Here is a 68,940-nt window from a genome sequence, read left to right as displayed (position 1 = left end):
TTACTTTTTGGGACAACAGTGAATACCTTCAGTTTCATACTTCCAGCTTCTGGAAACATGATGGTCTCATTACATGTTGGTAGTCTCAAGAGAACAAGAGAGATTCCTTCACAGAAGTGAATTGGCAGTTCTCACATTAAGGAAAGACCATGTAGATGCTTATTTGGGGTCTTCGGTTGTCTCTCAAAGTTGGTAATTTCTAGTGTCTTCATGTAACAAAATCTCTGAACAAGGTTTGCCATGTAGATTTTTATTTTTATTTATTTTTTATTTATTTCTCTCCCCTTCCTCCCTCCCCCTTCCTGCCCCCCAGTTGTCTGCTCTCTGTGTCCATTCGCTGTGTGTTCTTCTGTGACCGTTTCTGTCCTTATCAGTGGCGCTGGGAATCTGTGTTTCTTTTTGTTGTGTCAGCTTTCCATGTGTGCGGTGCCATTCCTGGGCAGGCTGCACCTTATTTTGCACTGGGCAGCTCTCCTAACAGGGTGCCCTCCTTGCACGTGGGGCTCCCCTACGCGGGGTCACCCCTATGTGGCAGGGCACTCCTTGCACGCATCAGCACTGTGCATGGGCCAGCTCCATACGGGTCAAGGAGGCCCGGGGTCTGAACCACGGACCTCCCATGTGGTAGGCAGACGCCCTATCCATTGGGCCAAGTCCGCTTCCCTGCCATGTAAATTTTAACACCTTCCTAAAAACTAAGAGCTGTATTAAATTTAGCCCAAATAACTTTTCAGATTTAGTATCCATAGATTTAAGATAAAGGCCATTAAATACACATTCCAGATGTAATCTGATCCAAGTCCAATTATTGCTTCCTTAAGATACCTTTGTCAAAGAAGGTAATGGGCTCTCTGTCCTCCAGGTGTGCTGGGCAGAACACACTGGAGTATTCTCTTTCTTTCTGGACAACATGCTTTAGAAAGAATGTGGGTAGGGCAAGGCTTGGGCCCATGGCTTGAGAGGAGTGGGTAAGGAGAGTGACTAAGGGAAGTCTTGCCTTGGAGAAGTGGTAGCAGCCAAACACTTAAAGGGTGCCCCATAAAGAGAGTATTAGTGGTAGAAACTGGAGGAAGGCAGAGCTTGGTTATGACTTAAGTATTCTGATAAAAAATCAGTTGCTTTTTGATGTAGTGAGTGTCTGCTCATTACAGGAATTTAAGCAAAGGCCAATTTGGGAACTGTAGGAAGAATCGAGTAGTGTGTTGGACAGATACTTTTTAAGTCCCTTTCACTTTCAGATTCTGCAATTGTGTATAAAAACAGGATTTTAGTCTCTACCCCCTTTTCAACAACACTGATCATTAGGATTTTTTCTTTACATCATTTCCTTTCAAGCACCAGGAGATGCTGGGTAAGTATTTTAGTAAGTAAACACTATGAAATACCCAGAAAAGGGAAGAACCCATAAAAATGCTTTGAAGGGAGAGGTTGGCTCTTATGCTGGAGCAACAGGCCTGTTCTAGCTCACAGCTGTTTCCACTCTGCGCCGCAGGAGAACGCACAGGCATTAGCATCTTCACCCATGATGATGCCTTAGGGCAGGGGTTCTTAATAAGGGGTCTGTAGCAGTTTGATATAATTGATGAATTCCAAAAAGAAATACTGGATTATGCTTGTAATCTGATCTGTACCTGGGCATGACTGAGTTATGATTAGGGCTTTGATTGAGCCACATCATTAGGGCATTGAGTCCCCACCCCTTGGTGGGTGGAGACTCACAGGTGAAAGGCATGGCAGAGGACAGAGTTGGAGCTTTTGATGTAAGGGTTTCTGATATTGGAGTTTTTATGTTGGAGTTTGATGCTGAAGACTGAAGCTGGAGCCCCGGGAGGTAAGCCTGCAGAGGAAAAAGAAGCCAGCACCAGGAAGAAAGTAACCTTGAACCCAGAGAAAAGCAAGCCCCAGGAACATAAGAACCCAGGAAGTGGGAAGCAGATTTGGCCCAGTGGTTAGGGTGTCCATCTACCACATGGGAGGTCCACGGTTCAAACCCCGGGCCTCCTTGCCCGTGTGGAGCTGGCCCATGCGCAGTGCTGATGCGCGCAAGGAGTACCCTGCCACGCAGGGGTGTCCCCCGCATAGGGGAGCCCCACGCGCAAGGAGTGCGCCCTGTAAGGAGAGCCACCCAGCATGAAAGAAAGTGCAGCCTGCCCAGGAATGGTGCCGCACACATGGAGAGCTGACACAGCAAGATGATGCAACAAAAAGAAACACAGATTCCCATGCCGCTGACAACAACAGAAGCGGACAAAGAAGACACAGCAAAGAGACACAGAGAACAGACAACTGCAGGGGGAGGAATAAATAAATAAATCTTAAAAAAAAAAAAAGAACCCAGGAAGTGTGAACCCTCGCAGACGTCGGCAGCCATCTTGCTCCAAATAGACTTCGGTAAGGGAAATAACTTAGGCTTTTGGCCTGGTATCTAAGCTCCTGTCCCCAAAAAATATCCTTTATAATGCCCAGCAGATTTCTGGTATTTTGCATCAGCACCCCTTTGGCTGACTAATACAGGGTCCCTGAGCTTGAATTTAAATTTAAAAAAAAAACATTCTTGTGGGGGCGTGTTGGTGTGTTTGTGATGTATTTACTAAATAATACACAATGGATTCTGGGTTGGCGTAGCCATGGCGGTTCATGTCCTTTCCGCTCGTGTCCGCCGCCTGTCCGTGGCCTTTACGCCGCTGCCCCGGGCTCCTAGGCTGTTCGTGGCTCGGCCGCTCAGCACTGCCTTGTGCCCCGCAGGGATCCGGGCGGGGCTTGTAGCTCCACAGCCGGTCTCGGTGCTCGCGCAGGTTCCAGGTAAAGTTACACAGTTATGCCGCCAGTATCGTGATGCACCCCCTTTGACATTAGAGGGAATTAAGGACCGTGTTCTTTACGTCTTGAAACTCTATGATAAAATTGATCCAGAAAAGCTCTCAGTAAATTCCCATTTCATGAAAGACCTAGGTTTAGACAGTTTGGACCAACTGGAGATTATCATGGCCATGGAGGATGAATTTGGGTTTGAAATTCCTGATATAGATACAGAAAAGTTAATGTGCCCACAAGAAATTGTAGATTACATTGCAGATAAGAAGGATGTATATGAATAAAATATCAAACTACCTTTCTTCAAAGAGAAGAATCAGTTGATACTGACAAGTGTCTGGAATGAGAATGCATTTTGTCATCAGTTGCTGACTTGGACAGAGTAATTCTGTTGGATTTCTATTTAAAGTGTCTAAGTGTTTGCCCTTTGAAAATAAATCTGTAAAACCAAAAAAAAAAAAAAAAATACACAATGGAGTGTGGATTTAGCAAGGGCTCTGTGGCTTTCACCGGACTGGCAAAGGAGTCCATGCAAGAACAAAGGTTAAGAACCCCTGCCTTGGGGTGAGCCTATGTAGAGGTCCTGAGGAAGATGTGAAGAGACTTAAAGCATGACATGACTTGCAGTACCTTGTACAGAGTTGCAAAAAATGGGGCCTTTAAATAAAGTAGCAATGCCAGGTGAGCATTCCAAGTAATGAAAAGTGAGCTCAGGGACATGCACCTTCTAAGCCTGGGTTTCATTATCTGTAAAGTAGGGATAGCAATAGCTCTTGCCACATAGGGTGATTGTGAGCTTTTCTGAGATGCTATGCCACTGCCAGCCCACAGCCAGTGCTCGATGGCTGGAATCTGAGCTGCTGAGGGAATCGTGGTTGGGGGTGCATTTCCACAGTGAGCACATGCTTTGCTTCCCATACCCCAAAGATTATTAAAATTCTAGATTAAACTCGAGTTAAACTGAACAGTTGTGAGCCAGTCTGGATTTTCAGGTCCCATTTTGTTTCCTCTTTTTCTCCTAGTCCAACACACACCACCCAGCCTGCTTTAATCTTTGGCTGGCTCTGCTTTGTCCATTCTGCACACATTCATTCAACATCCTTCAGGTTCCCTGCACCAGATTACATGCTGAGAATATATAATACAGACAAGGCAGTCCTCACAGAGCTGACGGTCTCAGGGTCAAGACAGGCTGTCACAGTGCGGGGAGCTGAGTGCTCTGTGAGCACCTAGCCCTGGCTGGCTTTCTGGAGCAAGTGACAGATGAATTGAGACTAAAGGGTGAGGAGAAATTAGTCAAAGTGCAGGTGAGGTCATAAATGGGAGAAGGTCCAAGGGTGAGAATCTTCAAGGAACAGATGATTCTGGGTTGGTGCCTAGAGGGGAAGATGGGCAAAATCTGAGCTAGGCAGGCAAGTTGGGACAGAGTCAGGTATGCCATAGCTCTAGTGGGGGGTTGGAGAGGGCATGACCAGGAGGGTGCTCCAAAAGATGGGATGGAGGAGGAGGTGGATTTGGAGTTGGCAGCCCTCTATGTTTGCTCCAAGGAGTGGTTGGATGGTGAGGAAGTGTGCCAGTGGGCTCAGGCAAGTCTATCAAGTGTGACTGACGGTGTAGGGGCTAGTGGCCAGGGGGTGGAGGTTTGGTGGTGATGTTTCTAGTTTTTTTGTTCATTTGTTTTAAGGACAGGAGAAGTAGATGTTGGAGGGAGAGGATCGGCAAATAGCAGCATGATGTTCTAAGGAGGTGGGGGCTCTGAAATTCCAAGTAAAGGGTGTCTTTGGGGGCAGGAGCCTGAGCGTAATGATAGGAATGCAAGTGGGTGCTGGCAGGACCTTGAGAGGAGGTTTTCTGATTTGGGGTGCAGCAGGAGGTGAGAGGTTATGTGCGAGGAGTGAGTTTTGAAGAGAGCAAAGGATGTGAGATTAAGTGGAGAAGAGGATATCGAACCACTCAGGAGAATGCAGGTGTGACTATGCCATTGCTGGGGGTGCCCATGTGAGGTTGGGGGCTCCCGTGTGAGACTGGGGACTCGGGTTTTGTAATGGCATCAACCTGAGCAATCTTGGGAGTCTCTTCCCCCAAAGAACAACCTTGCCTCCCACCACCCATTCCTTCCTTAAATCCTCAACCCAGGAATGATCCTCAGGTCAGAGGACAAACTTCTGTGGTCTGCCCTCGGTGGAGTTGCTGGACCATTTTCCACGTGGTGGGTCCTGAAGTGGATGGTGGTGGCACCTTAATTTCTAAGGCAGCCAGGATCAGGCTCAACGTGGAAGAAGTTCCTTGGGTCAGGCTGGAGGAAAGGCAGACAGCCTCTGGCAGACAGCGAGTTTATTTTTGAACTAAGTGGGCACTACAGCTGCCAGAGAGAAGCAGACGGCTCTTGGGAGGATAGAGATTGGCGGCTGGTCAGGCACTTGTCAGGAAGCCTCTAGGCTGCCAAGTGGGCAGAGGTTCAGGTGGCCGAAGGCCAGGACTGTGCGTGAGGGGTCGGGTGGGGTGTGAGGGGAGCAGCACTTAACACTTCAGAGCCCAGCTGAGCACTGCCTGAGAAGGCAGTAGGAGCGGGGACCGAGCGCCTGACCCCAGGCAACCCGGAGCCAGTGAGTGTGATAAACCCTGCGAAGGGTCCCTTGGCCGACAGGTGGGTCAGGCTGGGCCTTGACTTGTGTCACACGAACCATCGAAATAGCCTGTGGGAGTCTCTCAGGGGCCCCTTTTAACTCTGCATATTCCTAGAGACCCTAAAATTCCCTCACACAAGGGATGTTCTTTCAGCATTCTTGGCAGCCAGTGGCCTAAGAGCTGACTTGGAAGGCAGAGTATGACCCAGTGGAAGGCTGCCACCTAACCCTCTGCTTGGAAGACATTATCCATGGCTTCAGGGCCCCGGCAACTCTTAGAGCAGCTCAGGGGATGGCTGGGTGAGGACTGCTGCGCCACGGCAAGGGCCTCCAGTGCGCTCTTCAGGTGTCGCCTGGAATGGTCTCTGGGTTGTAATATCTTCGGCCTCTTAAGAGGCGTAATAAGCAAAGGGTGAGTCACATCAGCGACCGGCATTTCTTTCCGGCCGCCTTTGGTTTCACCGGTAGCCCCGAGTGCAGTTCAGCGGCATCTGGGTGAGCTAGAGCTAGAGAGATGCAGGCTGGGAGTTTTGTGGATTTGACTGGGGGTCCTCAGGTCCCCGTGTGATGGTGCTGTGCAGGTCTCACTCCCCTGAAGATATCTGTGGCTTCTCACAGGATGAGCTACTTTTCCAGGAATTTCTATCCTCAAAGGCCAAAAGTTGAAGCTCAGCTGCTACTGACAGCCCTTGCCCGCAAAGTCCTCTTGGCAGCAAGAGACTTCCTCAGTGCCAAGCCTCAGGGCCAGGGCTGCTGCTGTCTCCCGCTGGTTTTCTGAAAAGGTCGATAGAAATCGGGTTTTACCTACCGCACACTCCCCCGGGCCTCAGCCCCTTTCAGGGTTGGGCAAATCTAAGACTCTAAAATCCTTAAAACCTGCCTTCCAGAAAGGACTGACCATACACAGAAGCTGCTGATGGAAATCTCTCCTGCTGTAGATGAATGTTTCCTCTCTGCCCTCCTTGCCTGATTTCAAAGCTTCCTGGGTTTAAATATTGCTACTTAATAGCATCAGTTATTGTCCAGACCTGCGCTATCCAATATGGCAACCCCTGGTTGCATGTGGCCTTGAGCACTTGCCATGTGGCTGTCCAAACTGAGATGTGCCGGAAATGCAAAATATACCTCTGATTTCAACCCCTTTGTAGGGAAAAAAGTAATAATCACTTTGTATTGATTTCATCTTGAAATGAGATTTTGGATATATTGGATTAAATAAACTATATTATTAAGGTGAACTTTACCTGCTTCTTTTTACTTTTTCAATGGGTGCTCCTAGAAAACTGAAAGACTGATGTAGCTTGCAATTGTTGCCCACATCCTTTTCTGTTGTACAGCACTGGTCAGACCTGGGGTGAGCCATATAAATGTATAATCCTTCCTTCCACTCAGCAAGTAGACTTTGAGTGCCTGCTAGGTGCAGGGTGAACTTAGTGACCCCAGCTCTCCATCCTGGCCACCTTCCACCTGTGAGGGCACCATACATTAGCCTGAACAAACAAAATTGGGAATCCGAATCTGCACCCATGCCCCACCCAGAAATCCACCTGGCCCAGTAAACCCTGATTTGAGGAGCGTGACTCAGAGAGTCTGGGGTAATGTTTTGTGTTTTTGGGGGGAGATGATCTTTAAAAATAATTTTCTGCTTTTGAAAAAACATACACCTGGGAATTCCTTGTAGGAAGTGGACTTTGCAGCAATTTTTAAATTCCTGGTTCCATTCAGCACTTTAGGAACTGCTCTGCCAGAACCTCCTGTAACATGTTCTGAAGCCAAAGTGAGTGTTTTTCAGGTGATCTGTTTTGGCCAGATTGGATGTTCCACTCAAGCCTAAAAAGGATTTCCTGCTGGGAGGCATGTTGGCATCACCAAGCAGGCAAAACACTGGGCAGAGGGCCGGGGCTGCCTCCCTGGCATTCCTATAGACATCCAGTATCCACTCTGCCCCCAAAGAATCCTGCACTTCTGGGCACCAGATGAGTGAAATCTGGAGCACCAGGGTCCAGCTTGAGGCTAGAGGCAGGGTGGGAGGCCGACAGTGCACTGAGCTGCAAGGGCCACGAATGCTGCGCCTCGCTTGTACCCTTTCCCTATGTCTCTGCCATTTTTCTGCCGGAAGCCACACTTTCCACTACTGGAAGGGTCAGCCGTACAACTCGAGAGCAAATTTGAACCTCATGACTGCACGGGCACTAGGAACTGAGAAAAGGTTAACTAGCAGGATGGAAGAGTTGAGAGGCAGCAGCCGTGAGGCAAGTTAGAAATAGGGCTGTTGAGCCCAGAGCAAGGAAAGCAAGGCAAGCTGGACTTCAGTTCATGACTATGGCTTTGAGAATGAGCTTGCTGGGCTTCCTCGCCCTGGAAACGGAATGGGAAGAGGCCGGCTGGCTGCTGTGGGGAGACGGTGGTTAGACGTTGCCAGGTGTCCTGCGGGGTTGAGATGCCACAACAGCTTCAGGGCAGGGATCTAAGTTGGGCATGACCCTGCGTCCTGCTTTTTCTGCACCAGAGTCCCTGAGGTGGCCCCTGGCCCCTCCTCTGGAGATGCTGGTCCTGCAGCTTCCTGCTGCTCCTCCTTCTCGCCAGCCCCTGCCTGGACTGCTGTTCCCTGCTCCCATTAACTCCTCCCTACCCTCGTTCCTTCAGCGCTCCACCCCTACCCTCATCTGTTCTTTGCCTCACAGACCCAGTGGGCTCCATAATCCGTCCATCCCTCATTCTCCCCAGGCTGTGAATATCTCCAGCCCAAAGCTTCGGGAGAGGAAGATGGGAGTAATAATAGATTCCTGGCTCAGACTCATCAAGCAGCCTAGGGGAGTTCTCAGCCCTGACCCTGCTTGGTCCCTTCCGGCCCTGTCAGTCATGGTCACGGCAGGAGGGAGCAGAGGTGGGAAATCCTTTGCCAGCCTCTAAGCCTGTGGTCCTGGGGCCAGAGAGGTGAGCATGTTTTCCAGCTTTCTGGAATCCCTTGGGAGGTGAGGAGAGGCTTCTCTAGCTCTAACTAGGAAGGGGTTGTTGGGTCTCCCACCTCTTAGTAAAATGCCTCACCTGTTTTGCCTCTTTAAAAAAAAATTGCAACATTCTGCTTTGCCCTCTGAAGCCAGAAGTGGGGGCACAACGGGCTGTGTTGGGCAAGCCAAGGAAGCGGGAGGCCCTCCGCCCAGTCAGTGACAAGTTCCTCACCGGGACTGGAAAGCTATACCCCTTCCTCCCCGCCTCCCCCCGCCCTGTACTGGGTGTTCACTCCCCTCCTTCATGCTCCCTCCAGGGCTAGAAGCGACAGGAAGGGGACCCCGTCACAGTACTGTCATCCAGAGACACAAGGTTGGTGTGAGCTCCGCGGAAGCCCCAGGATGTGATCTTTAATTGATGCTCATGTCCCTGCCTCCCCTCCCGCAGCCCCAGACGACATATTTACAGGATGCTGGATGGAGAGGGCCCAGGCCCATGCAGCCGCCCCTCCTCCCTGGGCGCTGCCAGGGTGGGGCAGGAAGAGGCAGACAGCTGGGAGCCCGGGCAGGCTGGTCGCAGAGAGCCTCACGGTCCCCATGCCCACCCCTGGCTGTGCAGAGCTATTCACACCTGTACAGAGAGGTGGCTCCAAATGCTTGTGCCCGGATGCACCACCACCTGTGTCGTGTGCACCAGCAGGGCACTGCAGCAGTAGTGTACACCCAACCCCTACCCTCCCGTTCCCACCCAGCTCGTGGGACTCATGGAGCAGGACTGGCCAAGGGGCACCCCCAAGCCCCTCGCTTGGGCAGTGCCAGCTGGAGTCAGTACTGAGGACCCCACTGTAGTCAGATGCCATCCAGCCTCCCAAAAGGGTGTCAGTGGGACCCAATCCCCAGTTTGCCCGAGGGGTGGTGCGAATAGGGGAACTGAAACAGGCAGTTAGTTGCAAGGCCCTGGGGAGGAGTGGGGGCGTCAGAACCTCCTGAGGTTGAGTGGGGGATCCCCGGGGAAAGGGCTCCATCCATTTGTGGCTTTCATCCGTGAGGGAGCTCGCCCCACCTCGCCCCTGCCGCTGGCGTCCGGCTGCCGGGAGCCGGGGCTCCACTGTCCCCGGTGTGTGCCGGGAGGATGGCCCCGCCTCTCAGGGTGGGTCAGCCGCAGCAGGGAGTCAGCGGCACGAGAGGGGAAGCATCTGTAAACGTGCCACCCGGCCCTGCGGCGGGGCCGGCAGCCAGCAGGGTTCCACAGGGCTGTGAGGGCATTTCCAGAAGCTGAGGCTCATCATCCACGAGACCTGCCCTCTCACCTCCTGCAGGTCACTTCCCGAGCACCCCTGCAGGCCGTGGGCCGCCTCAGGCCCCCTCTACCTGGGGGCGTCCTCCCTGGGGAGATGGCCCAGCCTGGGACCTCTGGGCCACGCCCGGGGGCACCTAAACCCTGAGTCAGCCCCAGAATCACCCTTCTTGCAAGGGGGAAGGTACCGTTTTGTTTCAGGGACTGTTTTCTAAACCTTCAAATGCATGGACCCTGGCAGGGACGGCAAGACAGTTGTTTTGAAATTGGGAGTCTGGGATACGTGGTCGCGGTGCCCATAACCCAGGCCAAGGGCACCGAACAGGCAGCTTTGGTTTGAATTCAGCACTCATACTTCTCTCCAAACTGGGGCAGAGGGGGCCAGCGGCCGGGCCCCTGCCAGGCCTGAGGACGTCTGTGTTCAGGGAGAGGATTTCCCGGGTGGTCGCCCCACGGCTCAGTTCTCCCAGGCCCTTCAGCACACGTGGAAACATCCCCACAGCTGCCCTGACCCCCTGGGCTACATTCGTCATTTAAGATTCAGTTAAAAAAAAAAAAAAAAGCCGGTGTCAGCCCCCTGCCCCTCGGTCCCAGCTGCCTGGTTTTGAGGAGGGCCTCCCGAGGCCATGCCCGTGGTGGCCGCCTGCCCTCCCGGGGCGTCCCTCCAGGCCCCCACCTGAGCTGGGGCAGTCTGTGACAGAAGCTACATTCACACAGGGAGAGTGCGGTGCAGGGCCAAAGCCGCCTGAGGTGGGGTGGGGGGCCGGGAGGGAAGTGCCCTCCAGGCCTGGGCCACCCTGGCGGTGTGAAGGGCAGGGCCACAGCCTTCCAAACTCCCGGGGGGGCCAGGAGTCGAAGGGCTCGGACTCGGAAGACATTGGCATGGCGCCTCATTCTGTAGCTGGGCGGGGCCGCCTCGTGGTTCAGGGCCCAGACGGCGGGGGCCAGGCTGGGAGGGAGGGGCTGGCACTTAGGCCCCTCCAGACCTGGAAGGAGACGGGGCATCAGGGGGGATATGAGGCACGGCCCGGGGGAGAGTCAGTCAGCGCTGGGCCCTGGAGGAGGCACGTCACAGGCTGGCCGGGGAGGGGGTCTGCAGGAGGTCACACAGCAGACATGGAAGACAAAACAGATGGACGCAGACGTAGGCCCCCTTCCCTGGTGACGGGGGGCTGCAGGGGCCAGGGGCGGGCTGGCCAGAGGAGGGTCGGGAGAAAATAGGCCAAGGACGGAGAGGACGGGTGGGCAAGAGCAAGGGGCCAGGGCACGCCGGGGCGGGCGGGGGCCGCTTCCCCGAGCGGGCGTCTCCCACCCCTGCAGTCGCAGGGCTGCCGGCAGGGCTGGGGGAATCCGCTCCCAGCTCCCCAACAACAGAATGCGAGGTGACCAATGAGATGGAGGAGACAAAGACAGCGGGAGGATGACGTGGCCGGCGTCACACCGCCCCCTGCTGGGTCGGGTCGTACCTTCCTCGGCGGATGTTTCTTCAGGAGCCAAGGAGAAGAGAGGCAGAGAGAGAGACAGGGAAAGGGGCTGTTTATGACCCTCCCTTCGTCTCAGGGAGGGCCCTGCAGCGGAGCAGGGTGCCTGCAGCCTGGGCGCTACTGGGAGGGCCAAGAAGAGAGACTGAGGAGACCTACCAAAAATGGGTCCCGAGTTCGAATCCTGACCGCCACTAACTCACCGTGCGGCCCTGGGAGAGTCAGGTTCCCCCTTCACACACACTGAAGGGGGTGGGCCAGCTCTAGGACCCCAACCTGAGAGAGGCCCTCTCTGCTCTGATAGTCGGGGGCCCTGGTAACCATGGAGGGAGCAGGGGGGGCGCGAGGCTCTTACTTAAATCCCCAGCCCGTGCCGCCCAAGACGATGGCCGCAACCAGGACTGCCCCGGCAATGGAGCCGATGATGATGTTGGTGCCGCTGGGACCTGGGGAGGAGGGCAGAGCTCAGTGGCAGGAACAGGGACAGAAAGTGGGAAAGACAGTGCCTGGCCCGGCCTCACCCTTATATCTCTCTGTCTCCCCTGTGGGCGGGGGCGTAGGCAGGGGGTTGTGGATGCTGCAGTCTTTGCCTGTCCAGTCTGGCTGGCAGATGCACTTCCCTTCATTGCTGCAGACCTGGAAGTGGGTGGGGTGACTAGAGGTGAGCAGCTCCCTGTCTCCTCCCGCCAGCCTCCCCCGCCACGCCCAGCCTGCAGGCACCCACCCCGTGGTGGGAGCAGACCCGGCGCTCCCCGCTGCCGGGGCAGGCGCTGAAGTTGAAGGCAGAGGCTGGCAAGCAGCGATGGTCCAGACACAGCATGTTGGGCCCACAGGCCGTGCCGTCCTCCACGTAGCTCAGGTCCGAGCCATCGGCCAGCTGCACGTGGCCTCCCCTGGGGAGAGGGCACAGCCAGTCTCAGCGTCTGCCCTCTCCCCTCTCCCCCTCCCTACATTGTAACTGCAACCTCCCTCCTCCGGCCATGGTCCCAGCCAGCACCTGCAGTCCAGCTCCTTGCCCTGGTGATAGAAGGTGACGCTGCTGATGTCTCCCCCCAGGTCCCCAAGTCGAGGGGCCCCAGAGATGTTGACACAGAGGAGGAAGCCACAGAGCACGTCCCTGTTGGGGCAGGGTGGAGACCTCGGACCTCAGGTCCAACTGCTGAATTCTAACCTGCCCTCACCCCCACCACCTGATTTTTTCCCATGCTCTCCCACCTGGTATCAGAGGTTCCTCCTTGGAGACCCTGCTGCCTGGTCTCTTGAATTCCCTCCCATGCCCGAGTTAGAGCCTTGGCTACTCACTGCTTATTGCACTGGACCCAGCCTGACCCCTTGCGCCCACAGTTCCCACGCTCAGTCCCCTCCACGTTCAGCTTCTCGTAGCAGAAGCGATCAGCAGCCGCTGAAGGAAGATGAGGCGTCACCCCACACACCCCACAGCCCGAGGCCTGCACCTCCAACCCTCTGGCCTTGCCCCTGAGACTCTGGGGGAGCCACACACTGGGGCGGGGGACGCATATTCAGTCAGAACCCCCGGCCTCTGGGTTCTGCATCCTCCAGAGCCCCCTCGTCCACCTCGGTCAGACTCACCATGGCCCCAGAGGGCTTGGCACTGCCGGTCCCGGGTTTTGCAGCGACCTCCATAGCAGCGACCCTGAGGGACAAAGAGGGGACAATGGATGGAAACACTAAGTAGTCAGAATGGGGACAAGACAATAACCAGAGGCTGGCGCCGAGGGGGAGCGTCCCACACCCCACCATACCTGCTCATGGTCACAGTAGTAGCCGTCCAGCTTGTGTAGGTTAGGGGGACACTGCAGAGAGAGGGGCTGGACTGAGCAGAGCAAGCCCAGAGTGAGAGCCGACTCAGGCCTGTCTCAGGGAGGAGGGAAGGGTTCCCCAATGCCCCCAGGTTTGGCCTTGAACTCAGACCACCCGGATCTGCATGTCGGGTCGCCTCTCAGAGCCTCCCTCAGTTTCCCGCACCTACCACAGCGGGCAGGAGGCCTAAATGCCTGGCACCGAGTCGGGACTTAGGAAATGGTAACTGGTATCATTATCCACTCCGACCGCCCGCATTCTCCAGGCACCGCGCCAGGCGCCGGGCGCACCGGCCCGACTAAGTATAAAGACTAGTTGAACGGTGAGGAGACAGGCTGATCGCGGGGTGAGGCCGGCCACGGGTCCCGGCACAGCCTAGCGATAGGGATACGGGTCTCCTGTCTCCTCAGGGCGGTCGGCCCGGGCGGACCTGGCTCGAGTCCCCGGTGCAGGTCTCCGCGATGTCGCACTCGTTCACGGCCTCTCGACAGGATACACCCCGCGGCTCGTACTACGGGAGGGAGGCGTCCCCGGGCTCAGGCAGGAGGCCCCGCCCCCGCCCGCCAGCCCCTCGCCCCGCCCCCTCCTCCTTCGGCCCCGCCCCCGCAGCCCCGCCTCCAGAGGGCCCGAGGAGGCCGCGCGCCCCGCCCCCCCAGCTCCATTGGCTCCCTTAGGCCCCGCCCCCCCAGAGCTGCTGCTCCTCCGAGGCGCCTCGGCCCTAAGCCCCGCCCCTCCTTTCCCCCGGCCCCGCCTCCGACCCCACCCAGCGGCGCGTTCCCCGCACCTTGCAGCGACGACAGCAGAGTCCGTCGCTGCACATGGCGTCGTGAGTCAGGGTGCATTTCTTGCAGCAGTTTCCACCCGCGCGGCTGCACTCCTGAGAGACGCGGGGAGAAGGGGCGGGAGGCGGGCGAGTCCTCCTCCTCCCCGCCCGGGCCCATCCCCGGGTCCCTGCCCCGCGCCTGACGCCGGCTCGGGTCGCGCACCTGCACCGAGCCGCAGTCGCACTCCTCCCCCGCCTCCACGAAGCCGTTCCCGCACTCAGGGGGGTCCAGGAGCTGGAGAGGGGAAGCGTGTCGGGTGTCTGGCCGCCACCCTCCCCAAGCCCCGCTCCAGGTCCCCCGCCCGGGGCTGGTACTTTAAGCGGCTTGTTGAAGAGGCAGCTCCCGCCGCCCTCCTGCAGAAACTGGTTGTACTCGTCGATGCTGCAGCGCGAGAACTTGCGGGGCAGGTAGAACCTGGGAAGCGGCGAGGGGACGGTGTCGCTGCGGCCCGGCCCGCCAGTCTCCCTTCCCCGGTCCGACCCCTCGTCTCTTAAGATTGGGGAGGGGGTGCACCGGGGTCCTGTCACCTTGGCGAGGAGGCTGTGGATCTGTCCCGGGACTGCACGAGAATCCACCTGCCAGCCCGTCAAGCGGGAGCTGGTGGGGGGCGTCGCTCCTGTCCCCCCCTCCCAGCCTCACGCACCCGGGGAGTCGGAGTTTGGAGGGCCACGGAGGGGGGTGGTGCCTCCAAACGAGCCTGTGGCGGCGCCCAGTGGCGACAGCGTGCACTACAGTCTGGCCAGCAGGGGAGTCAAGGGCTCTGGGCAGAGTCTGCCGAAAACTAGGCTTCTTGGAACCCGGAGGGGTCCCGAGAGTTGGGTCTCTTGAGACAGCCCGGTCCAGAGTCCCATCCAGTGCTCGTTGAGGCGCTCCCCTCACCCAAGACCCTGCTCCCATCTGTCCCCAAGAACTCACCCAGTGTCCTCCATGATGCAACCCAGCCAGATGTCCGGACACTTGCAGTCCCCTGAGGGGTGAGCCAGGGGGACGTGAAGGAGGGGAGAGCACCTGTCCCCTCCCCGGACCCCCTCTTCCCTTTAGAGACGCTGGGTGCCGGGCGGGGCCAGCGACGGGGCTGTGGGCTCCCTGAGGGAGGGTACCTGCCGAGCTCCGGTGTTTGTTCCACATCATGCCCAGGTTCTGCCCCAGTGTCTGGGCCAGGGTCACGGCCATGGCCCCCACGTTGCCGTACTGGGGGTGAGGAAGCCGGAGCACAAAGTTGTCGACATGGCTCCCTTAGGCACAGGGCTCGTGCCCTCCAACCCCCCACCCGGCTGTGCCCCCACACTGCTCACCTCGTTCACGCCCCCACCCCGGGCCAGCGAGCAGACGCCCCCCACGTAGGCAGCCCCGCTGCTGGTGCTCTGGAATGTCCTGCCCCTGGAAGGGAGGGGTTGTCAGGAGAAGCTCTGCCCTCCCCAGGACGGCTCCCCTGGGCTGTGAGCAGGAGACGGGGGGAGCCTCCCCCACAGGTGGCCCTTCCTGGGAGGTAAGTGTTCCCCTCCGAGTCGGCTTGTGTGGCCTTGGCCAAGCCCCTAAGCCCCTTCCCCTCTTTGGGTTCATATGCCCATAAATGCAATAAGAGGTTCCCGTTAGATAATCCCTCATGTCCTTAGGTCAAATCCGATGGTTTTTTCCTCCCCGCAGGTCACTGAGGCCCTAGGAGATGCTGGGATGGTTTGAAAGGGGGAAAGAGGGAAGGAAGGGGAAGGGAAGGTGGGCAGCAGGTGTAAGGTGGGCCCAGTCCTCAGACCCTCAGGAGAGCACCTGGCGGGGGTGGGTGCCTAGAAGCCCCGGGGAAGTGGCTGCAGGAGGGGGGCGCCAGCAGAGGGACTCACGAGAACAGGTGGGTGGCATCGCTGGGCTCGGGCAGGCCCTCCCGCCGGTAGACCATGAGCCGGGCCAGGGTCTCCAGGAGGTCATCCTGCACCTGGATCTTGTCTCCATCTGCCCACGTTTCCATGGCGACCAGTACGATGCGGGTGTTGAGCTGCTCCTTGTACATCTAGGCTCAGAGGGGAAAAGGATGGGGAGGGGGCTGGAAGGTGGGTGTGGGGGACAGGCCTCAAGAGGGCCGTGGTCTGTCCCAAGGGAAGTGGGGGGCAGAGGCTGACAGTGCCCCCGCGCTCAGCCCCGGGGATGCATGTGCGGTGGGCGGGAGTGGGCATTGCTCACCACGTCTGCCAGGTTCACCACAGACTTGGCAAAGTTGCTGGTGAGGACCACCGACTGTCGCATCTGCTCAAACTGGGAGGGAGACGGGTGGGAGGAGGAGGGCCAGGCTCCTTCCCGGCCCCTCCCTCCCGCTGCGACCCTCTCCCCCAGCCTGGGAACTCACCAGCTGGTGGTCGTTGATCACAATCAGCTCCACGTACTTGGTCTCGCTGTGCACCGTTGGGTGGCCCCGGCGGACCTGGGGGGTGGGCGGGCACTCGGAATCAGTCCCCTCCATGCCCGGCCTCCTAGCCAACCATGGACTGACTCGGGTGGCTGGCCTCTGGGCAGGGACCGCGGCAGCCCCCACTAGCAGAGGGTCCCCTTAACCCCAGCCTTGCTGTGGAGGCAGGCTGCCTCGGGGGGCCCACAGTGACGGCGCAGTGGACACCCGCCTCGGAGAATGGGGTGCTCTCCCCAGGCGTGGTTCCTTGGCCCCCAGCCAAATTGGTCTGAGCCCTCCCTTTCCCGCCACGGGTGGGAGTGCCTCTGACTCTGGGTCACACCCGAGCTCTCCGCAGTCTGCAGTCCGTGTGGGCCCCCGTACCTGCCTTTTCCTTCTCAGCCTCGGCCGGGTCGGGGGAGCAGAATGAGCAGGAACAGCAAACAGGCAGCCTGTGGGCAGGGGTCAGGTGAGGGGGGCACGGCGGCTCCCTCCCCAGCCCCGTTTCCCTCCCTTACCTGGCTCCCTGCATCCGAGGGGGGCTGGGAGAAGAGGGGTCCGGTAAATGAGGTGGGGAAGGGGTCCCTGCAATGAGGGGGAATCAGTTCTTGGGGGGCTGGCCAGGCAGCTCTGGGCCCAGTCGTGGACACAGCTCCAGCCCTCCCCCTCGCCCCACCCCGGGCTGACCCAGAACTGGCCAGAGCTCCCATGTCGGATCTGATCTCCCAGCTGCTCAGATTCCGGGGTCGGGACCTGGGGGTGCCCTAAGAGATGGGGGCAAAGGACACTGGAGCCTGGGGGACAGAGGGGACACTGGAGCTGGGGGCACATGGGAAGGGAACCAGAGCTGGGGTCACTGAGGAGGGCAGTGAGGCTGAAGTTACCGAGGGAGGAGGAGGGAGAAGGTGATGGCCACTGGACGAGCACGGCAGGGCCATCAGAAGGGACCGCACGGGGCTGAGCAGGGCTTACCAGAGGGGCTTCCCGTGGCCCGGCCACCTCTCGGGGCTCCACGATGTAAGTGAAGTTCCCGTCCGAAAAGACCCCACTGCAGAGAGAGAGACGCAGCTCTCCACCGTCGCCGCGGCCAGGGCTGGAGGCCTCGCCGCGCCGCCCACCCGCTCCCCGTACTCACTGCAGCCCTTGGCAGCTGGAGAGGGCGGCAAAAGAGAGCGGGTTGCCCCGGAGCTTCCCCTGGTAGTAGCAGTGGTCTCCAGCCCCCTGGGGAGCCGCAGAAGAGTGATCAGCACGCACCCCCACCCCAGGGGTGAGGGCGGGAGGATGAGTGAGGGGCTGCAGAAAGCTTCGTGGGGGCCACTGAAGCTGCCATGTGTTCAAGTCGCTGTCACCTCTGGGTACACTTGGGGAGCCGGAGCCTGGCTCCACTCTGGTTGTGTTCCCACTGTGTGACCCTAGGCAAGTGCCTACCCCTCTCTGGGCCCCTTCACCTCGCCTACGAAATGAGGTAGATCTGTGGTTCTTAACCGTTTGCTGGAGGGAAGGGGGAGCACAGACTCTTTGTGTAGCTCCTACTATGTGCCAGATGCTGTTCTAAGCACTCATTTAATCAGCTGAAAGCCACAGCCTGATCCCCAAAACACACACCCAACTTCACACAGTGTGGTCACAGTTGGCCAGTGCCCCCTCCAGACACATGGTCTGTGGCTGAGGAAGCGTGCGAGGCGGGTGTCCTCCTAGCCGGGCTCCCGTATCGGAGGGAACAGAGCAGACCCCTCCCCGCTCCGCTGCCGACAGAATTACTTGTGCTCCAGTTCCAGAACGGGCTGGGGGAGGGGAGGGTATTTATAGACACTCGTCTCTGCTCAGCCCTGGGCATCCAGGCTGGAAGCCTGGCATCCCAGCAGCAGGGAATTTCTGGGGTCTTGGTGCTGGGCACAAGGGGGAATGTCCCTAACTGCCCCCTCCCAGACAGGCATGGGGCAGGGAGGGTCCTGGTGGGCCAGAGAAGGCAGGGAGGCTGGGAGTCAGACCTCTGGAGCTGGGCGAGGGGCGCTTGGGGGGTGCCCCCATCACTCAACCTGCCCACCCGACTGCCGATCCCTGAGGTGGGCAGGGCATGGGGGTCCCTGAGCGACCGTGCCCATCCTGACCCCACCTCCACCAGCCCCTGTGGAGGACCCGGCCCTCTGTTCCCCTCCCCTGTCCCCTTCCGAAGGCACTCACGGTGCTATGCTGCGTGGTGCCCTCCCGGCTGAAATGGCGCTCCACGTAGTGCGAGGACAGGAGGTGACTGGGACAGCCGGGGCGGGCAGGAGGGAGGGGGGTCACTGGTGAGTCGGGATCCAGGCCCCACCCCTACCCCAGCCCAGCCCCCAGCCCACCCTCTAGGCAAGCCCCCCACCGACTGGCCCAGGCCAGGCCAGGCTTTGCCCACCGGGCCCGCTGTCCCTTCCCCCCAGGCTCAAGGCCACACTCACTGGTTCAGCTCCAAGTCCAGGGTGAAGTTTTCACTGAAGGCTGGGATGACGAAACTCACCTGGGCCAGATGGACAGGCTGGGGGCAGTGGTGGGGGGAAGGGCAGGGGGGTATTCAACTTGGGGAAACTGGAGGTGGGAATCGGGGAGCGCCCCAGGAAAGGGGGGTAGTCCTGGGGACGGGACGCTCTGCACAAGCTCGTCGTCCTCCAAGACCCCGTCCTTGCCCCGCGGGGGCAGGAGGGCTGGGCCCGAGCTGGCCCCTCTGCCCACAGCCGGGACGCGGGGAGCCTGCCTGGGTGGGCCCCTCCTGGGGCCAGACCCTGGCAGCAGGGGGTGGGGAGAGGTGGCTCGGCCTGCCCGCAGCCCCCAGGCCGGGTCCTGCTCTGATTCCTCAGGAGGAATCACGGGAAGGCTACCAGGAGTATCATGGGTAGGGAGAAGGGACCCAGGGCAGGGACGAAGGGGAGACGGGGTGACCCCCAGGCCCTGCTGGAGCAGGCCCCTCCTTTTCCATCCCCCTCCCTGCCCAGCCTCAACATCAGACACCTCCAACTCTGCAGACGGGGTGGATGGGGAGGAATTGATGGCTGGGGCCCCGGAAGCTGCAAGAGGAAAGAACTTGGCTCCTCTACCCCCAAATCCATTGCCCTCTGCCTCGCCCAAAGCAGCTCATCTTTAATATTTCAACCCCATGGTTAATTTTTAAACACGGAAGTTTTCCTGATAAATTTTTCAGAGGGGCCTAGGCAGTGGGGCTGGGAGGTTCCGGGTTGTCATGGCAACGTACCAGGCCCGAGCAGGACGGCTGCCCTCCCAGGCCTGGGTGCCCAGGCACCTACCACGGGGGGTGGAGACCTTGGAGCCTGCAGCCAGCGTGCCTGGGGCGAAAGTGACCCCAAGAGGAGAAGGGGCAGGGCAGTGGGCTGAGGGGTGGTGGGCCTTGGGTTCTCAGCCACATGCCCTAGCAAAGGCTGGAGGCTGCGGTGGCCGCAGCCCATGCTGGAGGTACGGCCTCGGGGCTCACAAAAGATCTCCAAGTCCGGGGAAGGCTGGGATCTTCCCATCCCCAGGCCACCAAGTCCAGACACTCAGCAGGCCACACCTTTAGACTGGGCCACCCCCCTCGGCCTTGCAGGTGCGGGCTTTCGCTCACAGCCTTTCCTTTGAGCGGGTGTGAGTAGACTGCAGGCAGGAGAGGGGAGCCCAGATGCCACGAAATCCAGTAGATGCTGCCCCGCTGGCTTCTTCGCCGACCGCCTAATTATGACTAATCTTTACTGAGCACTTCTTATCCGCCAGGAGCTGTTCTAAGCACTTAACAAGGATTATCATATTTGATCCTTGCAGTCACCATTGGGGGTAGATGTTACTGTCAGATGGGGAAACCGAGGCAAAAGACAGGCTAACTTGCCCAAGGTCACACAGCTAAGAAGTGGGGTAGCTGGGGTTCCAACCTAGGGAATCACTTCCAGGGCCTTCTCACCCCAAAGGTGAGGTAAGATGGAGATGGGCCCAGTGTCCAGGAGAGGGCCTGGGAGAGGGGACGATTGGGGGTGATGGGTCAGAGCCTGGAGAGGCGGACATCTGAGCCCCCAGGACACTGATGCACCCCATCCCAGGCTGACCGAGGCCCCAGGCTCCGTCCTGAGCCCCGGCTCTCTCGCCTCCCTCCTTCCTCAGGACTGTCCCCGGCCCCTCCCCCAGCCCTCACTTGGCCACCCAGAGGAGCAGGTCCTCCAGGCCCCTTGCCCGGATTCCACCTTCTCAGGCTGGGCAGGCTCAGGGTTGATCTGGCAACTTCTCTGAGCCCCCGGCTTCCCCACTGAAAGAGGCCGACGCCAGGCACGAGGCCATGAGGTGGGCAGCAGCGGTGGGCACTCGCCCTGGGCCTGCGGGGTTCTGGCAGGGTCGTGCTGGCCCCCCCAGAAGTCACTGAGCTAGCCCACCTGGCCTGCCCCTCACTGTGCGGGAAGTCCCGACTGATGGGAGCAGCGCTGGACACCCCAGGGGCCTCGCTGCCCCCCAACCCCCAGCAGACTGCTGAGGCCTCACCCCCTTCCCTAACTGGTGAGGCGGGACTGTGAGGGGGGCTGCCCCCCTCCCCAGCAGGACACAGGGCCCAGGCAGGTGAGAACCTGCAGGCACTACCAGGGCAGCTGCCGGGGCTGGGGGCCGGGCCCGAGAGCAGGCAGGCCTGGGCAGGGGGCGCTGGGAAGAAACCACTAAAAGCCCCCCCTCGGGCCCCTGGGGGGGTGGCTCCTGCTGGCACCGAGGCCCAAGACCTCCCGGCCAAGAGTCAGGCAATGTCGCCTCAAAGCCAAACCGCTCTCCTGAGCCGACACCTGACCTCCTCCCCTCGTCCCTCCCTCGGGGCTGCTTCAGTCCTGAGGCCGCGACCCGGTGCCCGCCGTGCCTCCTGCTTCCCCAGCTGCTAGGGACCTCACGTGCTCCGGCTCATTTGATCTCAACGCACCCAGGCTGTCTGGTCCTCATTTTACAAACGAGGCTCAGGGACAACACTTGGAGGTGACTGGCACAGGGTCAAGGTGGGGCCAAGTCTCACTCTGTGGCTGCCAGCAGGGGTGCGCCCCCCTCCCAAGGCCTGCCTGTCACGTGTCCGCCCTCTACCCCCTGCAGGGGAGGAATTGTACTTCCCCTGTACCCCGTGTTTCCGACTCGATGCAGGGTGCGGGGAGGACGCAAAGGTCCTTTCCCCTGAAGCCTGAGAATCCCCCGAGCTATGTTACAAATGCAGATGCCCAGGCTCGGCTCTCCTTCCAGAAGCACAACCCCGGGGTTGGTGAGGATTCCCAAACGCCAGAGAACCCTAACGCACAGCCACTGGCATTTGAGAACCAGCACCCACAACCTCCAGTCACCCCGAACCCCTCTACCCAGACCTCCCCCTCCTCCCCACGCCACCCCCACAAAGCTGCACCTGACAAACCACACAGCATCCTGTACCGCTGCGCCTGCCAGCCCACAGTTCTCCACGCAGATTTGTTATCACAGATTCGGTGTTCCTGCAGGTCACCCCCGGGCCTGAGCCCACCTGCTCCCCACTCCCACTGGGCCCCCCAGTCACTCACGCTGAATGGAATGGTGCCAAAAGTCCTTGGGAAGCGGACTTGGCCCAGTGGTTAGAGCATCCGTCTACCACATGGGAGGTCCACGGTTCAAACCCCGGGCCTCCTTGACTCATGTGGAGTTGGCCCATGTGCAGTGCTGACGTGCGCAAGGAGTGCCGTGCCATGTAGGGGTGTCCCCCACATAGGGGAGCCCCATGCACAAGGAGTGTGCCCCGTAAGGAGAGCCACCCAGTGCAAAAGAAAGTGCAGCCTGCCCAGGAATGGTGCCGCACACACAGAAGCTGACACTGCAAGACGCAACAAAAAGAAACACAGAGTCCCATGCCTCTGATAAGGATAGAAGCGGTCACAGAAGAACACATAGCGAATGGACACAGAGCAGAAAACTGGGGGCAGGTGAAGGGGAGAGAAATAAATAAAAAATAAATCTTAAAAAAAAAAAAACAAGTCCTGTGGAAGCTGTTCAACCTGTCTGAGCTTCAGTTTCCCCCCTGGTAACATAGAGCTGTTGTATGGATTAAATGGAAGCTCTTTTCAACGTGGAACTCTCATAAAGGATAGCTGTAATAAATGAAGGATGTGTGAATGCACCAGATGCATAGGACTTGGAGCACCCAGGTAAAAGATCCTCTCAGGTCACTACCTCTTGTGCCAGAAGGTGGCTTTATGCTGCAGATCTGGGTGACGTGGAGTGATTTGTCAGTGAGGTGTCTCACCTGAAGACATCTCTCTCTTTGGAATCCCCTCTTGCACAGAGGTGCCACCACCTGGGCTGGCAGATGGGGGAGAAGCCAGAGGCAGGGGCCCCACCTGGGAGTGTGTCCTGGCTGGCAGGAATCCCCCCACCCTACCAGCCAACCCCACCTGCCTCGACCCCAAGGACACGCTGATGTCCCATTTATCAAAAGGGCACTGGGATTCCCAGACAATGAGAACAGGTGGACAAACTTTTGATGATGGGATTTACCTAAATTTTTGAAGACAGCATCACCTCTCTGCAGCGACATCAGTCCCTGGGGGGGTAGACTGGGCAGCTGGGTCCCTTGAAGTGGCCAGGAGGGGGACATGGGAGAGGCCCTCAACCCTGGGAAGAGCCTGACAGGTACACCCAGCCCTGCTGCCGGCAGCTGCTTCCCAGCACGGCGCTCTGACGCTCAGGAGGGAGGGGAGGCCGCACAGATGTTGCACATCTGCTCCTGCGATCCCAGGCTGGGCACCTACCAGACTCCATCGCGTCTAGTCCTCACGGCAGCCCCAGAGGCCTGGGCTATTTTATCCCCAGCTTGTGGATGGAGAACGTGGGGTTCTGGAAGCCCCAGCCACCTGCCCGGGCCACACGGTCATGCTGTCCCGCCCCAAGCCACATCTGGGAGCCTTTCAGCTGGAATTCAGCCTCCTGGGTGAACTCTTCTCCTGCCCCACCTCTGAGCAGGGCTCAGTGCCCAGCCCTCTCGGCTGGGCCCACAAATCCTGGCCGGGGCTCCCAGTCACCAGCCCCCTCACAGTAACCCCTCCTGTCCCTGACCCCGGCATAGAACAGAGACTGGCTGCACGGACCCACGTGTTGGCCCTAGTGGACACAGGCCTGTGGCTCCCTGCCCATGGCCCCCATCTCACAAGGCTGGGGGCTGAGCCTGCCCCACTGCCCCCCACCCCTCTGCAGCAAGAAAGCACAGACACTGCAGCACACCCTCATGAGGGCTCCGAGGGTGGTGTTTCCAGTAAAGGCTGGCCTGGGCGGCTCGCTGAGTGACGGAGCATCTGTTTCCGCGGCCTGGGAGCCACTTCCCCACAGCTTGGCCCCTCTTGGTTCCCAAGGAGTCAGAGTTTCCCCAGGGGCAGGCACAACCCACACTACAGCTTGTGTGACTTAGGAAAAGGTGTCCCCTCCGAATACAGGCAGCCTCACGAGCTTTTTCCAGCTTCTAGTTCCTTCCTGGCCACCCTCCCTCTCCCCCTGTCCTGACTGCCCCCTCCCCCCACCCGGCCAGGGTCCTCAGTGCACAGAGCCCTTTCCCATCGCTCCCTCCTGGCAGTGGGCGGGGCTGAGACTAATTTGTCATTAGCCCAACTTCAGGAATCAGAAGCCAGGGCTCACAGGACGAAGCAGCAGGGACCAGCCCAAGGTCAGGGCAGGTGGGCCCGAGGGCCCAGCAGCCAGCAAGGCTCCCCAACTCGCCACCTGACCCGCAGCAGATGGTGATCTTGCTGGTGACCCAACACACAGCTCCCCTGAAGTCCCAACCTGGTGCAGTAATTTAGGACAGAACCTGAGCAGCGCTGTGCGGGTCTCAGGGCTGCTCTGCCTCCACCATCAGACCCTCCGCTTCCACTGCCAGAAGCGCTGCCAGCCCTGGGGAGGAGTCGAGGGCAGGGGATGGGATGTCTCCTGGTCAGGCAAATACTGGGGATGCCCTTTTGTCTCCCCTGACCTCTTCCATCTTCCTTCGCTCTAGGAGGGGTGGGGGGGCACTCCCTGTGCCAGAATCTAGGGAGCCCCTGGAGGCAGAGCCGTATAGTGACAAGTGCCCTGGTCTAGAGGAAGAGACTCCCAGCTCCACTGCTTAAGGGCTGATTGCCTTTGACAAATTACTTAACCTCTCTGAGCCTCAGTTTGCTTACAGGCAAAATGTGGGAGATGGAAACTACCACCCTTATAGAGTTGTGAGAATTAAAGGATGTGAGGTGCATATGAACTCAGCAAAGTGCCTGCCCAGAGAAGTCCACAGTCTTGGCAACCCTTCTCCCTCCCCACTGGGGCAGATATTCTCCCTCAGGGAAACTGAGGCACAGATAAGGCCCCCAGGAGGCCGTGGTAAGATCCTTGGGAGAGTCCCCCACCAACAGAAGATGACCACGGCCCCACACCCCCACAGAACCCTCCACGCCACCCCACGCTCTCAGACACTCCCTCAGGTGTACGCAGTGCTCTGCCCGCTCCCCTGGGGACAGCACCCGAGGACACCTGCCCTGCTCTGCACACCTTCCGCCCAGTCCAGCTGCACACACTCCCATCTCCCCCATGTCCCAGGCACCACCAGATCCCGGGCCCCCCTACCCCCAGAAAAAGCACACACATAGACCCCCTTTCTCCTCAGCAATCCCACTTTTTATCCCTCCCCAGCCCCCATGTTTTCCTTCATCTCTGGCATCACCCTATCCCCTAAAGCACAAGGCAGGAGTCCCCGCGGCCAGACTGGGCCGACATTTCCCAGCTATGCCACCCCGGGGTGCACAGTGCACAGGTGGGGAGTGACACTCGGGAGGAAAGCCAGACTAAGGGCCAGCCCGCAGCCGGGACATCCCATCCTACCGCCCAGCCAGCTCCGAGGGAGCCTCCACCCCCCACCAGCTGCTGCCCGCCAGCTCAGGACCATTAGCCGCCCCCACTGTCCAGAGCCCGGGCCCATCTATTATGCATGCGCCCTTCCTGCTCCATTCCATTTCACAAGCACCCCGCCCCAGCCGCCCACATCCCCCTCCGCTCCCCCCACTTAAGAGCTTTTAACCAAGTACATTAGGCAGGGCCAGATGCCAGTCTGACAGATGTCCGTAATGTTAGCCTCCGTTTCCCTCCTTCCTCCCTCTGCCCATCCCCATTTACCTCCCACCACTCCCAGCTGCCAAAACTTCCCAGACTGCTGTGGCAGCCCTCCTCTGAGGGGCTCCGCTACACCTCCTGTTCCTGCCAGGCCTCCGCCGCCCAGCCCTCCGCCGCCCCTGTCGGCCTGGCTAACTTTCAGCTTGGAGCTCCTGGAGAGCCGAGGCCGGGTGAATGAATATTCCATCTGGGTGATTATTATTCACATGATATTAATTAATTATTAATTGCAATTAATCTCCTTCATGCCTAACCTTCCTCTGGGAGGCAGGAGGGAGGCAGCGGAAGGGGACAGGGGGCAGGTAGAGATGGCATTTGTGGCTGCGCTCAGGCCCTCAAACTATTTTTCTGGAGCTCCACCCTCAGGGCGGGCAGGAAGGGGAAGTGAAAGCCTGAGCACAGTGGGAAACTGAGGCAGGAGCAAGCAACTAAGCTATTCCAAGAAAGCCCTGGGGGCAGCTGCAGTGGGAACCCAGGAGCCCTGCTCCCCAGCTGGGCAGAGCCGCTTCTGTCTGCCTACCACTGCCCCACCCCAGCCCCACCTTTGAGCAGAAGCACTCGCTTCAGCTGGAAGGCACTGGGGGCACTTCCCCTGGGCCCTGAACTCTGAGAACAGGGGATCCCCACAGCGGCGGGAGGGGGGCCTGGAGCCCGGCAGGCCCAATGCTCCCCTCCTGGGCTCCAGCACCCACCTGATAGCCTACTGAACAGAGGGGAAGCTGCAGGAGCTGGCTTCAGAGGAGGCACCCAGACTCCAGCTACCCGGTGACCCCACCACCCAGCCCTGCTCACCGGGCCCCCGGGGGGCTCCTGGCGGACCCTGGTGTCCAGCTGCTGCTTGCGGACCTCTCCCCCGGAACTCTCCCCCACCAGGCGGCTGGGTTCGGTGACCTCGGGGGCTTCCAGGCCCCCCACCTGGGGTGAGCTCCTCCAGCGCAGAGCTCCGGCAGGGCCCCGGGCCCCAAGACCTGGGGACACAAGGCCACAGCTGCAGGCAGATGCCCCCCTCGGGGCAGAAGACTTGTCCACCCCGTTCCCCACCCTGGTGTGGCCCTTAGAGCTCTAGGGGGACCTGGGGGGACGGTGTCTGGCTGCCCTGCTGAGGGAAGAGCCCAGTGGGGAGGGGGCCAGGAGCTTTCCTCCTGTCCAACTGTCACGACTGCCCCCCCCCCCCCAAAAAAAAAAACCCCGCAGAGACCTGCAGAGTCTGCGGGCTGGCGGCAGGGGGATGGCCGCGGTGGCGCCGGCCAAATGGGGACAGGTGGGTGGACGCACTCGCCTTCCCCCGCTCCCGTACCCCATCCCCCCCACCCCCGTGCTCTGGACCGGCTGTCACCCGGAGCACTGCAGGAAAACGTGGCCGCAGCAGAAAGCGCCGCAAACCCCGGGGCGGGGGCAGGGAGCGGGCGCCGGGGAAGGGGCGGCCCGGGCGGGGGGCACTCACCGGGCGGGGGGAGCAGCGGCAGCAGCAGCAGCAGCGGAGCCGCGAACGCCCAGCGCCGCGGCCGCCTCATGGCTCGCTCATGCTCCTCCGGCGCCGGGGGCTGCGGCTGCGAGCGGCGGCGGCGGCGCAGGGCGGCAGGAGGGGCGGGGGGCGCCGAGCCCGCGCGGGGTCGCGGCGTGCGGGGCCGCCGGGGCAGGGCGCGGGGGCTCAGCGCGCTCCGGCCGCAGCCATCCCCGCGGCGCGCACCGGCCGGGTTAAGAGCGGAGCGGCGAGCACGTGAGCGCAGGGCCCGCCCCCCGCCCCCCGCGGCGCCCCGGCCCCGCAGGCCCCCGGCCGCCGCCGCGGGAGGACAAAAGAGGCGCCGCCCCGGGGCCCGCCTTCCCGACAGGTGCGGGGCGGGGGCGCGTCGCTGTGCCGCTCTCGCGGCCCCCTCCCCGACTGCCCCTGTTTTGGGGATCTTCGAGGACCCGAAGACTTGTAGGGAGAGGGAAGCGGGGCGCAGGGAGGCCCCGGGCTGACCCGGCGACGCCCTTGGGGAGCCCAGCGCTCGAGGTGCGGGGGCGTGGCTGTCCGCCCCGCTTCGCCCCTGGGGCGTCGTGCCCGCCGCGGAGGCGCCCGGGCTGCCGGGGCTGGGGAGGGGGACGGGCCGCGGCGGGTCGCGGGCCGAGGGTCAGGGGCTCGCCGGGTGAACGGCCGGCCCCGCGCCGCGACCACGGCCTCCAGGATCGCTTGCCCATTTGCGGCGGAGCGGTCACTTCCTGGTCTCCCTCGTCCCCTCTGTGAGCCAAAGCTGCCTCTAGGAAGGCTTCGGGGATTGCTGTCACCAGAGCCAGCAAGAGGGGCTGGCCTTCCCGTCAGGGCTTCTGAGTCCCTCATACGAGGCACCCCAGTCCTTCCCCTTGATTCTATATAAACTACCTAGGAAATGGACGTGCTATTTCACCCCACTTCTGCCCCCCCCCGATTGCCAGCCCAAATCTTTTGGGAGATGACACCTCTGGAGCCCCCAGCCCCTCTCCTCTGGACAGACTAGTCCCGGAGCCACCTCTCCTCAAGCCGCTTCTTTCCACTCCTGGGGTTGTAGAGCCTACGTAGCCACCCCCTCCTTTTCCGAAAACTGTCCCCCAGCCTAGCTCTCCAGCAGTGCCACGGCCCAAGGCCAGCTGTCCCAGCCGTGCCCACCAGTCCACTTCCTGAGTTTCTGGGCAAGATGGGTCCCAATATTGGGGACTGGGAACGGGGGTCCCAAGAGCCAGAGACCCTGATATGGGGTGGGGTGTGGTGCGGCTTGGGCACCGCAGGGAGGCCTCACCTTGACTTTCTCCCCAAGGCCAGAGCATCCTCACACCTACACTGGGGGACCATAGATCATTAAGGAAGAGGAGGGGAAGCAGGGAACCCCTCCTTCGGTCCTCTGCTTCCTTGGGGACCCAGAGCCTCTTCCCTGGATGGGGGAGCTGCTTCTCGCTCGTGACAGGCACCCCCCCACCCCAGCTCTATTTTAGGCCCAGGAGAGGTGAGAAGGCGATTTCCCGGGAGGCGCTGACATCAATGCTGGAAACGAGGTGACTCCCCTCCCCCCCTCCAACCACCTGCCACTCCAGACCCAGATGCTCAGCAGGGCTGAGCCAATCGTTCCTTACTCTGGAGCCATCTTGAAAACCTCCTCCAGGGTGTAGGGGTGGGGGGTGGGGGGTCCCGGAAATGAGGACCTACTATGTGATATTATCTTTAAACTCACAATTACCCAGGAGGGAGAGATTGTTTCCCCCATTTTACAGATGGGTAAACTGAGACTGGACTACACAGTTAATAGCAGGGCCGGTCCCATACTCTCTCTGGCCACCCCTACCCCACACCCACCGCCTACTTGGGACCTGGAGGGCATCTGCCTCACCCCCTTGTTTGGCACCCAGACGCCCCACCTGTGCCACGTTCTGGAGCCACGTCAGTGAGACCGGATCAAGTGTGCTTCCGAGGATAGGCGGGACTTGTCCTTTCACAGGAGGGTCCTGGGGCTGGGGAAGTCTGCCCCTGTCCCTGCCCAAGACCATGGTGAACTTGTGGCTCAGATTGAAGCCATTTCTCCCACATCTGTGGCCCTGGTTCCTTGGGCTTCCGGCTAGGGAGACCCTTGCAGCTCTGAGTGACTCTCCTGTAGCCTGCCGGCCTCAGTAGCCCCTCACCTTCCTGGTTCCCAGCTCAGAACAGGCCGGGCTGAACAATCCTGCCCTTCCCCTCAGTCTGCTACAAGCAGGAAGCTTGCTTCCATTTCCCTCACCCACCTGCCCTCCCTCTGAGGTGAGGAGCTGGCTGTCTTCAAATTGTCGCTTCCCTGTAAGTCTGGGACTTAACCAGAGAAAGGACTACAGCTTCCCCATCAGACCTGGCCCCTGAAAGCAAGGGTTGTTCTCCTTAGATTGGGACTCCTGGGGGCAGGGCCTATGTCTCCCCCTCTCAGGGGGTCCCCGCCCCAATCCCACAACCAGGCCAGCTCCTTTAATCCCTTCTGTGCATTGTTTCTCCCAGGAGGAGGCCTGGGAACTCTGGAAATCAGAGGCCGGTGGCCATGGTTTCTGCTGCGGTGACACCACCGCTGGGGTCATCACTGTAGAGCTCAGTCCTCCCTCAGGATCCCCTGTCACCAGGAGGCCGGGGCAGCCTCAGCACCGGGCCTGGGGCTGCCTTCATCCTGCAGCTCGTCCTGCTTGGCAGCCACTTCTCCCCTCAGTTTTTCCTGTACAAGGGCCAAGACCCAGTCCTAGCAACTGCAGGTAAGGGTGTCAGCTGCCCCCCACCCTGGGCAGTGCAGCGAGTGGAGTTCCCTTCCAGGGGAACCCATCCAGGCCCAGCCTACAACAGCAGGCACCAGTCAAGGGGACAGTGGAGCTGTGGGCAGGAGCCAGACTCAGGGTTGCAGGCCACCAGCCTGGGTTCCAAACCTGGCTCCCCCATCATTTCCAGATGAGTGACATTTAGCAAGTCCCCCAACCTCTGTGCATTGCTCCCCTCCTCTGAAGTGGGCATTTCCAGCCCTTCCTCATGGTGCTACTGTGAGGGGTCAATGAGTGGATGGTCAAGGGTTCAGAGCAGCACCTGAGTAAGGTGTAGAAGAGCAGGCCAGCCCCCGGCCTCGTCCTAGGGCCCAAGGGGCTCCTTTATGGCTCGGGGGCCTCAGGACCCTCCACCCAGCACAGGCAGAGACTCCTCAACACGCAGCAGAGGGCTGGGAAGCAGGAGAAATGCCCACGGCGCTGAGGCAGAGCTCACCCTGCCCTGTCCAGCTCTTCTCACCCAAACTCTCTCCCAGGGAAACCGCATATGCTCCCCAGCCCTCCTTTAAGTTCTGAAACTCTGAGAGGCTCCTGAGGCATGCAGTCACAGCCCAGGGACCCAAAATGCTATGGAGGATGCCCACTGTCTCCCACGCAAGGGCTGCTCCTGGAGCTCTAGAGAGGTGGCTTCAAAATGGGGCGGAGTGTCTCTCAGAGCCCCTTAGCAGCTTCATTCAAAATTTATACTGGCGACGACGATGAGGCACCTCACAGGGAGTGTCAGAGGGCGGGAGATTAGTGAAAGTAAGCTTTACCAGGTCTAGGAGGAAGACTTCACAGGGATAGTAAGTCACTGTTTCCTCAATGCCTAGCTCTGTGCCTTGCACCTTGCAAGCAGCATCGATGGAATTCTTGTGACATCCTAGTGAGGTATCAACTACTATCACCTCCATTTTTCAGATTTTCAGATTACAGGAACCAAGTTTTAGGAGTTTGCCAAAGGCCACAGAGCTTAGTGGCAGCCTCAGATTTGAACTCGTATCTGTGGGCTTTTAGCGCTCATACCCTGCAGGCTCCCATGAGAGGGGCATGGAGAACATGGCGCCCGCACCTCGACGAACGTGGCATCCTTGCGGTTGTTGCGGAGCATTCTAGGGAAGGGAACATCAAGCGCAGACTTGGAAGCTGGACTGGTTGCCCATGGGGGTTTAGAGACCAGTGGATTAGTCTGGCTGGAACAAGGGCCAGGTGGAGGCAGGAGGCCGAGAGAGACAATGAGGAGACGGGGTGAGTGCAAGAAGGAGGCACATTTAGGCAGGAGAGCGAATAGGATTTGAGACAGGCTGGATTTGACTTGAGAATGGTTGAGAGAGGAGGGAGCTGGAGACCGCTGGGAGGAAAACAATGACAAGGTGGAAAGAGGTATGTTTTATCTGTGGTGGTAGCAAGACAGGGAGGGATATAAGAGATTTGATGGAGGTCATGGTGCTATATTATTGGAAGGAAAAACTTTTGAAATCATCGCATTGAAACCCTTCACAGAGATGAGGAAACCACGGCCCAGAGTAGTTAAGGGACTTGACCGAAGTCGCAGCATGAGTTAGGGGTACAGCTAGAGCTCCCGCCTTCCCACCCAGCACAGGTTCCCTTCCCCACTTGCCTCCTGGGAGATTAGAATTCATAAGGAAGTCAGGGGTGAAGTTACCAAGTCAGGTCACATCTGCAGAGAAGTGAAAGAAGAGACGGTGGAGGATGTGAGGACAAAGGTCCCTGGCCTGAGTGTCACTTCGGGGAAAGCAGGCAGGGCTGGGAGATGACTCAGGGCCAACACTTCAGGCCTGTGCGAGTGGGCAATGGTAGAGAGGGAGAGGAGGGGAGAAGGGAGGCAAGTCAGGTTGACATGGGGACCGAGAAAGTTTCAAGATGCACCAGGTGCTTTAACCAGAAGGGAGGTGGGAAAGGGGAAGAACCACCTGAATTTGGTTCCCTTGGAATGGCAGTCCCAGTGCAGTGCTGTTTCAGGCGGCAGCAGCCACAGACCCTCAGGAGGGGAAGGCGGTGAAGACATGAGGTAGTGGGTGGAGACCACAGGACCAGGCGGAGGGCAGGAAGGAGCCTTCTTCAAGCTGCGGAATCAATGCAAGTGTTTTCCAGGATGGAGCAGCATCAAGTTTTCAGACAGAGGGAAGGAGAGGAGGAGAATCTGAGAAGACTGGCAAGGTTGGCAGGGGCGGGCTGCCGAGGACAGGGAGCGTGCCTCGGGGAGGAAGGCCACCCCTTCCTCTTAAAGAGAAAGAGCAAGATGCTGGAGGGGGACGGACAGCAAGACAAGGCAGGGACTGTGAGGCTGGTGTGGAGCTATATGGATGAGAGACAGGGACTTGAGGAATGGAAGGTCTGAAGAGCCCTCCTGTCAAGGAGCCCCTGGGGGGCAGCACCCTGGGGACTGGGTCAGGTTTCAGGTGTTCTGAATTCCCCTCTAAGCTAAATCCACAACCTGGAGGGTGGAACCGGGAAATAGTTGCAGAATGGTATATAGCCTCAGGGTTTGGCCTGGCAGAGATGTCCAAGGTCACAGTCACTGAGATGGGAGGGGAAGGGCCCATAGCCGCATGTAAGTGGAGGGGTAACCAGTGCCTGGGAAGGGGAAGAGACCCTTTGTGAGGGGTTTGTGGTTGGAGAGGGCAGGGCCGCAGTGATGAGGGGGTCACCTAGGGGCTGGTGCAGTAGGACAAAATAGACCCAGGACAGTCCAGACACTGCAGAAACGAGAAGTCCAGTCAGGCACCTGTTGCTAAGGATGACTGCAGTGTGGCTAGGAGGAGAATGTGAGGAGGTGGGGGACAGGGAGTGGGCCAGCAGATGGTGCAATAGGCTTTGGGTGAACAGCAGGCAAAGGTAGCTGGGAGAAGGCCTGAGGAGGGGGTCAGGAGCAACTTCTCCTCAGCCAGAGGGGCAGGGTCAGGGGAAAGGCATCCCCATGCACCACAGAAAGAGACACACCCATCAGAACCCATAAGAAGCATTATCTGGGCCTGGGAAGGGGACGGGCCCCTGGCAGGAGTGCATGTTGGGGCGAAGGACTTTTCTTGGGGGCGGGCAGTGAGCGCGCCCTCTGCAGGTGACCACTGACTGGGCAGCAGAGCTGAGTGACCTGAGGAGACTGGGAACAGGAGGCTGGGCGGGGACAGGCACTCCCACGTCCTCTCCAACTTGCAGGGGGCTCCCATCCTGCTGTCCAGCTATTCTGTCCGCCTTGGATCACTGGAGGGCAGAATGAGGACAGGACGGACACACTGCACTACAGTCCTATCTGCTATTTGTTATGAACAAGTTTATTTATAATTCTTGAGCTGATATTGTGAAATTTAACAGAAATGGCCTTACAATGTCAAACACAACCTCTGAGGTGGGTTGTCCATACAGTTGCTCTGTTCCCAAACTAGCTCAGGTCCTCACCTGCAGGTTGGCCCCCCACCCCCAGCCCTTTCTTCCTCTGAAATGAGACACAGCTAGCACCGGGCTTCTGCCAGCTTCACCGTTTAAAGAGACAAACAGAGGCAGGGAAGGGCGAGAACAACCACAGTATAAATTGTAATAATAATAAAAAAAATAGTGGTCAAAGAATCGATAGCAAACCCATTTCTGTCTCAGATTAATGGCTTGGCTGAAAGAAGTGGGGGGAGGTCCTTGGGGAGAGAGAGGAAAGGAGAGGGAGGAAGATGCAGAAGTTGGCTGGTGAGACAGTGACCCGGGAACGGAACTGCGGGGTGGGCAGCCCGAGCTGAGGAGGCAGAGAATTGTGGAGACAGGTCCCCAGAGAGGGCTCTGGCTGCATCCTGGGCTCAGGGGAAAGGTCAGTGCTGGGCCCCAACTAAGTGCATGGGAGAGGCAGCTCTGTAAGTGCCGCATCCCAAGCCCCTCCTCTGCTTCATATGTTCCCGAGGATCTGTGTGCACATGGGGGGCTGGGGGCGGGGACACAACACAAGCATTTCAGAGAACAGGAAAGCGCCACATGCTTGTGGAAAAGGAGGCTGGGTGGGGGTGGGGGTGTGAGAGGCAACTAGCTCAGTTCTCCAAAGAGGCAAATGCCCTGGTGGCTGGGCTGGGCTCCTGCTGCTCAGTTCTTTGTGGCCCCTTCCGAAGCCAACCTGGCCTCTGCTTCCTGGCATGGGCAGCTGGCTGCAGCTGGGCAAGCCTGTCATAGATTGCTGCTTGGTCACAAATGCAGCCAGAAGGAGGGGCTGGGGAAGGGCAGCCCCCATCCCAGGCTCTCTTGGTCCTCCCCAAAGCCCCGGCAGGTGGGCAGACTGGCTCTGTGGGTGCCATAGCACTTGGCCACGAAAGCTGTTTACCTGAAGCTCAAAGGTCAGGCCCTGGGCTCCTCTGGCTCTTCTGGGGAGGTCCTGGGACTCCACTTCTCCTGGGTTCTGGTCCAGCCCTGGCTAGGTATGTGGTACCAAGGAGAGGTATGTGTCTCTGTGGCTGAGCCAGGAGCCTGTCTGGCCCAGTTTTGAGCTGAGTGCTCTGGGCGTCTCAGAGGAACAGTTCTCTGCCAGCACTGGGCTGGGGCTGGGACTGGCCCAGATGGGAGATGGGAAGGCAGGGTGCCTGGAGAGGTTGGGGGGCCCAGAACCACTGGGAGCAGCTGGCTCCCTCACTGGCTGGTGGAGGGTGTGGGGGAGAGGCAGATTGGCTCTCTGCAGGCCCTTCTCGGGGCTGTGCACAGGCCGTTGAGTGTAGGGAGGTGGGCAGCAGGCCTGGAGCCTCAGGGCAGCTGGGGAGCTGGTCAGCCTGTGGTGAGACAGGGCCAGGGGCTGCCCACTCAGGATCCTCAGATCCTGGGGACCATCCTCCCACAGACCAGGGGGGCTGTGTGGCCCAGAATTCTGCTGACCTATCTGGGGGCTGCCAGGGGAAGGGTTCTGGGAGGGAGAGGCAGGTTGGTGGGTGGCACAAGGGCAGAAGGGTGGCGAGGGGCTTGGGCTTATGGCCTGGAAGGGGAAGGGAGAGGAGATGCCTGTCACCAGTTGTCCTGATACCACAGGGACTGGGGACTTTTGGGACAAAGAATGTGGCCTGTGGCCGGGGGCCCCCTGGCTTCTTCTCAGCACTGCCACTGGGGGACTGAACCTTCCGCTTGTGGCCAACAAGCGCCAGGTCTGGGCCAGAAGAGAGATCCACAAAACCAGAGGTGGTCAGGAGGCACTGGCAGGCAGGGCTTCTGGACATCGGTGTCTCTGAGGTATCCTCCAAGGCATCAGCTGACACCCTCAACTCCCGGCAGCCTGCTGCTGGTCTGGGTAACTCGCTAGTCCCTGCAGGTTCCATCGGTGCTTTTGTACTGCCTAATGTCCCATCATGCTTTGGGACACCTGGGGCCTGGTGGTCATCTTCTTTCGTCCTAGGAGACACTGCCGGGGGATGGAAGGGCTGGCTGGGGGCTGGAGTCTCAGGACCAAGAGGGTCACAATTAGAAGCTGAGAAAACTGGCCTTCTGTGGGGAGAGAAACACTCAGTGAGCCATAGCACTCAACTCTAGAGCAAGCAGCAAGCTGGGATCCTCCCTGGTCGGGGCTGAGGGCAGGTGGGGTGAAGAAAAAGCTGCTTAACCTCTGGCCCTGCAAAAGGCTTGCTCTTTGGGGCTATCCTGCAGTAGCAGCCAGTGTTGTTTGTGCCCCTCTTGGCTCTGCACCCTGTAGTCAGAGCAACAGGTTAGAGACTTCCATTTACTGACTTCACAGAGAAAATCATGCCCTTTGAAGAAAGCAACACAGAGCTGGCTGCCCAAGCTGAGCCCAAAGGTGGAGGTTTTGGGTGAGGGGTGAAGCCATAGTCCCAGGTAGACAGGATATGCCCTGCAGGGGGAAGCAGAGCTCAGAAGGCCCTGGAATTCCCACCAAACCCCATGCAATCCTCTTTTTGGGGATAACTTCTAGAACTGGAGAAAGACCTGCTTTTCACCCTTCTGGGAGGGTCCTGGGAATCCCCTATCTCCATCTTCCCAGTCAGCCAGACAGACACATAACCAGGCATGTGACCCTGAGAGCTTCAGCACCTGAACTGCTCACCCTGCCTGTCCTGCTGATGCCTGTGCCTTACGAAGGGAGCCACGCTCTAGACTGGTTCAGTCCTGATCAGCTGAAGCTACAAATCTAAGTCTTTTTTTTGGACCACCCTCAAACAGGACAGAGGATGGTGGCAAAGAACTGTGAGGAAAGAGAAAAATGCCATAGCCCGGTCCCTGCTAATGCCAACCTGAGGTTTCCTTCCAATATAAACCTGGCTACAGAAGAGTGGGGACGTGTTTGTGCCTACCACCTGTGGCAGGGCCAGCAGCAAGGTGCTCACCTGGGGAGGCTGGCCTGGAAGGGGATGTCTGCCAAGCTGTGGCTGAGCTGGGCGATGATCCGATCGACTTCTGCGTATGGCTGGGCTCCGAGGGCAAAGCCCTGGTGCTGGGCACTCTGAAGGTGCTGCCCAGGATAAGAGGAGGCACAAGGCATTAGACAAAGCTGACCTCCCAGTACAGCCTCTGGCAGGGGAGGACATGCCCATGCCAGGGCAGAGACCGAGCAGGAAAAGCTCCAGCGGCTGGGGCCCCACCCTCATCCTCCATGGCCCAGGCTGCTTTGTGGGGAAGGGGCTTACCACATGGAGCTCCTCAAAGGCCTCTTGGCAGCACTCGCAGTAGCCTTTCTTCCTCCTGGGCACAGTGCGGGGGGCTGACTGTGGGCTTGGTTCCCGGTCCCTGGGCTCTCTGGGGAGGGTACAGGTTGGGAAGAAGTGGTCACTGCTAGGGCCCTCTGAGGTTTGGCAGGAGGAGCGGCTGCTCCAGAGCCTGGAGCCCTCCAAGAAGCTCCCAGCCAAGAGGGGAAGAACTAAGATGGCCAAGGGCACAAGCAAGCAGAGGCAGGCCAACCTGCCCTATAATCAACTAAGAGTGGTAGAAAAGGCAATGAGGAAGTTGGTCCCTCCCTGTGGGCACCCTGTCCTACCTATATTTTTCTTTTCCCTGCGCACCCATCTCAAACTACAGGGGTAGTGGTGATGGCAGCAAGAATCCCTAACAGGAATTCCAACGCTGCTCATTTCCAAACCCAGACACATTTGACCTGCAAGATAAGAAAGGTCTCAGCAGCCCTCCAGCCCTCCACATGCTCTCCTCTGTTACTGTCCCACCCAAGGGCAGTCTGTGTCTCTTCCCTCATGCTGACTCATCCCTCGCACAGCTACCACCTTTCACTGAAGACTTTCACATCTCTTTCTCAAACCTGACTTATCTGAATTTCAGTCCCCAATTTCTAATGGCCTGTAGAACATTGCTATTTGGCTGTGGTAGCACATTCAACAAGTCCACAACAGAAAGCAATCAATGATCTGTTAGAAAAATGGTCAAAGGATATGAAGAAGATTCACAGAAAAACAGCTTCAAATGATCAGACATATGAAAATATAACCTTATTCATAATTTAAAAAATGAAAATTTGATTGGCATAGGTCAACAAGTCCTATGCATATGCCTATGCATATGGCATCAGGCAAAGGGTGAAGAAACAGACTCTCGTACATTGTTGGTAAGAGTACATGTTGCTATCACCTCCATAAAGAGCAACTTGGCCATATTTATCAAAATTATAAACACAGGTACCCTCTGACTCAGCATTTCCACCTTTTGGAATTTCTTCTACAATTGCAAAATTATTCTGAACAAGATTATTCACAGCAGTATAGTTTAGAGTAGCAAAAGACTGAAAATAAGCTAAGCATCCATTGGTAACCAGAGACTGGTTAAATAAATCCAAACGATGGAATACCATGCTGGCAGAGAAGGAAATGAGGATGCTTTTCAGGTATGCTAAAAGGAAACTAAGATATGAAGTGGAAAAAGCATGACCACCACAATGAATATTAGGCTATCCTTTATATAAGAAGAGGGAATAAAGGATAGATGATGTATTTTGTGTGCATATAAAATCACTCTGGAAAGACCCAAGAACTGGAGGCCAGTAGATTGGTGTGACATGAAGACTTTTCACTTAGGCCTGTGGTAACTCTTGAATTTTGAACCATGTACTATAGTGCTATCCAAAATATTATATATATCTCTATGCACACACACATACATATATATATATAAAAAAAGCATTCCACCCTACACAGGTTTTCTACCCCTCTCCCCATCCCTCAAGTCCCACCTGGGCCAACCCCACCAGGGCCCTCCACATGCGAATACCCAAGTCTCATTGCTTGGGCATCTTCCTTTTGCAGCCTCTTGGCTCCTCTGTGCTCCCAAGGCCACTGCAGGCCTGGCACCCACTGCTGGCCCCAAGCCCAGGCTGCCCCCTCACCGGCACTGCCTGTGCCTTTTAGGGGAAAGTATGATGGGGACCTGGGACTTCACCTCAGCTTGTTCTTCCAGTTTTTGTCCACTGCTGCATTCCCTTTGTTTTCTTCCTCCCATTTTACTATTTTCTGACCTGTGGCCTTTCTACTGTTGCTGGACCATGGGTCTTCCTCGGCTCTAGGAACTCTTGAGCTGCAAGAGAGCCTGCCCTGCCCTGTTCTCCTGGTAGGTGAACTCACCCTAGAGGGCAACTAGTCCATCACCTGAGCCATATTCCTTCTCCAGAGAACATCTGAATCTTCAAACTTCTCTGGAGTAGGTACAAGCTTACGAGGCCCCTTGGGCCACACGATGTTTGCATGTCCCCCAATCCCTCACTCCTTCATTCTTCCTGATGTTTAGCCCAACATGTCTCACACTTAAGTGTTCATCGGAGTTACTGTGGGAGCTTGTGAGGATGCAGCATTTGGGGCTCCATTGTCAAAGATTCTGATTCTGTTGTAGGTGCCCAGACCCCAGAGAACTCATTATGGTGGACTATGCATCCACGTTTGAGAAAGGAACCAATCTATTACCCTTCTAGATACTTAGAGCAGATTATTGAGTAGGGATGGAGAACACCAAATAAAAGAGATGAACATTTTCAGTGCCTTCTCTGGGCTAAGTTTCCAGAACAGACCTTCTAAGGGGCTAACACATGACCATGCCTAAATTGGACTGGCAAGCCCTTGAGGGAAAGGACTTTGGCTTGTAACCAGCTCTTGGTTCTCAGGAACCAGAAAGACCCACCTCGCACGGTGTGAGCTGCCCAGGGTTGTCAGGGTATCAAAGGGACTCGCATCTTTAGGTCCCAGAAAAGAAATTTCAGGAAAGGATTTAAACTGATGGTGGAAAGGTCGAAACTTCCTGCAAAACAAGAAAACTCACTTTGACTACAGTGAGGAAGGGGAAGGAAAGGAAGCTAGACCAACTCCCCAGAATTCCAATCCTGATAACAAAGCAGATTCTCACATTATCAACTTTTAGGTTCTAAAACAAAACTCTTATGAGCCTTACCAAGTTAACTTCATACTTACTCTCTCCCTGTCTACTTTTCAAAGCTCATTTATACTCATTGCCTCATCTGAATTTTACAATCACCCTCTGAGATGAGTGGAACAAGTGGTGTTATCCTTTCTACAGAGAGGAAACAGAGACCAAAAGGTTCTGTGACTTACCCAAGGGCTCATAACTAGTAAGCAGCCAAGACCAGACCGGAAGTCATGCCTCCCAACTCCTGATATCGTTCTCCCCCCTTCCCATTTTGTATTTTGATCCTAAAACAACCTCTGAGGACTCTAGCCTGGCAGAAGCTAGTGGAAGAATATTTCACCCAGAGCAGCGGTTTTCCTACTGTTGGGGGAGGCTTTTTGCTCTAGGCTGGTCCTCTGTACCATCTGAGAAGTGATGTTCTGAAGAGAGGCGAGGCATGGCACAATGGGGGTTTTGGTGTTTGTCTCAACTTGCTCATATTCAAGAGATGCCCAGAGCTAGACCTAGTGATTCATGAACACTCAGCCAACCCTGTTGACTTAAGTGCTGGGCACACAGTGTCTGGCTGCAATGGCCAATGTGCTGGGGGCGAGTGTGGGCCATGCGGTCCTGGGTGCAGGGTTAGAGCCCTGCAGCCTCAGTAGTGCTTTCTTTAGTAACTGAGTCTTCCTAGACCCTGAAGGAGAAGGAGGTACCCTTCACAGCCCTGGTGCCCTCTTTTTTCCTCCTCAATTTTGTTTTATTTATGCTTAGGAAGCTTAAAAGTTGAGGTTTATAAGGTTAGCAGGCTTTGAAGAGTAGTAGCAATGCTTCAGAATGTGTTCATCGATTTTAACAAATGTACTACACTAATGAAAGATGTTGTTAATGTGGGAAGCTGTGTAGGGGGGGAGTGGGGCATGTGGGAATCCCTTATATTTTTTAATGTAACATTTATGTAATCTAAAACATCTTTTAAAAAATTTAATAAAAAAATGACAATAAAATAAAATCTATTCTTGAAAAGAAAACACAAAACAGCAGGTAGAAAGAATAACAGGAAGCCTGAGCTCTACTTGGCTTTCCTTTCTTGCCTGTGATGGCAGGAGCACACAAACAAGGGTCCCCCCTTCTGGTGACAGTGACACTGCCTGCACCTGCCACGTGCAGTGCAAATACTGAAGCACTGACTTATCTCCCAGCCACTGCACACAAGTGACAATTACTTGTCTTTAACTGGTTATGAAAGGGCTGGGACTGAAGGACAATGTGCCCATCTGACTGGAACTGAAGAAGGGAGCGCCTCATTGCCATCCCTGTGTTCTCTGCACTCCCTCTTGGGTTACCAAAGCCAACTTCTGTACACTACAGGTACTGGGACGGGAACCTTGGACCATCTGGAGACTGGGCAGGCATGCCAGGTTCCTGGGGCTGGGTCTGAGTTACAAAGAGAATTCTGGTCCTAGTAATCTGTAATGGGTACACATGGACTTTTTTAACTTTTTATTTTATTGTGAGATAATTATATTCATGTGGACTTTTTTTTTTTTTTAGGATTGAACCCAGGATCTCGTACATGAGAAGCAGGTGCTCAACCACTCAGCTACATCTCTCCAATAAGAATTGTATTTTTGTTTGCTTTGTTTGTTTGTTTGTTTTTAGGAGATACCAAGGATCAAACCTAGTACTCTTATGTGGGAAACCAGCACTCAACCACTGAGCTTCACTGGCTTCCCTGAGGTGGTTTCTTTGTTTGCTATGCTTGCTGTTTATTTCTGTCTTTTTTTCAGGAGGCACCAGGAACTGAACCCGGGACCTTTCATGTGGGAAATGGGCATTCAACCACTTGAGCCACATCCACTCCCCCCATGGACTTTTTATCTACCACTTATTGAAGAGTCATTCACAACCTTGATCATGAGGTCAGTCAGAATCATCAGTGTGACCCTCCTGCTGTAGGGGAGGAGGTGCCCAGTGGCAGACAGAGAAGGTATAAGGGGAGAGGGTGCCAGGCAGGGTAGGCAGGACACCTGGAGTCTAGCCTTGGGTTGTAATTCACTGGCAAGGTGGTTGTGTACAAGTCCCTTAATTTCTCTGACCTTAGTTTCCCTACTGGAAATGGATGAACTCTCCTTAGGCTAATTTTCAACCAGGAGAGTCGTGAGATAATGTGTCAGAAAATGGCTTTGCATGGCTAAACAGAAATTTCATCAAATTCAAGGTAGTCTGACAAGGGAATCCTTGAGACCACCCAAAGCACCCTCATTTCAGCCACAATGATGTCTCTAAACAGCGCTGTACTGAGAGCAGTGACAATTTGCTATTAAATGTCAGCACACACCCAGGGAGACAGGAGAAGCACTAATGAGCCTGGAGGGGATACCAAGAGCTCATAAAAGCAGAGTATTAAAAGAGAAAATTCACACACAGGATCATTAACCTCTGCCTCATCTCCAAGAGGAGTTATCAGCTGTGTAATGCCACTCTCTCAGAGGCTCCTCCTGGACTGTGTGGAACTTCTTCCTGGGAGTGGGAAAAAGTGGTTTCTGGGGAAAAAGAAGGTGCAGAGCTGAGGGGCGCCACATCCCCATGTCAGCCCGGGACCCCTGAACACCATTCCTTCTCTCCTTGGGGGACCAGTAGGGGAGAGGGGAGAGAAAGGAGGTTCCACTTACCTGCTCTCATCTTCGATTTTGAGGAATGGTGCCTTCAGTCTGGCCACTGGAGGAGAAGGAGGCACACATTACTGTCTGCTCAGAACAGGGCCCACCTTGCACACACAGGAAATGCTCAGAGCAGTGAGGCTCTATTAAAGCCTAAGAGCCTATCAAGAGCCGGAAAACACACCACTCTAGGCAGTGCCTTTCTACTCAGCAGAAGTGAGGCACTCATGCCCATCTCCTTTAGTTTGTACCCCTGGGGAAAGAAAAGAGTTCTGTCTGTAGGGTGCCTGGGCCCTAGGCGGGCCCTCCTTCAGCAGGATACAAGATCAGTCCATATGTGGGCTCTGGAGCTTGTCAAACAGCCAAGGATACCACCACCATTAGAAACCTGGCTGGGTGGGAGGAACCCAACACTGTTGGCTTGTTGGTTTCTACTAAAACAGCAGGGTTGGGGTAGTTAGTCCTACAAAGCCCCGGGTCCATACTAGAACTTTGCTCCTGTCTCAGAATTTGAGGGGTCCAAGAACACTCCCCAGGCAGAATTCACCATGAAGGTTCTGGTGTTTTGGGGTGGGGATGGCGGGAGGAGAGAGGAAGAGGTTTAAAGTGATTTAGAGATCCCAGTAGCATGATGGGAGAAAAATATCAAAGGTGAAATCTGATTCCTGAACAGAATAGGGCAAAGAGGTGCTAGGAAGACAAACTTGGAGTCAATTAACCAAGAGATTCACCTCTTACTAGCTGGTTGGCAGTTTTGTATAAATTACAAAACCTTTTAAGCATTAAGAACCACTCCTCTCTTCCTGTGGTGACCAGGGATCCTATAGGCAGCCAAGGCAGGCCGGAAGCCTGGGCAGACTTAACAGCCACCAAATGCCCGCAGGGGCTGGCACCTCATGGCTCCCAGCTCCACTCCAGCCTGCCACTAGCACCTAAGCAAAGGGGGGCCTTTTCTCCTTGAGCGGAGCAGCTCCTATTAATTACTTTTTTTAGGCGATCTCTTGTCTTTCTAATTAACTGAGACAGTGATTAAAATCGATTCCCCCACAGACTTCCTCGCATTTCAAGCATGAGAAAGGTGCCAAGTGACTTTTCTTAGCTCCTGCTTGTACTCAAATAAATGCCACTTAAAGAGCATCTTTGGGAGAAACATCCAGGGGGAGAAACTTTCCTGCTGTCCAAGAGAGCCAGTGAGATGGAGCCTGCCAATCTGCCTGTTTGTCAGTTTCAGGGAGTTTGGCATTTCTGAAAACTGTAGGCAGCTGTCAAACTGCCCACCCCAAACTGTTACTGAATAAGAAGGATGTTTAACTTCAATTGATGCCCAAGAACAGCCAGAGGACACAGGAGCCAAAGTGACTATATGGGGTCTTGGTTCTAAAGGAGAAGTCCTGGACCAACAGCTCTGGACTTGCTCTTGGATGTAACTCTCCCTCCCCAGATATCTGAAGCTCAAGTCCTGGAAACACGAGGGGCCTCACAACCTGGACTTGCTTCCTGCCGCAGAAAAGTGAGCAGATGCTACCACAGAGGGAGTCGTGGGGAAGTGTTTAGGGAGGGAGGGATTGCAATTAGATGAGAAAAAGCTACCACACTGACCTTTCCGCGTTCTTGACTGTGTTGCTGGACATATTCCCTAAATGGAAAGGAAAAACAGGTTAAGGATATGAGGGAGCTATGGGGGTCAAAGAACTGGGCCTGGTAAAGCCACCCAGCTGCGAGTCTGCCCCACTTTGCTTTCTGCTGTTGGGAGGTCTGCAGAACCAGACTCTCTAGCCCTAAGCTAGTGCAGACCTGAGCACAATGAGCCCCCCTACCTCTCCAGGGATGCGACGAATGGGGAGCATTCTGGACTCAACCTGGCCTTCTGTGTGTGACTCTCAACGGCAGTATGTTGCAAACAGCAAGAGCTTAGGAGCCCCATAGGACTGGTGGGAATGGAGCTCTGCCACTCATAACCGGCCAGGAGTGACCACTATCTCATTGGATGTGGTAAGAATTAAATTTAAATATGTAAGAGACTTGACTTGAACAGTGTAAGCACTCACTAAACAGCGGCTCTTATCTAGGCATTTCTGGCCAATCAGGTCAGCCTACAGGTCAAGTGTGAAGATAATGGCTATTTGCTCTCCTGTGCCTTATTTTGTGTAGCTTGATCCTGTTGGTTAAAAGCAATATTTAAACCAAGGGCAAATAAGGGAGATGTTTGTTAAAAAATAAATGAAAAGATAAAATAAAAATCAATTAAAAAGTTGGGGGATAAGCCCCTGCTCAACCAGGAACAGAGTGAGCATCACCAACCCAAAATCCTCAAGACTGAGGAATGAACAAACATAAGTGGGAAATACAAATATGGACTTAAATGGACTTATGATTATTCTAGCAATGGAAGAACTTATATTATTTATATAAAGGTAGTGGCCACCAGTGGTTCTGAGGAGGGAGAGGGAAGAATGGTATAATATGGAGTACTTTGGGGACAGTGGAATTGTCCTGCATGACATTGCAATGATGGATACAGGCCTTTATACATTTTGTCAAAACCTATTAAATTGTGCAGTACAAAGTGTAAACTATATCCCACAGTTAGTAACAATGCTTCAGGGGAAAAAAAAAAAAGGAGTTGTGGAAGATGAGAGACCCAGTGGATCCATGCCTTCTTGTGCCTCTGGGTACAAGAAGGTTCCAGATTCTCTCCTGGAGGTCAGGCCCTGGGCAGATCTATAGGACTCAAACTTTCCTCAGATTTGGGTCTCAGCCTGGGCTCTTCTTGATATGGTACACATAATTCTAATGCCAAAGAAGGAAGGAAAAGCCAAACAAGAATTTGGAAGATTGTTGCTATCTCAAATTACAACACTCCTTGCCCCAGCCCATGCAATCTGCAGGCACATTCCCAGGTTCCAAGCGGTCCCCAGAATGGCAGCCTGGCCTACAGGCCCTAAGCTTTTATGAGTTTTATCTAGGCCAGTACTAGCCACAGGCAGTCAATGGCCCAGGCCTCAGTGAATGTCTCAGCAGGGTGAGCGTACCATGGGAGAGTTCCAAGTAGCACAGGAAGAAAGAAGAGAGGGCAATGCAAAGCCGTAGGCAGGAGGGATGAGGTAACAGAGGCTGTCCTCCTTTTGCTTTTATCGTGATGGTCAGAAGAGGCAGTGTAGGTGAGCCATGGGATTTACCAAGGTTACCACAGCCTTCATTGTTTGAAAACCATCGACTTCCCTTCAGTTCAGCAGAAGGACCTACCTCTGGCTTCTTTGGTTCTTGTTTCTTCACGCATAAAGCTCCAAGAGACAGTTGCTGTACGTGCATCATCATTTCTGTGGTTAAGACAGAGGGCTGTCTCCAAAGATGTTCATTCTCATTTACCCAGCACGGCCCCCCTCCCCTTCCAGGGACAAAAAGACTGCACTTCTTGCTCAGCCTAGCCTGTTGGATCCTACCAGCTCTGCCTGCCACCTTCTGGCTACACATCAACCCTGCACCTCCTGACAACAGAGGAAAGGACTGGGTCTTCTATCCTGGGAAAAAGCACCCAAGTTGCTCTTTTGTGGCACTGAATATACTCTCTCTCTCTCTCTCTCTCTCTCTCTCTCTCTCTCTCTCTATATATATATATATATATATATATATATATTTTTTTTTTTTTTTTAATTTTTATTTTGAGGAATTGGGGCTGGGGATTGAACCTGGGGCCTTGTATGCAGACTGAGACACATCAGCTCCCGAGTTGGTTTTCTCATTTGTTTGCTTGTTGCTTTTAGGAGACACTGAGAACCGAACCCAGGATGTCCCATATGGGACTATCTTGAGCCACTTGAGCCACATCTGCTTCCCTACTGCTCATATTTTAACAGGAGGTCTTTGTGGCTCACAAAGAGCTTTATGGGGGGAAGTGGACTTGGCCCAATGGATAGAGCGTCTGCCTACTCATTGGAGGTCTGTGATTCAAACCCCGGGCCTCCTTGACCCGTGTGGAGCTGGCCCATGCGCAGTGCTGATGCGTGCAAGGAGTGCTGTGCCACGCAGGGGTGTCCCCCGCGTAGGGGAGCCCCATGTGAAGGACTGCGCCCTGTAAGGAGAGCTGCCCAGCGCGAAAGAAAGTGCAGCCTGCCCAAGAATGGCACTGCACACACAGAGAGATGACACAACAAAAAGAAACACAGATTCCCAGTGCCGCTGATAAGGAAGCAGTGGTCACAGGAGAACACACAACGAATGGACACAGACAGCGGACAACTGGGGAGGGGAAGGGGAGAGAAATAAAAAATATATTATTTTAAATCTTAAAAAAAAAAACCAAAGAGAGAAGCGGACTTGGCCCAGTGGTTAGGGCATCTGTCTACCACATGGGAGGTCCGCAGTTCAAACCCCGGGCCTCCTTGACCCGTGTGGAGCTGGCCCATGCGCAGTGCTGATACGCACAAGGAGTGCTGTGCCACTCCTTGCAAGGAGTGCGCCCCCTAAGGAGAGCCGCCCAGTGCGAAAGAAAGTGCAGCCTGCCCAAGAATGGTGCCACACACACGGAGAGCTGACACAACAAGATGACGCAACAAAAAGAAACACAGATTCCCGTGCCACTGACAATAACAGGAGCAGACAAAGAAGAAGACGCAGCAAATAGACACAGAGAACAGACAACTGGAGTGTGGGGGGAAGGGGAGAGAAATAAATAAATAAATAACAAAAACAAAACAAAACAAAAAAACCAAAGAGCTTTAAGGTACTAATGAAGAGTTGCTTTTGTGGTAGAGACGTGCATTACTCAAATGTATGCTTAGGCAGAAGACTCAGTGGGCACTAAGCATGCTGGAGTTTCTCTAACACAGGAAGGCAGGCAATTACATCAAGTAAGAAATGGCCGACTTTTCAGCAAGATGGAATCCCCCCACCCAAGAGCAGAAATATTTCCTATCTAGCTTCACCATTCCTCCAGCAGACCTCAGTACTAAGGGGTGGGGCAGTACCCTGGCCAGCACTTGGAGCTGTCCCACTTAGACCAACCCCCACAACAGATCAGAGAAAACCCCAGAAAACCCCAGAAAAGAGGTGGGTATGGGGCTGGTCACTGCCAGCTCCTTCAGGATAGCTATCCTAGTATAATTTTATTACAACTTGCAAACAGGTCATTCTACTGTGAGGCTATGCTTCAGAAAAGAACATGAAATTTAGTCAGGCCATGCTGGCTGGAATGTGGGACACTCCACTCACTCCTGGTGGGATCAGACAATTCACTTAATCCCTCTGAGGCTCAATTTCCTCATCCGTGCAAAGGGGATTGCAATGATGCTTACATGAGGCCATTCCTAGTATAGAGTAAAGAGCGCATAAATGGTCATGGGTATTAGGGTTATTTCCTTATTTGTAAAATGGGATCACCATACCATCTGAGGAGAGCTGCTGCGTGGATTAAATGAAGCAGCATGTTCCAGGTGCTGGCGTGGACCGGGGTCACAGTACAATGCTATTGTCGGTGCTTTTTCCCATACCCTCCCCACACACTGAGTTCCGGTTTCCAGCTACCAGAAGTTTACACCTATGATCCTCCGAAAGCCAACATTCCCAGAGTTACCAACTCTGCCCGACAGGAGTCCAGGGCAGAAACCTTACCGTCTACATGCAGAATCCTCACTCCCCAGGAGCGGGCATTTCTCAGGAGGCTGCTGCCGCCCCCGCTGCCTCCTCCGCTGCTGCTCCCCTGGCATGATGAAGCAGAGTCAGGCTGGAGCATGAGACTCCCCAAAGCCCAAAGACCACAGGGACAGGTCATCCACGTGGCGGGGAAGCGGGGAGGTTGGGGGAGGCAGGCAGGGAGAGGGCACAGTGCACAGGAGTCTACCCCAAGCCCTGTGAAGGTACACCCTGTCCTCCACAGGAGGAGGGGATGGCCTGCTGATCTGCCCGTATGCTCGGCTCTGGCTACCGTGTGAGCAGGAACACAGGTTTATAGGAGAGCTGTCTGTTGGAAGGGCCGCTGTGAGGAAAGCTCTCAGCCCACGTAATCACATGATCAATACCACCACCAGGCAGGAAGCTATGCTGGCTAGACCTTTTTTGCCTGCTGCCCAGCCTGGCAGTGCCCTCCTCCCTCATCTAGTCCATGCTCCCATCCTGATGTCACCTGAAAAACTCCTCTCACAAGATCACTTTAACTTCTCCTGCCACCTAACTTTAACAGCCTGGGTTCTCCCAAAGGGGTTAAACAGCTACCTATAAAAGAGGTATAAAACCTGGCTTATATGCAGAGCCTCTGCAGCATCCCTCTGAGGTTCTCTTGGTAGTCTCTGGAGTTGAAAAGATCAGGGAATCAAACCCTGGCTCCACCACCTACTCTCTGGGTAACTCTGGACAAGTTACCTAACTTCTCTGAGTCTCAACTTCCTCATCAGTAAGAAGGGAATAACACTACTACATAGGTCATAGGGGTATGCAATCCTGGTTAGCACTTTGGAAGAACCTCGGAGGAAAGGCTAAATCCCCAACCTGTGCTGGAGGCAGCAGAGTGAAGCATCTACCTCCATTCTTTCTCCCCCAGCTCACCTGGTTTCTGATGGCCTTCTGCAGCAGCTCCTTCCCTCTGCTCATAGGCACCTGTCAGAAAGAGAAAAGCAATGAAGTAGGCTGCATAGACTTGTGCACAAACAGATGTTTACACATGTAAGGAAAGGATGTCTTGGGGTCATGTGCCTTGGAAAGCTGGAAGCAGACAGCTGAGAAGTGGCAGAGATGAGAGCCCAGAGAACTTTTAGGAGGTAAAGGAAGAGCAACAAAAGTTCAGGTAACCCACAGGTGAGCTTGCTGGTAGAGCGGGACATTCTGAATTCACCCAAGGTCCAGTTGGCATGACTGTTCTAAGCCCTCTTTTTAAGAAGTGTGCTCTCTCACAGATGACACCCAGAAAATATTTCACTTTAGAAAAACTTTTCTTTGCTCTGTGGAAGTCCTGTCTCTCATCATGATGCCAAGAGTATATGTTTATGGACATTTTAATATTAGCCTCAGTCAAGTAAAAATAAGAATGTAAGCCTAGGGGAAAAAAGTCAATTTTGTATTATATTCTAAGCCAAACATGATGTGTATTTTCCAAACTGTTGGTCCTTCATGCACAAGAACAAGAGGTAAGGGAATTGTTGCCTCCTCAAGATCCTCCTGCCCAAGTCAAGGCCAATTCCAACTAGTCCTCTCTGGTTTACAAAGGATTCTCCTGTTGTTTCTGAACCTCTGACTCTGAAGTCCCACAAAAAGTGAGTGTACATCATAGAAGGGACTGTTGAGGTATTTAATAAGAGCTGTGATAAAATATTCTCAATCCCTCAATTCAAATGAGAGATTAAATTAAACCAGATGAAACCAGAGCCCTAAAAGGGATCATTGCAGCCTACTTCCTTTGTTTCTAGAGCACACCTTTCCTACCCCATGAGGTTCTTACCAAGTCTACGGGTTTCTGTGAAGGCCTGGTGCAGCTGCCTTTTGGATCGGCCAATGATGGTGTGTCCACTCTGACCTCGCTGGGGCTGGGGCAGCCTCTGTGGCTTGTCCCAGTGATCTCTGCCTTCGCCTCCCTGCGGCTGGACACAATGTAACTCACTTCTTTGCTCAGAAAACCCTCAATTACCTGAAACCAGATGACAGAAGTGGCTGAAAACCCAAAGTCAGATGCAGAATTATCAATATCAAGAGATGGGGGCAGCAGACTTGGCCCAGTGGTTAGGGCATCTGTCTACCACATGGGAGGTCTGCGGTTCAAACCCCAGGCCTCTCTGACCCATGTGGAGCTGGCCCATGCACAGTGCTGATGCACACAAGGAGTGCCCTGCCACACAGGGGTGTCCCCCGTGTAGGGGAGCCGCACGCGCAAGGAGTGCGCCCCATAAGGAGAGCCGCCCAGCGCGAAAGAAAGTGCAGCCTGCCCAGGAATGGTGCTGCACACATGGAGAGCTGACACGACAAGATGACACAACAAAAAGAAACACAGATTCCCGTGCTGCTGACAACAGAAGCAGACAAAAAGACGCATCAAATAGATGCAGAGAACAGACAATGGGGGGGGGGTGCGGGGAGAGAAATAAATAAATAAATAAAATCTTAAAAAAAAAAAAAAAAAAAGAGGTAGGGGGAAGCAGACTTGGCCCAACCGATAGGACGTCTGCCTACCACATGGGAGGTCCACAGTTCAAACCCCGGGCCTCCTTGACCCGTGTGGAGTTGGCCCATGCGCAGTGCTGATGCGCGCAAGGAGTGCCCTGCCACGCAGGGGTGTCCCCCGTGTAGGGGAGCCCCATGCGCAAGAAGTGGGCCCCATAAGGAGAGCCGCCCAGTGTGAAAGAAAAGTGCAGCCTGCCCAGGAATGGCACTGCACACACAGAGAGCTGACACAACAAGATGACGCAACAAAAAGAAACGCAGATTCCCGGTGCCGCAGATAAGGATAGAAGCGGTCACAGAAGAACACACACAGCGAATGGACACAGAGAACAGACAACTGGGGGGGGGAAGGGGAGAGAAATGAATAAAAATAAATCTTTAAAAAAAAAAGAGGTAAGGGAAGGAAATCTTGGCTGCTTGGAACCCCAGAATCAATGTCTAAATAAACCAAGTGCAGTTCTGTACCCAGCCCTCCAAGAAGACATCATCCTGAAATATGAAAGGGAAAATACAGGCTTCTATCTCCAGAATAGCTGCTACTCCTCCAACAGCAGGAGGTCATGGGGTTAGAGCTGTCTGGCCAGTTTGAGTTTGCATGGAGCAAGAGCATGCTGAAGGGGCTGGACAGGACCAAGGTAGTCTGGTTAAGCCATGATTTTTCTGTGTCAGATACAGTGAGCCGTCTGAACACTGCATCTGTAATCTTGACCACACTACAAAACAGGACCTAAAAAAATGAAACAAAAGAGGGTTTTGGCTACCATAGTACTTAGTTGTGTAGGCATCCTACAGACTACAAGTCCCTCAAGGGAACTGAGAAGATCTTGCTCATTTTTGTATCCCCAGCACAGTGCCTGAAACATGACACTCAGCTCATGTTTGTGGAAAGAAGATGCAAATAAGCAGTAGTAAGGTGAAAAACACTCAATGACCTATTCTCTGGGGGTGAAAAAAGCACCTGTTTTGCAGCTTTTCCAATTTCTGGGGGACAAATTATTCCCAGTATGGCTGATTTCAAGCTACTAACATGATGTCACTGAATGTATAGTGAGAAGAGATGCTAAAATCAACTCTCAAGAGCCAATACCGGTGGCGGACTTGGCCCAGTGGTTAGGGCATCCGTCTACCACATGGGAGGTCCGCGGTTCAAACCCTGGGCCTCCGTGACCCATGTGGAGCTGGCCCATGCGCAGTGCTGATGCATGCAAGGAGTGCCATGCCATGCAGGGGTGTCCCCTGCGTAGGGGAGCCCCATGCGCTAGGAGTGCCGCCCCATAAGCAGAGCTGCACAGTGCAAAAGAAAGTGCAGCCTGCCCAGAAATGGTGCCGCACACATGGAGAGCTGACACCACAAGATGACGCTACAAAAAGAAACACAGATTCCCGTGCCGTTGACAACAACAGAAGTGGACAAAGATGCAGCAAATAGACACAGAGAACAGACAACCGGGGCGGGGAAGGGGAGAGACAGGGAAGCAGATGTGGCTCAAGTGATAGGCTTCTGCCTACCATATGGGATGACCTGGGTTTGATCCCTGGATCCTCCTGGTGAAAAAGAAGAGAAAGCATGCCAGTGTGGTGAGCAAGTGCCTGCATAGCGAGCCAAGTGCCCACATGGCTGCCCATGTGGTAAGCCCTGTGCCCATGTGAGTGCCCATGTGGTGAGCCGAGTGCCTGCACAGCAAGCTGAGTGCCTGTGCAAGTGAGTCACATAGCAGATGATGATGCAACAAGAGAGACAAAGGGGAGAGTCAAGGTGAAGCACAGCAGAGACCAGGAACTGAAATGGCACAACTGACAGGGAACCTCTCTCCACACTGGAGGTCCTCAGAATCAAATCCCGATGAATCTAGAGAAGAAAGATGAAAAGAGAAGACAAAAAGAGAAATAGATATAGAAGATCGCACAGTGAATGAAGACAGACAGACAGCAAAAACAGCAGGGTGGGTGCAGGGGCAGGGGAGGGGAAGAAAAAAATAAAATAAAATTGTAAAATTAAAAAAAAAAGAAAAAAGAGCCAATACCAGCCAGCTCCAACAAAACACTGAAAATATGGGATGGATGATGTCTCAGAAGTGTGACTTGGGAAACCGACTTTGGCCCAGTGGTTAGGGCGTCGGTCTACCACATGGGAGGTCCGCGGTTCAAGCCCCGGGCCTCCTTGACCCGTGTGGAGCTGGCCCATGCGCAGTGCTGATGCGCGCAAGGAGTGCCGTGCTACACAGGGGTGTCCCCCGCGTAGAGGAGCCCCACGCACAAGGAGTGCACCCATAAGGAGAGCCGCCCAGCGCGAAGGAGGGAGCAGCCTGCCGAGGAATGGCGCCGCCCACACTTCCCGTGCCGCTGACGACAACAGAAGCGGACAAAGAAACAAGACGCAGCAAAAAGACACAGAAAACAGACAACCGGGGGAGGGGAGGGGAATTAAATAAATGAAAATAAATCTTTAAAAAAAAAAAAAAAGAAGTGTGACTTGATAAGAAAACTGGCACTTAGGTTAAAAAATACCTTTAAAGTTATGGCTTCAAGGAGTACATCTACCCTCTTTAATATGAAAAAAAAATGCTAGAAGGTGGGAACGGGGCAATTATCATCATATATAAATGTGGTAGATTATTTAATGGCCACAAACTTCTCTCCTCCCAGTACCTGCACACCTTTGCAATATGACTTTGCTGCTTCTACCATCAAGAGTTAGAGACTTTTTTTCATTCCTCTGAATCTCATCCATTTTGGCCAAGAGAATGTGGTGAAAGTAGTACATGTGAACTCAGGAGCCTAGGCTTCGAGAAGCCATGAAGCTCCACTCTCTCCTTCTAAGAGGGCTGTCCTGAGGCTGCCGCGATAAACAACCAGTCTAGCTTACTGGAGGATGAAAGGCCACAGAGCACTTGGAAATCAAGGTGGCCCAGCTGACCCCCAGCCAATTACAACTGCGTGGGTGAGCCCTGTTGAAAAGAGCAGAGACAATGTCCAGCCGACTCACAGAGGAGTAGGAAGTAATAAATTAGACTGTAAGTCTAAATTGTGGCGTGGTGTTTTTGTTTTTAAGAGGTAACGAGGATTGAACCTGGGACCTCTTTTGTGGGAAACAAGCACTCAATCACTAAGCTACACCCACTCCCTTGGGGTGGTTTTTCATACAGCAAAAACTAAAAGTTCAAAATGCAATTATGGGGAGTGGGTGTAGTTCAGTGGTTGAGCGCCTGTTTCCCATTTACAAGGTCCTGGGTTCAATCCCTAGTACCTCCTTTGGAAAAAAAAAATTATGGGCTAGTTTTTGATATATAATTCTCATTCTCTTTATCCCTGCCTCAGAATTTCTGCCTCCCTGAGTTTCTGTTAGATTGACAGTATTCTAAGCCTATTCAGGGTAAGTTTCCCCAGATACCAGTCTTTTTTGGGCCAAGGACTATTATCCTATATTCTAAACACCAGAGATATCCATATTGACCCCTTATTAAAAGTACCACATGTGGCGGTGGACTTGGCCCAGTGGTTAGGGCGTCTGTCTACCACATGGGAGGTCCGCGGTTCAAACCCCGGGCCTCCTTGACCCGTGTGCAGCTGGCCCATGCGCAGTGCTCATGCACACAAGGAGTGCCCTGCCATGCAGGGGTGTCCCCCGCGTAGGGGAGCCCCACGTGCAAGGAGTATGCCCCGTAAGGAGAGCTGCCCAGCGCGAAAGAAAGTACAGCCTGCCCAGAAATGGTGCCGCACACACGGAGAGCTGACATAACAAGATGACGCAACAATAAGAAATACAGATTCCTGTGCTGCTGACAACAACAGAAGCGGACAAAGAAGATGCAGCAAATAGACACAGAGAACAGTCAACTGGGGTGAGGGGCGGAAGGGGAGAGAAATAAATAAATAAATCTTAAAAAAAAAAAAAAAGTACCACATGTTATATGCTTTAAAAATAGTTTCAGGGAAAAAAAGTTTCAGGGACTGAAATACAGCCAGTATTTTTTACCCAAAGAGTTCACCAGTGTTATTTATAAGACCTAAAATTTAGAAATAATCGAAATGTCCATGGGGTAACAGTTAAGTAAATTAACAATCCCTCAAAAAATATTATGTTCCCATTGCAAATATGTAAATGAGGGGTAATAATGACAGGAAAGTGCTAATGCTTTAAGGTTATGTGCAAAAAGGTGGTAATCAAAAGTCTACTCATGATCCTAGCTACACAGAAAATATGTATTAAAAAATATAGGAAAAAAATATATACATAGGGGGATTAGGTGGGGTACATGGACCAGGACCAGCCTCCTTGTTCCTTCCTCTCCTGTGCTGAGTTGCCAGCAGTGGCAGTAGCTCCATACCCCAGGAGGGAGCAAGGAGCAGGTGGGTGCAGGTAGGGGAGAGGAAACAGTGAGGAAAGGGATCAGGTTGCCACGGAAGACAAGGCATTCACCAAGGAATGTGCCAAGCAGTTGAAAGAATGTACACAGATTAATGAGAACCAAGTGCACACCTTATGCAAAAAGGAGGCTAAGGAAATTTTAGCAAAAGAATCAACTGTGCAAGAGGTTCTGTGGTCCTGTTACTGTCTGGAGCTGTTCATGGTCAATTCCATGACTTTATAAAACTCTTTAAAATTGATGCAAAATCACAAGATACAAACTATCTATTGTGAGTGACTATGTTGACAGAGGTTATTACTCAGCTGAGATTGGGAATCTTCTTGTGCCATTAGAAGTGTGTTATCCAAAACACATTACAATACTGAGAGGACACCAGAAAAGCCAACAAATTACCCAGATATGGGAAGTGGATGTGGCTCAAGAGATTGAGCACCTGCCTACCACATAAGAGTTCCTGGTTCGGTTCCCAGCTCCTCCTGGAGAAGAAGAGCAAGATGCAACAAGATGATGCAAACATGGAGACAGAAAGAGGAAAGACCATGAGAGACACAACAAAGCAGGGACTTGTGGTGGCTCAAGTGACTGCGTGCCTCTCTCCCACACAGGAGGTCCCAGGTTCAGTTCCCGGTGCCTCCTAAAGAGAAGACAAGCACATAGCAAATGAACAGAGAGCAGACAGCAAGCACAAACAATGAAGGTGGATGGAATAAGTAAAATCTTAAAAAAAAACCCACCCAGGTATATGGCCTTTATGATGAACATCTACGAAAGTATGGAAATGCCAATGCTTGGAAATATTTTACATATCTATTTAATTACCTTCCACTTACAGCTTTAGTAGATGGACACTGCCTCCACAGTGGCCTCTCTCCATCTATAATACACTGGATAAGAGCGCTAGATTGTTTACAAAATTCTAAATGAGAGCCCAACATGTGATGTTATGGTCAGATCCAGACCCAGCAGATCCAGGTGGGCAGGGTACCACATAATGCTGGCTACACACACATTTGGACATTTCTTTTTTTTTCTTTTAGAAGGTACCAGGGATTGAACCTGGGACCTCATACATGGGAAGGAGGCACTCAACCACAACCACTGACTTATACCCAGTTCTTTGGACAAGACATTTCTGAAACATTTAACCATGCCAGTGGTTTCACACTGGTTTCACACTGGTTTCATATGCTCACCAACTTGTAATGTAGGGATACTATTGACGTCATGATCAGAACATAGTTACCATCTTCAGTGCAATTATTGTTACCATTGTGGAAAGTTGGTTACTATCATAGAATTAGATGACATTTTAACATATTCCTTCCTTCAGTTTGACAGTGCCTTTTTGTGGAGAACCTCATATTACCAATGCATCTGGGTAAAATGTAAATTGCTCCACAGGAAATCAGCACTGTGTACAGGATGGAGAAGTATACGCAGCTTTAAAAATATATATATATTTAAAAACAAAAAAGCAACAGTTGTTTCTGTAACAAACTGGGATCTATCTTGGTATTAAACCACATCATGGACCAAAATGTGTCATATGAATGTGCCCATTTAACAAAATTTCAGAATGAAATTCAGGCCCATACTATGTTCTAGATCAGTCAGTCTAACAGTTTGCCTAACAGTTTGTATTTGTAGTAACTATTTTTCTCTGGACTGTTCAAACCAAGAAGGTAATTAACTCCTTTCTCTCCTTGTGTACATATTTGAAAATTTTAGTTTTAGTGTTTAACTGGCATGAATTAATAGAGACAGTTTTATTTTTAAGTAAAAGCCACACAAGCTAACTTCTACTTAATTCATTACCACGCTTTATTTTACTGAAATGTATAATTAACTGAAAAAAAGATTCTTCTTGGAGTATGTTACATAACATTTAAAGAGATTTCCCTTCATTTAAGCTAAATGATTTATGTTTTATGTTAATCTGCATATTTCTGTATATTTGTCAGGACAGTGCTTGCATCCTATTTGGTGTACTGAGCAAATAACTTTCCATTTTAAACAACAACAACAAAAATACAGGAGAGAGACAGACAGTACATTAGTGGTCACCCAGGGTTGAGGGGAATGGAGGGAAACAGGGAGTGACTGCTAGTGGGTATGGAGTTTCTTTTTGGAGTAATAAAAATATTCTAAATTTATAGTGAAAACTGCCCATCTGTTCAAAGGCTCAAAACCACCAAATTGTAAACTTTAAATGGATGATCTGTATATGTGAATTACATCTCAATAAAACTGTTACCGGAAAAAAAAAAAAGAAAAAAAATATAACTTTTAAATACTGTTTATACTTCAAACTACATTGAAAAATATATAGTGGTACCATTGAAAATACCTGGAAAACACAGATATTCCCTCTCCAGCTCCTGTCCTACAACCCAAAAGGCACATGGTATCATAGGAGAAGCAGGTTACATACCCCACCCAGTTGCTGGATGGCCCCTGTCAGTAACTGGAGATTCTTGCCAGCTGGTAGATCCAAGTAAAAGGACTTTCCAGAAAAGGGCTGCCTCCTAGCACCTGGTGAGTTCTTCTGGCATTTTTCCAGCCAACTGGAAACTCTTAGCTGAGCCCCTAAAAAACAAAAATAAAGAGGAGCAAAGTAAGTAGCTTGAAGTAGGAGAGAATCCTGCAAGACACTGACAGCCTCAATGACAGTCTCTGTGTGCTAGGCCCCATGCTAAGCCCTGGGCACAGAAAGATTACTGCAAGTGCAGTGGTGGGGAAAGGGGAACTCTCATACATTGCTGGTGGGCATGTAAAATAGTACAGCCACTTTGAAAACCAATCTGGCAATTCTTCAAAAGGTTAAACACAGAGTTACCATATGACCCAGTAATTCTACTCCTAGGTATATAACCAAGAAAAATGAAAACATATGTTCTCATGAAAACTTAATACATGAATGCTCATAGCAATATTATTCATAATTGCCCAAAATTTGAAACAAATGCCCACCAAAAGATGAATAAATGAATAAATGAAATATGGTATTGGGGGCTGAATCATGTCCCCCACAAAAGCATGATCAGGTCCCAAGCCCTGGTCCTGTGGGTGTGAGCCCATTTGTAAACAGGACTTTTGAGGATGTGCCCAAACTGAATGAAGTCCTTATTTGTAAAGGAAATTGGACAGAGAGAGGAGCCATAGGGAGCAGCCAGAAACTTGAATTCATTAGAACCTGGAAGAGAGAGCAGAAGATGCTGCCATGTACACTGCCACATGATGGAAAAGCCAAGAACTCCAAAGATTGCCCGTCAGCCAGAAGATACCAACCCTGGGAGGAAACTCTGAAATCATGAGCCAATAAATTCCTGTTTTTAAGCCAACCAACCCATGGTATGGTATTTGTATTAGCAGTGGCAAAACTAAAACATACAGGTCATAAAAAGGAATAAGGTACTGATACATACTGCAACATGGATGAACCATGAAAACATTATGCTAAGTGAAAGAAACCAGTCACAAAAGATGAAATATTGTATGATTTCATTTATATAAAATGTCCAAAATAGGCAAATCCATAGAGACAGAAAGCAGTTTATGGGTTGCCAGAGGCTGGGGGGCAAGGAGAGGTGAATAGGAATGACTATTAATGGGTATGGAGCTCCTTTTCAGGTAATGAAAGTGTTCTAAAATTGATTATGGTTATGGTTGCAAAGAGTGCTTTCCTTGGGGATAGGGAGACAGCCCTTGGTCTTTAAAAATACGTAAACATAAAACTAATGAGAATGAAAATAAAAGCCTTCCAAAATCCACAGTCATGTTATAGTGAATTTTAAGAACAAATATAAAAAGATAATTTAAAACACTTTTTTTCTAAAGAAAAAAAAAGTGGGTCACTTACAAAGGAACAAGGATCAGGCTGGCATTAATTCTAAACAGCATCTACTTATGCAAGAAAAATATATATAACTTTTCAAAATGTTGAAGGGAAAAAAAAACACTCATTCAATAATTTAAATTCAAAGGTGAAGAAAAGAGTCTCAAGCATAAAGCCTCAGAAAGTTTTCATACAAAATCCCCTTTTGAAAACACTTTTGGAGAAAGTTATCCAGCAGAAAGAGAAATGGATCCAGAAGAAAGCACCTAGACATTGGAAGGGTGAGTAAATAGCTTAGTAAAGTATATTACTGTCTAAAAGGCAACAACAACAAAATGGTCTACTGTAACTATCTAGAACCAAAACTAGATGATAGTAAGTGAAAAATGGGGTACACAAAGAAGTGACATGTTCTAATGCTTACGAATGTTTATCAATAAACTTTGTTACAGTAAAAATACCACGAACATGGGTTTTAATGTTACTCTATCCTGACTCCTCATCTGCTAATCTTGAACACAGCATCAGGCTGAAATCTCGTGTTTGACCTTTACCATGAATTCCCAAGTGATCCATGACAGCCCTTCCCCAAACCACCAAGTAATTATAAAACGCCAAAAAGGCTCAAATTCTTCCCAAGTGACTCTTGGGCCGGAATAGCAATTTTGACCTCGCGTCCCTAGTCTTTATCCGTTACCTACCTAGGTCCGGAGCCCTGAGTCTGGTCTCAGCCATGAAACTCTCCAGCTCCACGTAAATGTTCCCTGAGAAATGCGAACAAAGCACCAGTTCAAAAACCTTCACTAGCCTTTGACCTTCAACCCCTTCACCTCCGCCTCCCAAATCTCACACAGTGCCTGAGATCCCCAACTCGGCTTCTGAGAACAGCTAGACTCAACTTTCGCAGTATCTCCAAGCTCTTGTCTCTCAGTCTTCCGCCCACTTCACACTGTTCCCTGAAATCCTAAGATCCCCTTGGCCATCCCTGACATATATCCTCAATTCCCGTGCCTCATTCCAGGCTCATGTCCCTCAGTACCTCCGTCCCCTTTAGACGTCTGTCCCCTCAACTCCCAAGATCCGCTGACTCACTGCAACTCGCCTGACCCACTCCCGGCCCCTGTATTCTCCTCAGCTTCTGCACTTTTCAACCTCGTACAATATCTTCAACTCTTTTGACCCTTTTCGCCTTCCTTATCATGATCTCCCCTTCTCGGCATCCGTACCCTTTACTGGCTCACTCAAAAAATCTCGACTCCTTCTCGGCCTCCGTACTCCTTCCTCAAAGCCGCAGAATCACCACCGCTAGTTCCAAGCGCTCTTTCAGACTACCTAGTCCCAGCTGTTGCTGTGCAACTGCAGTATCATTTTCCAGGCGCCCTCAGCCGAGGCTGCAGTTTAAATTTCCTGCCCGCTCCGCCCCTAAAACAATGTAATATCCGCGAGATCTGGCCTACGGTGGCTCCTTGTGGGCAATATTCACAACTCCGGCCTTCTCCGCCCTCTCCCCGACCCCGGTCACCTCTGCTTTCTCCAACCCGCTGTTAGGGCTGGGCTTTTCTTTGGCTGGAGATACTTTGAGCGGTAATGGTTAGCACGTGGGTGGGTCTGATGGGAGGAACTAGTGATTCTTTACCCTTAGCGTATTTGGAATTCTTAGGAGTTCGAATAATAGTAAATTAAAGCTAACACTTATAGAGCAATTACAGTTTACATACACATCATTTCGTCTTCACGTCTTTGCCCCCTTCCCTTTTTTTCACTAACCTACTGGACAAAAAAACTTCTTAAAAGAGTGCCTTCATTCCTCATCTTCCATCATTTCTTCAAACCACTCTAATTAGGCTTTAATCTGCACCCCTCCACTAAAACTATTCTTGGCTAAGTCAACAGTGACTTCAGCATTGCCAGAGTCTATGGTGTCGTGCTGAAAATAAAACAGACTTAAAAAGGGGGGGGGGGGGATGTTGCAGAGCAAGTTTATTGCGCTAAAGTTGCATTAATGCAGGAGCAGCACCAAAAGAGTTTTCTGTTCAAAGAGCTGAGCTGGGGGAGCAGCTTATTTGGCTGCTTGAGACTAAGGAGGGTGTGGGGAAATGAGGAGGGTAAAGGAGACATGATTTATGGTTAGTACTCGGGTTCTGTGAGCTGCATTGGCTACGCTGGCTATGGGGGCTGTTTGGGCAGGGTGTCCCTGAGGCCCAGATTGTTAATCAGAAGGCAGGATGTGGCTATAGGATTGTGGCCATCTGGTGAAGGTCAGCAGGCCTTGCAGGTGTACGTTGAACTCTTTGTTACAGTTCTTCCTCTCAGGCTGGGGCAGGGAGTTTTACCACCATTGCAAAGGATTATTGATACTCAGCTTGCCTCAGTTAACCTCTGTTTCTTCTTTATAACTCCCTGGGGAAAAAATGAAAGCTCAAGCAAATCAATATAGTTAGTAAATTCATTTACCATTCCAATCGCACATTCCCTCCTTTTGGTCGAGGGAGTCCTTTGACTCCCCGAAGACCAACTATGACTTGTCTGGGGCTTTACAGACTGATACTCTAAAGCTACAGGCAACAGTAGAAAAAGTCTGCTGTCTTTGAGGTGCTGTGTTATGAAGGTGATGATGTGGATAAAACAGGTCTGAGGAGAAGGATGATTGTCAGCATGATGAGCAGTGAGACTAGGGAATACAACCAAGAGGTGTTAAGCAGAAACGCCTTAATTGATGACAGTATATCCCTTGGTTGTTGGTTTATGTTGTGAAGCCATATGGCTTGCTTGAAGATTTCCTGGATGTTGGTCTTGACTGGTCTGGTGGTATTGATCCAAGTACAACAGAATATGCTGGCAACAGCACAGATGCCTCCTTCTTCTGCCAGTAGGTAATCTATAGCTAATAGATTGTCCATAGTAATATGGCTGTGAGGGAATTGAGAGAGGTAGTTAGTTCTTGCAGGGCTTGTCCTGTTTTTTGAGCTACAGCTTCAAGGGTGGCACTGAGGTTGTGGATGACATGTTCTTGGTATTCAAAACCTATCCAGGGTCTAAAAGTGCAAGTCTGAGCCCTGTTCCAGCAAGAATTAAAATGATAAGCTCTTATTTCATGTGGGAGAGGTAAAGTTATAAAGGTGGAAGTTGGGGTCTATCACAGAGCCAATTGTGCATTGTCCATTGGGCAATGGGTCAATCATCAGGCAAAGAAATGCTACAGGCCCTAGAGTGGTATTGCACAGAAAGGAGAAACCTGAGAGGAGATAGAAATCTTTGGTCTTTGAGGGAATAAGCAAAAGAACTGTAAGGGTCATTTTTGTTAGACAATGCGGCTAGGGAAGGCAAGTTTGTTACAGTCTAGATAAAGGCAGTGAATTTAACTACACCAAATAGAACGTAACAGAGTTAAAAAGGGTCCCTAGGGGGCCAGTCAAGATGTTCTTGCTTTTAGGGGAGAGCTTTGCATTAATTAAGAAAAGAGAAAAAAGAATTTTAAATGTACTCAGCCCACATCCACAGTCTTGGCAGCACCATCTGCATCAGATGCCAGCTGCTTCTGGGCCCTGTGGAGTTTCAGGGTCAGGTCTCTGATGCTTTCAGTAGTTCACTCAGGTAATGGGGCTGCTTTTAGGTGCAATGGGTGACTCCAGGAGTCGATTCCTCAAAACTTAGTAGCAGTGGGGGTTGTAAGGAGGACTTGGAAGAGTCCTATCCACTGAATTTCAAGTCCGTGCTTCTGAAGATGCTGTTTCCAATACACCCAATCTCCTGGTTGCACAGACACTGGAGAAGGGGGGAGATCTGTAGAGAGAGACTCAGCAACAGTTTTGTGGAGCTCAGAAAGAGTTTGTGAGAGTTTTTGGCAATAGAGCCAGTGAGGAGCTAACTTTGGCAGTTTGTGATCAGGGAAATAAAAGCATGGGTCTGCCAGTAACTATCTCATAGGGGGAAAGTTGGTGAGGACCAAAACGGCATCCCCGTAAATTCATGAGGCCTAAGGGTAGAACTTTAACCCAGGGGAAGGAAAGTTGTTCAGTAAGTTTTTCCAGCTGTGTCTTGATCAAGCAATTGGTGCGTTCAACTAGCCTGATGATTGGGGGTGATAGACATAGTGAAGGTGCTACAGGATGGGTGAGGTTAATAGAAGTTTAGAGATGGGTTACCCTGTAACGTGGGTACTATGGTCACTATGGATTTCTCAAGAAACTCCCCACCAGGGAATTATCTTTGCTAACAGAGTTTTGGATACAGATGTCACAGTTGCTTGTCTTATAGGAAAAATCTTTACCTACTGAGAGAACCGACAGACTATAACGAGGCAATCCTTATATCCCAGACAGGAAAGGAGTTGGATGAGGTCCATCTGCCAGATCTCAAAAGGCCCTTGAGCTGGAACTTACCAGGGGCAGGCTGACAGGGGTAGCGGGTATATATTGAGAGCAGAGGCTGCAGCTTGTAGCTGCTTCTTGAACTGTAGATTTAAAATTTCCCCACAAATATTTCCTCACAAGAATTTCAAACTTACTAGGAGCCCAGTGGGTTTGACTGTGAAGGTGCATCATCATTGGGTGAGTGAGGACATCTGGAAGGATGAGTAGTTGGGACCAACCCAAAGTCCAGTATGGGAATCTCTATGTCCCCCCTTGGCCCTCCAGATTTTTGAGATCTGGGGCGACATAGTTTGCCGGGCTTATACAATATCATTTATGAACAGCCCTTGGGGGCCTTTGGCACAGTGCAGAGGGGAAAAGCAGGCTGGCTTGGCAGGTTCCTGTAATTTACTAGGTGTTCCATACTTGCCTCTTGACAAACTGCAGTGTCTCTTAGTGTATTTCCTCAGGCTTCTTCTGAATCAGCTCTGCTGTGTCCTGCAGTTTTCACTACTGCTACTGCCTTGGGGAACAAAAGACTTTGGAAAAATTCACTTATTCAAAGCTTGTTTTTGATGGGCTGGCTAGAGGATATAAGGAAACCTTGGTATTTCCAGAACATGCCAGATTCGTGGGTTACTCCAAGGGCATAGTGATTCTCTGTGTACATGGTAACTGCTTTACCTTTTGTCAAACAGCAGGTCAGCATAACTGCTGTGAGTCCTGCCTGCTTAGCTGAGGAAGCTTTAAGGAGGCGACCATGTTCAAGGTTTTCAGAAAAGGTTCTTGTTTCATATCCTGCAACTAGATATCTGTTTTTATTATGGTAGCAGGATCCTTCTGTGAACCAGACATAGTTAGGTTCTTTCAGAGGGGTTTCACTGAGGTCCAATCTTAGACTAAGAACTGAGTCAAGAAGGGTGACTCAGGGAAGCAGATTTGGCCCAACAGGTAGGGCATCCGCCTACCACATGGGAGGTCCAAAGTTCAAACCCAGGGCCTCCTGACACATGTGATGAGCTGGCCCACGTGCAGTGCTCATGCACACAAGGAGTGCTGTGCCACGCAGGGATGTCCCCCGTGTAGGGGAGCCCCACATGCAAGGAGTGCACCCCATAAGGAGAGCCACCCTGCACAAAAAAGGTGGAGCCTGCCCAGGAATGGCGCGACACACACAGAGAGCTAACGCAGAAAGATAATGCAACAAAATGAGACACAGATTCCAGGTGCCACTGACAAGAATATAAGTGGACACAGAAGATCACACAGCGAATGGACACATAAAGCAGACAACTGGGGGGGAGGTGTAGAGAAGAGAAATAAAAATAAATCTTAACAAAAAAAGGGTGATTCAGTTATGGGGCTCAGTGTCATCTTTGGTGGCCAAGTCAGGGAGGAAAGTGGCAGGGTTGAGAGTCTTAACATTCTCAATTGAAGTATTAGGGTTGCTTAACAGGGAGGTTTCTAGGTGTGCCAAGCAGCTTGTGGAAAGTGCTGGGTTTGATGGCTGTTTAGCAAAGTCTCCACAGTATGAGGCACAAAAATTGTGGGGTTATTTTAGAGATTGCCTGAGCCAAAGTCACAGTGCAATGACTGCACATAGGCTGGAGGGAAGGCCCTGATTTACTGCATCTAGGGTCTGGCTGTAATAACAGATGGGGCAATAATGATCAGCGTATCTTTGGGTTAATATCCCACAAGCATTCTCTCCTTCTTTCATTCAAAAACAGTTGGAAGGGGAGGAAGTAATTAGGAAGCCCTAAGGAAGGGACTTTTCACAGTGCTTGCTGCAGAAGTTTGGGTAGGAAAGAACTGGAAGGGTTGGAGGAGAAAATGCCAAGTTATTTATGCTACAATCCACCCTGTCCCACAACTCTTACAATCTTTGCACCACCTCTTCCACAAAAGGTCCTGAGCATGGAACCAGGGTGTGTGTGTGGGAGGGAAGTGCTTATAAATGGTAGTACTGTGATATAATGCCACAGCTCCAATATAAACTACAAGATAAGCAATTGTAGGAGTTTATGGGCTCTGGGAGTTGCCATCTAGAAGGGTGGCTTTTATCTTAAAAATAAGGGAAGGACATTTCAGGAGAGACCGGAGATGCTGAATGCTGGCACACATCTGCACTTCTAACAGTCCAGTTGATCATTGGTTGTTGCTACAGTGGCAGCCCAGGTAAGGAAGAAGTTAGAAGAAGCCTGGTGAATCTGGAAAAGAAGCTAAGGGTGCAAGCACAAATATTTAATAATTGCCCAGAGGAAAAGGGGGAGGTTTTCTCAGGTGAGTAATAAAACAGTGGAACTTTCTCCCTAGGCCCTAGGACATTTGCTTAGAGTGGGCAAGATTGGGGCTCAAGATACCATACAAGTTAACCCTCCAGAGGAGCAGGAGGTAATGCCAATTGTGTTTTACCACCCGTGGTTGCCCCTCTATGGCGACTCTTTTTGTGTAGCTATAGGGCTGCTTCTTGATCACTTTTAAAGCTGCCTCACTTTAACTCTGGGTTCCAGGTGTCATGCAGGTACTTAAATTCTGGGGAGCTATTCAGTTATACCTAAAGAGCAAAGCATCTCAGGATTTAGAAATAACAATTAGAGATCAGAGCTCAGGAATAAATATGACTGCTGCAAGAGCTTACAATCTAGGCTTATGTAAATAAAGGAATTCCTTCAACTTCCTTTAACTTCTTAAATAAAGCTATTTCTAGCGATTATTAATTACAGCTTACAGTAGAAGTTTTGTTTCATTTTATTTTTACTTTTACCAAAATTATGTTAATCAATAGGCAAAACTTAAACTTTTGCTTTGCTTTTCCTTTAAAGTCCCTTTTTACAATAGGGGTGACTACATGCTCTTTTAGAGAAGCATCACAGCAAAACAGTGTAACTGATAAGAGATTTTGGTTGTTTGTATAATATCACATTTTTCTAAGAATAACTAAAACTATAACCAACAATATCATCATGCTGATCAGTATTAGGAGAAAATAGACAGTGATAATATTAAAAGTCCTGGGAAGCGGACTTGGCCCAGTGGTTAGGGTGTCCGTCTACCACATGGGAGGTCCGTGGTTCAAACCCCGGGCCTCCTTGACCTGTGTGGAGCTGGCCATGCGCAGTGCTGATGCGCGCAAGGAGTGCGGTGCCACGCCACGCAGGGGTGTCCCCGCACAGGCGAGCCCCATGCACAAGGAGTGTGCCCCATAAGGAGAGCCGCCCAGCACAAAAGAAAAGTGCAGCCTGCCCAGGAATGGCACCACACACACAGAGAGCTGACACAACAAGATGACGCAACAAAAAGAGACACAGATTCCTGTGCTGCTGACAACAACAGAAGCGGAAAAAGAACACGCAGCAAATAGACACAGAGAACAGACAACTGGGGCCGGGGGAGAGGGGTGGAGAGAAGGGGAGAGAAATAAATAAATAAATCTTTAAAAAAAAATTAAAAGTCTTAAAGAATTTTTTTAGGGAAACGGACTTTGGCCCAGTGGTTAGGGCGTCCGTCTACCACATGGGAGGTCCGCGGTTCAAACCCTGGGCCTCCTTGACCCGTGTGGAGCTGGCCATGCGCAGTGCTGATGCGCGCAAGGAGTGCCGTGCCACACAGGGGTGTCCCCCGCGTAGGGGAGCCCCACGCACAAGGAGCGCACCCATGAGGAGAGCCGCCCAGCGCGAAGGAGGGAACAGCCTGCCCAGGAATGGTGCCGCCCACACTTCCCGTGCCGCTGACGACAACAGAAGGGGACAAAGAAACAAGATGCAGCAAAAAGACACAGAAAACAGACAACCGGGGGAGGGGAGGGGAATTAAATAAATAAAAATAAATCTTTAAAAAAAAAAAAAGAATTTTTTTATACAATCCCCAAATGTTTAAGCAGATTAAATATTTACATTTTTCTTTACATTTCTTCTTTTAGAAAGATACTGCCTACCACAAAGAAACTTCATCAGTACTGGAAGAAAATTACTTTTCTATAAATTTATGAAAACTTAAGATTCCCGATAGAATCAAGATTATCTTCTTGCTACCACCACCTTAATATATTGTACATTTATCAGAACATTAATATCCCTACCTTAAGAATATATTACTTTGAACAATATGGGTGATTCCTTAAAACTTCAGAGTGGTAAAGGTATATAGAATTTTTACATGTATTAAATGTATATATTTCAGCACCTCACTTTTTACAATGTGAAAGAACAAATTATTTCTAACAGTTTGTAATTAAAGATATCCTTAAGCATTTTATTAGAATATTAAAGGTTGTTAGGCCTGAACATTATATTTAAGCAACCCTCTATTTATTACAGTTAACCAATAAGTTAGTAAAATAGTTTGGAAAAGATTTAACTTCCAAAATAGCAGTCACTCTGTATATATATAGTTTTTCTTTTTTTTTTTCCTTTATTATTTTCTTCTTTTTCCTTTTTTTTTGTTTGTTTTTTTCTTTCTTTTTCTTTTTCATCTTACTTATTTTTTGTTCTTTCTTTTTTATTTATATATAATCTCTTTTTAAACCATTAAGGATATGATGAAGTCATTCTGAGAAGGTACAGATCTTCATTTTATATATACATATATACACACACACACACATTGATTATCTCAAAAGGACTTTTATATCCTTCCACTCAAAACAGACCAGTCATTTAAGAAAACCGTGTTACTTTAACAGAGAGAAAATTGAATTTCAGTTACACATCAGAACACCATTTGGTAAACAAATTTTAGTTAACATAGATTATAAACAGACAGGATAGTGAAGCCGGTTAGTAAGATAGGGGATCTGGAACCTGGCAAGAACTCCACGTGGACATCAATAACCCCCAAGATGGCTGCTGGAAGACCCTTCCCAAGATTCTGCCATCCAGAACAAGACTTCCTCTGGAAGCCAGGAGAAGCCCTGGATATTCCCCCAAGGACTTGATCATTGGGCCCTCCTAGGGGATTGATGGATTGGGTAACCAATCAAAACAGCAAACAACTGGGACTCTTTTCTGCCATTAGCAGAAGGGTGAAATAATTAATGATTCAAAAAGCAGGTGCAACGCCTGAATTGGCACTTGCTCATCTTTGGACCCCTGTTCCTGCCTTCTGTGCCCTGCTCTCACCATTTTCCCTCTGCCATCATGGCCACCAAGTAAAACCTGGGCATTAACAACCTATAATGGGGAATTGTAGTCTGTGAATCAGCCCTCTTTATCACATTTCAGCCCCTTCCTCTTCACCTGTGACCCATGATGTTATTTTTTCCCATTTTTTGTCCCTCCCTACCTTAATAAATCCCTGGCCTAACTCATCTGACATGCTCTTGAAATTCATTTCTGCAGCATAGTTAAGAACCTAGACAAAATCCGGTAACAATAGGTTTTTTGCTACAAAGTTACTTCGTGTTATTAACATCAACTAGATTTTTGCTTAATAATGATTTCTTGGAATCAGTCATTTACATTGTAATCTTTCAGTTTGGAAAAATACTTTTACAAACTTCCCATAACTATCATAACCACATGTACTGGTTACTTCATGTCAAGACAAATTCTACCTTTAAATAAGCTTATTGCAATAGTTAGCAATAAGCAAAATTCACTTCTGCTAACCTTTGTACAACTTACCATATGCATTCAAGTCTTGTCCTACATATTTTCATCCTGATTTTATGAAAACCAGCCATCTTACCTTGGGACAAAACACACCCTCTTAAACTAGCTTTCACAAAACTTCTATTTTTTTCTTATCCACTTAAGTCTCATATCACTCATTCTGTTCTGTGAAAAACTAGTCATTTCAATTTTAGGGAAAATAATTATTGAGAAAAAGATATTTGTAACAATTTCATTAACCAATAACTTACTGTTTTCATCATCATAAAAATTTAACAGACTTAATACTACCTTATTTTATTAATACCCATATAAACCTAGGAAGATTATATCCAAGAAGAATAAAAACAAAATAATTATGCAAGAAATGTTTTTTCTTTTTTTTTCTTCCATAGGTTAAAATACCTTAAAATTTCATAATACCTGAAAATTGTGAAAAAATCAAAAGCATATCATCTTTGAGGCTCTGGAGAATATAATTGTTTAATTTGTTTCAATCATGGTTTAGGAAAACTCTTCTATGGCTTTTAAGGACCTTTTCTTTACTTACTGAAATTTGGATTACTGTCATCTCAAAGCTGTTAAAATTTAATTGGGGAATTAGAGGACAGATTATACAAAACAAGGTTTATTCTGTATAATCCCTATTATTTTAACTTCTGTCCCTATTATTTTAACTTTCAGGTCTAGTACACAGAATTCTAAGCTGAACTCACATCTCTCCTATCTTTCCACACCCAGCCCATCCCCCAGCTTCCAAAACCAGTTTTCAAGGTTAGGAGACGACCTTGGGGGCATGGTAGGCTATGAAAGATTATGGAAGAATTCAGAAAAAAACGTTTTAGTTTCTTTCCTTTAAATAGTTCCTTTAGTCTGATTTTATGTAGCTTTTTGTCCTGTTTGGCTTTTCTAATTTGGCCTTCAGGAGTATTCCCTTACTAATATAAGCACTTACTTAATTTTTAGCAATTTGAATAGAACTCTTTCAAGAATTTTCATTTGTTAATTTATAACTACCATGTGGAGGTAGGAAAATACACATTAAACAGACAGACACAAACCAC

General features: G+C 52.4%; 2 protein-coding genes and 2 pseudogenes across 15 annotated transcripts; 2 read left to right on the top strand and 2 right to left on the bottom strand.

Annotated features, from left to right (window-relative positions):
* Positions 1 to 2,597: 2,597 nt before the first annotated feature.
* LOC111764195 (acyl carrier protein, mitochondrial pseudogene) lies at positions 2,598 to 3,287 on the top strand (annotated as a pseudogene).
* Positions 3,288 to 8,766: 5,479 nt separating this feature from the next.
* On the bottom strand, positions 8,767 to 26,945 carry ADAM11 (ADAM metallopeptidase domain 11). 2 transcript variants are annotated; one of them, XM_058284360.1, is made up of 27 exons: positions 26,766 to 26,945; positions 26,114 to 26,289; positions 18,631 to 18,707; positions 18,377 to 18,443; positions 17,328 to 17,413; positions 17,165 to 17,240; positions 16,711 to 16,777; positions 16,577 to 16,644; positions 16,154 to 16,228; positions 15,991 to 16,062; positions 15,654 to 15,820; positions 15,111 to 15,195; positions 14,916 to 15,006; positions 14,731 to 14,782; positions 14,130 to 14,229; positions 13,978 to 14,049; positions 13,776 to 13,868; positions 13,422 to 13,502; positions 12,934 to 12,984; positions 12,761 to 12,824; positions 12,473 to 12,572; positions 12,168 to 12,287; positions 11,895 to 12,063; positions 11,692 to 11,806; positions 11,526 to 11,616; positions 11,156 to 11,173; positions 8,767 to 10,675 (listed from the first exon to the last, which is right to left on the bottom strand). In XM_058284360.1, the coding sequence occupies exons 1-27, from the start codon at positions 26,833 to 26,835 to the stop codon at positions 10,660 to 10,662; spliced, it is 2,319 nt and encodes a 772-aa protein (XP_058140343.1). In that variant the 5' UTR covers positions 26,836 to 26,945; the 3' UTR covers positions 8,767 to 10,659. The 2 variants fall into 2 exon arrangements, with proteins under 2 accessions (XP_058140343.1, XP_058140342.1); XM_058284359.2 differs by lacking the exon at positions 8,767 to 10,675 and having other exon boundaries at positions 10,997 to 11,173; positions 26,766 to 26,867.
* A 4,240-nt stretch (positions 26,946 to 31,185) lies between these two features.
* On the bottom strand, positions 31,186 to 59,353 carry DBF4B (DBF4B-CDC7 kinase regulatory subunit). Of its 13 annotated transcripts, XR_011646901.1 has the most exons (15): positions 58,952 to 59,113; positions 58,614 to 58,676; positions 56,509 to 56,663; positions 48,992 to 49,177; positions 48,103 to 48,153; positions 47,173 to 47,260; positions 44,809 to 44,882; positions 43,162 to 43,198; positions 41,575 to 41,620; positions 38,678 to 38,794; positions 36,193 to 36,301; positions 35,893 to 36,017; positions 33,897 to 35,038; positions 31,513 to 31,665; positions 31,186 to 31,259 (listed from the first exon to the last, which is right to left on the bottom strand). XR_011646901.1 is itself a non-coding variant. In XM_058284349.2 (13 exons), the coding sequence occupies exons 2-13, from the start codon at positions 58,645 to 58,647 to the stop codon at positions 34,078 to 34,080; spliced, it is 1,983 nt and encodes a 660-aa protein (XP_058140332.1). In that variant the 5' UTR covers positions 58,648 to 58,676; positions 59,139 to 59,353; the 3' UTR covers positions 32,854 to 34,077. The 13 variants fall into 13 exon arrangements, 12 of the variants coding, with proteins under 12 accessions (XP_058140332.1, XP_058140330.1, XP_058140331.1 ...); XM_058284349.2 differs by lacking the exons at positions 31,186 to 31,259; positions 31,513 to 31,665; positions 58,952 to 59,113 and adding an exon at positions 59,139 to 59,353 and having other exon boundaries at positions 32,854 to 35,038; XM_058284347.2 differs by lacking the exons at positions 31,186 to 31,259; positions 31,513 to 31,665 and having other exon boundaries at positions 32,854 to 35,038; positions 58,952 to 59,089.
* LOC139437224 (serine/threonine-protein phosphatase 2A catalytic subunit beta isoform-like) lies at positions 53,964 to 55,696 on the top strand (annotated as a pseudogene).
* Positions 59,354 to 68,940: the final 9,587 nt, after the last annotated feature.

This window comes from Dasypus novemcinctus, chromosome 21 (assembly GCF_030445035.2).
Source record: "Dasypus novemcinctus isolate mDasNov1 chromosome 21, mDasNov1.1.hap2, whole genome shotgun sequence".
NCBI lineage: Eukaryota > Metazoa > Chordata > Mammalia > Cingulata > Dasypodidae > Dasypus > Dasypus novemcinctus.
This window is presented reverse-complemented; position numbering and strand designations above follow the sequence as displayed.

Bases quoted from the DNA above. Each gene is read 5' to 3' on its own strand.
- ADAM11 (XM_058284359.2), bottom strand. From the start codon at position 26,835: ATGAGGCGGCCGCGGCGCTGGGCGTTCGCGGCTCCGCTGCTGCTGCTG. The intron at 15,007-15,110 runs GTGAGCAGTGTG...CCTCACCCCCAG, and splicing joins GGGGTGGGGGCGTGAACGAG to TACGGCAACGTGGGGGCCAT. The intron at 11,807-11,894 runs GTGGGTGCCTGC...ACCCACTTCCAG, and splicing joins GGGTCTGCTCCCACCACGGG to GTCTGCAGCAATGAAGGGAA.
- DBF4B (XM_058284349.2), bottom strand. From the start codon at position 58,647: ATGGCTGAGACCAGACTCAGGGCTCCGGACCTAG. The intron at 43,199-44,808 runs GTAGGTCCTTCT...CTTTCCATTTAG, and splicing joins AAGAACCAAAGAAGCCAGAG to GGAATATGTCCAGCAACACA. The intron at 35,039-35,892 runs GTGAGCACCTTG...CTCTCCCCACAG, and splicing joins TTCCAGGCCAGCCTCCCCAG to AAGGCCAGTTTTCTCAGCTT.